The following is a 68958-nucleotide window of genomic DNA, read 5'->3' as shown; positions in this document are numbered from 1 at the left end:
ACAGGTTCTCTGAAAAACGAAACCAAACAAATGACGGTTATTACTGGTTGGTAGTGTTTGCCAATTTCCATGGTGTAAATACTTTCAGGGTGACCTGTCGGTAAGGTCACTGCACACAGTTAGGACACCTGTGCACAGCTGGCCTTGCAAGCCAGCCGGGGAGCCTGCTCTTATTCCTGGTTAACATGTGCTGAGCAGCAACCACAATGTGCAAACTGGGTGTGTGAGGAAAGCAGCTCGTTTTTATTCTCTGAACTGACTTCACTTTCTGTTTGGTGCCTCTACCCCTTTTGATCCCCTGACCCGCCCTGGGTGGTATAAGGTCTCGGGGGTTAGGTTGTGCTGGGACGCTGTGGGGAGGGGCACATTAGACCCTGATGTTGTCACCCCCAGGCTTCTCCAGAGCTGTCCCTGTTCCTGTCCAGTCCTTGCTGGGTCCTCCCTTCAGTCCTGGTCACAGCGTCCCTTCAGAGCCGCCAGCTCCCTGGGGCCAGGTTGGTACCGTGACCACGGGTGCAGGGGAGGCGTCTCCGTGCACCTGCCCTTCTGCAGGGAGAGAGCTCAGGATGTGGGGGAAGGGCTCTGGCTGCTGCGTCCGTGGCCCCTGTGCTAGGAGGGAACTCTGCTCTCCCCACAGGCTGGGGCTCTCCTCTGCCCTGCGCCTGCAGAGCCGGCTGAGAACCCTCGCTCCAGCAGGGCCTCTGGACCCCCAGCCTCCTAGTTCTCTCCATTGCTCCTTCCATCTCTCGTCCCTCCTCCCCGAAATCTTCCTGGTTGGGGGTGCTGGGAGGGGAAGAAGGGGACGGGAAATTCTGGAGAAAGCGGCCCTGGTGAATATTTCCGCATGGCGTCCTACCAAGTGCTGGTAAAGAAACAAATGCAAAGAGGTTCAGGGACCTGCCTCAGGGGGTCTTGCAGGTCAGAGGCCCCACTGGCTGAACCCAAGTCTCTGACTCCCACAGAAAGCTGATAGTGAGAATGTCAGGCAGACTGAGCTTGTCCCCTTGGACCAGATGGTGGACGGAGGCATAGAGATGGGGAGAAATTTACCTAAGGCAGAGTGGGCACCGGAGCTCAGGGCCCCTGTCTCTGTGCTGGCCCATGGGGACCAGCTGCTGCCTGGAATTCCCGAGAGGCCTCTGAAAGACCTAAGGCCCGAGGAAGAGAGAAACCCGAGAAGGGGCTGCCAGTGCCTGGCTGCCCCCTCACTGTGTGGCCTCAGGCAGGGCCATGACTTCTCTGGGCATCCTTTTCTCATCTCCTTTGCTGGAGGTGCTTTGAAAGAAGATGAGGAGGCGGGAGGAGCCCCTTCAAGGCAGCCTGTGTCTCCTCCTGGCTCCTTCCAGGCATCTTGGCCGGGAACTTAGGGAAAGCAGGACTCTGCCGTGGACACATCTCTGTGACCTTCCTCAAGCTCCATCCACGGTCCTCCTGTTGTCCCAGGAACGTCCCTCTGGTCGTCTTCAGCCCCGAACAATTGCTTTCTCATGTCCTCACTTCTTGACTTTCGCGGCTTTGACGCTGTTGAGAACGCAGGCCGGCTGCGTTGGAGAGCGCTCCGCATCTGTTCGCTCTGGTCAGTCTGTGTCGGGGCACCTTCAGCTGAGCCGGCACGGAAGTGATGCTGGGTTATGCCTCATCCTACCACGCGGCCCTTGCTTTGAACTTGCTCCCTTTACTGGTGAAGTTCACGTGGTCCCTTGACTGGGGTCGGCCTGCAGGCTTCTCCACTGTCAAGGTTCTCTTCCCCTTGGTGATGAAACGGCACTTGTTGGGGACGGGCTTCGAGATCACATGAACGGCCTGGTCCTCAGCGAACTTTCGACCCGTTTGTTCATTCTCGCACGTCAGTGTGGGCTTAGCGGTTTCCGTTTTGGCCAATGGAGGGTGCCGTGTTGTTCTCACTTTTTATTCTGATGCTCAAAGGGGGCTGGAGGGAGCCCCTCCATGCTGGCGCTCGTGTCCTCGTCCTTCTCTGAGTACTTCCCTAATTTCTGGCACAAAAAGATGTTCTGGGTGTGTCTTGTTCTGCCCCTGGCCCGACCCTGGAACTAGCCATTTCTTAAAGAAAGGGTCTAATTTCAAGTTTCCCATGTGGTTCCCGAATGAGGTAGGGCATACAGTTATTATATTGTGTGTGTGTGTGTGTGATGTGTGTGTGATATGTGTGTTAAAAGAGTCTATTTATGAAATACAACATTAAAAAATACCCCAGACGTTTTATAACTGTGTTTGGGCTGTTCGTATTTTTAAACAGCACACCAGAAGCTTTGAGAGTGGGGTGTGGGTGCCACGGGACCGTGCCCTGGTTGGCCAGCGGTGTGCGCCTCGCCCCCATGCCCGCGAGGCTCGTGGCCTCCACCTGGCGCCTCCTGCCGCAGCCAGCGCAGCTGCCGCCAGAGCAAACACAGCCCTGCACGTGGCCAAAGGAAACAGCCCCGGGTCAATATTAGCTCGTGCGGAACAGGCCTGAGGAATGTGTGGTGCGTCCCCTGCGGCCTCTGGGAGAGGGCGAGGGGCCTCGGGAGCTCACAGGAGCCCCTCACGTCCTTGGTCCAACCTCCCTCAGTGTGGATGGGGAAACCGAGGCCTGGAGGTGGCAGGGACGCGCCTTGGGTCACAGTGGGAGTGGCAGGGCCAGCCATCGTTTGTGTTTTCCATCCTTCTCCTTTGGGTGTTTCTGCTTTTCCCCTTGTGGCTTCTGGGAGGCAGTGGAAGGCAGGCCAGCAAGCCCCGGACTGGGAGTCAGGACCCCGGGATTTGAGTTCCGGTTCTGCCCAGTTCTGCTGTGTGACTCTGGGGTCGTTACCGCTTCCTTTGTCTCAAAGGTCCCCACTTCCTGCAAACTGTAAACCCTGCCCTCCAGTGCAAGTGCCAGACTAATGCAGGTCCTCAAACTCCAAAGTTGTCAGGGGCCTGGCCGTTGTGAGAGGGGAGGCAGAGGGGAGGGCGGTGGACAGCTGGGAAGTGCGCCCCACAGGAAGGCATTGGAGTAAAACAGCAAGGAGACCAGTGTGCCACGTGGCCACAGGAAGCACTGAGAGCTCACAGGCCCTGCTGGCCTGAGACAGAAAGACGGGCCACCACTCTTTCTGCTTGTCACACTGTCTCCGCTGTGGAGAGGGGAGCCCGGCCAGGGCTGCAGCATCCAGGCCCAGGGACACACCCCAAGGTGCCACAAGCCTTGGCTCTGAGGTGTGGCCCTGAGAAGGCTTTGTGCTGATCTGGTGAGATTTCATCCCAATTCCAGCTGCCAGGATGTGCGTATCGCCCGCCCACCTCCTGCCTTATCTGTGGCCGCTGGCTTCCTATCTCCCAACTGCAGTTGCTTCCCCCACCCACCCTGTTACCGTGAAGGAGAGTCACTGGCCACCAGCCGCTACCCACACCCTGACACAGCCCCCCCCACTCCCTTCAGCCATCGCAGAAGCTGAGAACCAGCTTCACTCGCCCCGGGCCAGCATTTGAGTCCCAGCTCTGCGGCTTCCTGGCTGTCGGACCCTGGGCAAATCATCCAGCCTCTCAAAGCCTCAGCTGCCTCACCTGTGAAATGGGAGCGTGAGGTGATTCAGTGTTAGGGGGTCACTGGGTTGTGGTGAAGGTTGGAGAGGGTGCTGCAAAGCAGGGGCTTGGCACACACGGCTCCTCTCACCCCCGGCTCCCAGCTCCGCCCAGCACAACGCCAGGCTTCCTGGATCTGCCCCCTTTCCCTGTCCAGTAACCCAGGCGGCCCGTGGACAAAGATCTACGGATTCCCGCTCTGTGCCCGCCCAGCCTCGCTGCTGCCGGGGTGAGCCTCCGTCCCACTCCCGGCACACAAACGGCGTGAAGAGACGGCACAACCAGGGCACACGAGTTACTCAGAAGAGGGAATAGTCCAGAAACAACAGCATTAAAGTATTAGTACAAAGCATGGAGAAATATTTTTTAAAAGATTTTATTTATTTTCAGCGTGAGGGGAAGGAAGGGAGAAAGAGAGGGAGAGAAAGATCAGTGTAAATGAGAAATATGATTGGTTGCCTCTCGTACCATACGCCAACCAGGGACTGAACCCACCACCCAGGCCTGTGTCCCAACCAGGAATTGAACCGTTGACCTTCCACTTTGCGGGATGATGCCCAACTAACGGAGCCACACAAGGTTGAGGAATATTTTTATAATCTGACATTTTAACAGATACTGTAACTTAAGATATCAATAAAATGAAGTATTTGTTTTAAATGGTGAAAAAAACCCAACAGCAAAGCAAAAGACAAACTGTGTAAGAATTCTTACTACTTTTACTACTGACAACAGACCCACTTCCTTAATATGTAAAAAGCACCATAAAATCAATAAGAACTAGATCACCAACCAACAGAAAGTTGAGCAAAGGATCTGACTGTTTATAGAAAAGGAAATACAAATGGCTTCTAAACACATGAAAACACTCTTAATGTTGCTGATAAAACAGCCTGAACTGCAATGCAAGCCTCTTTTCATGTATCACACGGTTAAAGATGAAAAAGTTTGATAACTCACTGTGTCATTGAGGATGTGGGAAACGGGCACTGTTTTACAGGGCCGGTGGGGGTACATACGGGCACAACCTCTATGAAGAACGATTTGTCAGTGTTGACTGAGATTGGCATGGTTATATTCTTTAACCTAGTAATCCCACTGTTAAGAAATTTAACTTACACAGGTGCTTAAATGTGAAAATATGCATATACAATGACATCAATCACTGTTGTATCTGTAATTGCAAGAAACTGTGGACAATCTAACATCCACGGGTTAAAGCTTAGTGAAGAGACAGCCACCCGAAGGAACACGATGCAGCCATAATAGTTGTGTAGTTAAACAGAACAAGATCCGAACACATTGTTCAGCGAAGAGCACGTGGTACAGACAATGTATAAAGCGTGCTACCGTTTTTGGTAATGATATGTGCTTGCTCATACATAGAAATCTCTGGGAGGAAACACCAGGAACCAGGTATTCGTGTTGCCCCAGGGGAGGGTGCCAGGTAGCTGTAGGACAGGGGTGGGATGACACCGATTTTTTATTTCCTATCCACGTGCAATTGTTATCTATTAAAAAATAACCACGAAATCCTGAATGGCAAGGGCATTACTTCACCCACACAGGGAAGGGCTGAGGGGAGCCTCCCAAGGATGGTGAGAGGATGGTGAGGGGAGGGCGGGCAGAGGTGTACGGGGTCCCAAGCAGCATCAGTGGGTCCTGTGGTGCGGTGGAAAGTATGAAGATTTCAAGCCTGAACTCCAATTCTAAGTGTACTCGAGGCAAACCGATTTACCACGGGAACCCTCAGTTTCTTAGTCTGTAAAATGGGGACAAGTGCTGCACCATCACCAAGTTAAACTGGGACAATGCACGTGCAAGGCCAACCCTCTGTGGGTGCTCTGCCACCCCCGAGGGGCCCCCAGGGGATGACAGAGGGCAGTGACACCGCTGCTTCTGTTTCCCTGAACATCACCACGCCCTTCATCATTCCTGGGGTCCCCCAGAGGGTGGCAGGGCTCAGTCTCTCCTCCTCGAAGGAGCACAGGGCCTCGTTGCTTAACAGAGCCGCTGAGGGACAGGATGGAAAATGTCAACATCAGATTAGCCTGATGGGAAACAGCACCCGTCTCCAACCACAAACGCCCCCACGTTTCCCTCCAGCACAAGGGGGTTTTGGGGTAACGGGGTAGGGCTGAGGTTGGTGATACCAGTGATAGCTTCAGGTCTGGCACCCCCAAACCCTCTTGGCCAAGGTCTCCTTGCGGGGTGGAGACGGCCCCTGCAGAGCCCCAGGCCTCGAGGCTGCCCCACTCTCTGGGGTCCAGAAGGGCTCTGCCTCTGAGAAGGTCTTGGCGTCACTGGGCAGATGCAGACAATGGTGCCCCTGGTTAGTGGTGCTGAAGGCTGCATCCTGACGGCCCCAGGGGACCACTGAAAGTGCTTGTGCCAGACAGGGCTTCCTCAGAATCGGCCTTTCAGAGATATGGTTGGCAGGGGGAAAGGTGATGAGTAGGAGGAGAACAGGTGCCTCAGAGGCCACGAGTCCAGTGCAACATCCTCCTTGTCTTAATCTTCACGGTATTTCTGCAAGAGAGGCCGACCTACTGACATGCCCACTTCAGAGATGAGAAAACCGAGAGAGGCAGTGAGACTGGCCCTCAGTCGCACAGCTTGCCAGGGGCAAAGGTGGGGTGTGAACCCAGGTTTGTCCCATCGGGGTCTATGGATTTCCCCTACACCTGATACCCCTCTTACGGAGGCACCCGCTATTTTTGGATAACCGGTTTCACATCTATTGTTCCTTTTACTAAGAGGTGGTGTTGTTACCCCCGGTCCAGTGGTGTTATTACTGGTGGGGTGACTATCAGTGGTGCCTGCCTCACCCACTCGGGGGGTCGGAGGGTCACTGGGGCTGCCGCCTGTGGACTCAGCCTCGAGGCCTCCCCGGCTGGGCAGGAGGCCCCCACTCCAGCTTCTCTGAGTGGGGCCTGGGATCTAGCAGGCCCACTGCTTCAATGGCAGCCCTTCGCAGGCAGGGCCTCAGTCTTGTTCACGGTTCTAGCCCCAGTGCCCAGCCCAGGGCCTGACACCTAGTAGGCGTACAACAGTACTTGTTAAATAAGTGAATGAATGATGCAGCCGCCTGTCAGATGAGTGTGTCCGCCCTCAACTCCCTGGTGAGGACCCTGGAACGGACCCAGGTTCCCGTGAGCAGAAGGCCAGTGGCTGCCCTGGGTGTGGGCTTAGTGGCAACTGGGGTATCCAGAGCAGGGATGGTGGCCCTGGAGTGGTGGCCGTGGTGGCTGCTGAGTGCGGTCTGGCCTCGGGGCCCCAGGCTGTGTGCAGGGCTGGCGAGGAGGGGACTTGGCTCCAGTTGGGCTCTTCAGCCTGGGGCCGGCTGGAACAGGGCTTTCAGCAGTTGTTGAGGATTGACTGGCGGCCCTGAAAGGGCCGTAGTCAGGAGGCCTGGGCCGGGGGACAGGCCTCCCTGCTGTTTACCCAGCGCTGAGGAATTTGAGGGCAGCAACATCCCAGGCTGGGGCAGGGCGCCAGGCACCGGGTGCTCAGAATAAGTGACCTGCCCGGCCCGGGCGTGGCTGAGGGGGCCGGGGTTCAGAGAGTGTGGCCTTGGGCCCCTCCCTGATGTTACAGATGGGGAGACAGAGCTCGAACTGGGGAAGAGAGTGTCCCCAAGTCCCACGGCGAGTCTGTTCTCCAGTCTGGCCCAGAAACCAGGCTGGCGGAGCCCTTGGATCGCAGGGACGGGCACTCGCTTGCTGAAGGGCCCTTGTTTGTGTGGGTCCATGTTTACTCTCTCCCGCAGCAGAGTGTTCACCCCGTGAGAACAGAGACTTGGTCTGTCTTGGTCCCTGTTGTGTCCCAAGTGCCTAACACAACCCTCTTGCTGAATGAATGGATGAAGTCAGAGGACCTTGGTTGGGTTTCTTTTTCTCACATTACATTATGTCCAGAGGAAAAGGGGTTCAGAGGCTTCATGATGCCATCCATGCCCTCCCCCCACCTCCCGTGGGCTTTCTCTATGTCCCTGCGCCAGTAGCCTTAGGCTGTGGCTTTTGTCCTCATGCCTCCGAAATGGCTGCTGCTGTTCCAGGCATTGTGCCTGCATTCCTGGCAGGAATAGGGAAGTTAGGACAAAGAGTAGAAGGCATGCCTTTATTGAGTTTAATCAGGGTAACCATAGATTTCCTACAAGTCCCTTAGTAGGCCAAAATCATAAATATATAGTAGCGCTTTGCCTTTTTTTTTTAAAACCTCTTCCAGGGATATGGCCCTTAGCAGGGCCTATCACTTTTGTTGTTTGTGGTTGTTGTTTTAATTTGATTAAGTAGAAATCCCCTCTCCGGGGGGAAATGCCCTACTGAGGTCATTCTTACTATGGTGTTAATGACAGGTGTGCTGCTGCAGCCACTGGCTTTTCGGGGACCTGGGTCTGTGAGGTTCTTTCCCAGAATGGGGTCAACAGTGGGAAGACGGGAGGTGACACAGCAGGCCAGGACACAGTGTGACAATTCCCAGCCCGGAGCTTCAGAGTGCGGCAAGGGCTGGGTGGAGGCGGGGGCTGGGAGGGGAGTGGGTGCCCAGCAACGGGCCAGTGCTCGCTTCCCCACAGACAGGGCCCTTCCTGACTGCGGTGCCACTCCCCCTCTGCAGCCTCCTGCCCCGGGGCCTTGTCCCTTCAGAACCAAACACCACTGATGCTCCACTACACGGCACGACTGTGGCCCTGGCTGCGGCCTGGCGAGAGGCAGCCTCCTTGGTGCGGTGTTGGACAGATAGCCCCAGGGGCCCCTGCCTGACCCTGGGACTGACTGGTGGGCGCTGGAGGGCATGGTGTCCCCAAGCCCAGGCCTGTGGGCTGTCCTTGCCAGGCTGGCCCTCTGAGGGACAGGGACATAGGGGAGGGTCCCGAGGTCGCATGTTCAGGTCCCAGCCCCTGGTGAGCTTGTGAGGTTGGGGGGCAGGATAGGGGAGGGAGTGCTGCGAGATTGCTTATATTTTCCAGGCCACAGCTCCAAATGTCAAAGGAAGCGGGGAGGTGGTGAGAGCAGCCAGGAGAGAATTACAGGCCAGCGGTCTGCCTGGAAGCTTGAACTTCAGCCTGGGTAAGGGACAGAGGACACCTAGGAGCTCCCCTGGGGAAGAGAGCCCTGGAGCCACCCAGGGACCTGCCAGGCATGGACGGACACCTCTTTGCTGCCTTCCTGTCTGGGCCGGCCAGGGGAGGCCCAGGTGAGCTGGGAGCTGGCAAAGGGCTCGGCTAGGGCAGAACTGATCACAGCAGCGATCGTAACCACCACTGTTCCTGGCGTTCGGCTCTGAGCCAGACCCTCTCTTCACTGAAAGGGCACCAGGCTCTCCCACTCTTTGTTTAAATGTGATACTCGGCAGAGGCGTGGGTTTCATTTTTACCTTCAGTCATGTGGGTGAACAGGAAAGCCTTGGAGAGGTTCTTCTGGCTTAATAACAACAAACAACAAAAAACCCCTCATAAGTAACTTCCTTGGAGGAAACAGAGATGTCCGCTGACATATTACTATACCATGGCAGCAAATTATTAAACGAGACAGCCAGCCAGAGTTATGGGCTGCTTTGGGATTAAAGACGGCTTTCTGGGATACACGGATCACCCCTGAAGTCAACACGCCCTGAAAGGCTCCTGTGTCAGAAGTGACATTGAGGAGGGCAGTTTCATGGGCAATTTCGACTCCGTCTGGCTGTGACTGCGGAAACGTGGAGGAGTGACACCTCCTCCTCCTTATCTTGAGGAGTCCGGATGGGCTGAAGTTTTCAAGGGTCTATCAGTTAAGAAAGAGAGTTTGAAAGGGGGTCTGAAGGAGCTCGAAACATGTCACTTGGAATGGGAAACAGCAGAGAGGAGTAAGGGGCTTACACGGTGTTGCTGCCCACAGCCAGCGTTTCTTTCAGCTGCATCCTCACAGACCAGGAGATGGCGCTATTCCCACCCTGCACAGGTGGAAATGGAGGCTCAGAGACCAGTGTGTCCAGGGTCACATGTGAGAAAGTCAAGGGCTTCGCTCATGAGTATGGGGACTGTGGCTGCTGCAGGGTGTGTGTGGGCTCTGGTGTCAGAGAGACCCGGGTTCCACTGTGATCGCCACCAAGGAGATGGATGAGTTTACTGTTGCTGCTGTAACAAATGAGCCCCAGAGTCAGTGGCTGAAAACAACGCAGATGCATTACCTGAAGCTGCGCCGGTCAGAAGCCCAGAAGGGGATTCACTGGGCTCACATCAAGGCGTCCGCAGGGCTGTGTGCGATGCTTTCAGACGCGAAGATCTGTTTGCCTTTTCCCGCTTCGACAGGCTGCCTGTCTCCCTTGGCTTTTGGGCCCTTTCTCCACCTTCAGAGGCGATAGGTTAGCCTCTTCTGACCTTTGACTCTGATGTTCCCGCCTCCCTCTTACACTTGTGGGGACACTCTGACTACGCTGCCCCCCCCCTGGGTAATGCCAGATCTCCTCATCTCAAGTCCCTTTAGTGACTCGCACCTACCAAGTCCCATGCTAGGTAAGGCAGCATGAGTCACAGGTTCCAGGGACTAGGACGTGGGTGACTTTGGGGTTTCCCTGTTCTGCCTACCACAGGGGTGGTCTTGACCAGGGGACCGACCTTCGGGATAACAGATACCCCTTTCTCAGGAGGTTTGGAGGGGATGAAAGCAAGGAGGATTGGTCTTCCACCTGGAGAAAGTGACTGATGTCACCATCAAGAGACAAGCTGTTCTGGAGGCTGGTGACACAGTGAGGAATACCCTATCTGTCAGAACTGTGCTCCTTGGAGGCAGACAGTGCCTGGGAGATGCCACTTGCTCAGGGAGAGGCTGTCCCTGTGGTCACTGGCCCCTCCTGAAGGCGTGACCCAGGACTCAGCATCAGACAGATTGGGTTTACATCCCAACCTTGCCTCTTGCCAGCAGGTCGTGGGTGGTTGGGGGTGGGGAGGGGAGCAGGGTGGGGGACGGGGGCATGGGGAGGGGTGGTGCCAGAAAGGGAGGAAACTAACAAATTGAGTTTGCATGTGACCTCATTTCTTCTGCCTCTGTTCTGCAGAGGAGGAAACAACAGCTCAGAGAGGTCAGCATCTTGTCTCAGGTCACACAGCTACTGGGGGACTTCGCACCCGCCAGGATTCCTCAGCCAGGGTTGCCCGTCTGTGGCTGTTTGCCACATCGGCCTGCCTCCTGGCGTGCAGCTGCCTTGATATTTTTCTTTAAATCAAGATGTGCTTTTTCTTAACTAAAATGTATCTGTTTTAAAACGAGACCTTATATTACTCACATAAATGGGAAATCACCAGAATTTATGAGCTGGTTATGTGTATTTTTATAATGCACATTAAAATGAATCTGTCATCATAAAAGTGAAGTGTTCATCTGCAAACCACATAAAGTGGTTCTCATATACCAGCAGTGGGCTTTGGTCTTCTCTTTGGCAATTGGCTCCAAACCCGCTCCTCTTTCTCCAAATCATCATGTTATCAATGGCTATCATTTATTATGGTATTACATTTTCAAATGTCTCCCTACCACGACTAAATCTAGACTCCTCAGCATGGCCTCAGGGCTCTACCGGCCCCTCTCTCCTCATCTCTAGTCGATTTGGTCCTGGTGCTTTTGGGCAAAGTAAAAATTGTCTTGCTGTGTTGGCTAACCAGCCAGAGGATGCCAGGATTTGAACCTAGGCTGTGAGCCTTGGAGCCCAAGTGCTTAACCGTTATACTGTACCACCTTTCTACAATGTCTGCTCTTAGCAGTGCCTCTGCTGAAAAAATAAGCAGGTTTGAAAATGAAGCAGGGAGGGATTGGCTGGGTCACCCAGGAGCCCTATGAGGGCAGAGCCCCTTGGTCTCACGGGAAAACAGAGAAAGTTTTGATCAAGTCCACCAGACAAGTTTTGTGGGTCCAATAGAGCAACTTCTGTCAAGGAGGAGGAGCTTAGAGACCTTTTATAACCTCTCCCAGGGCAGAAATGATGGGCGGCCACAGTGGCCAATCCCAACTCATATCTAGATCTCATATGTGGGCGGGATTTCACTGCAGTGTTCTCCGCTAGAAGCTTTACTTTGCAAGCAGACTCAACATCTGGATAGAGCAGATTTCCTACAGGAATTTTGCAAGGGCCTCATTCCCTTCCCTTATTACAATATGGATAATTCATCATCTGATGGAGTACAGATCCCAGTGTTGCTTGCCTAATAGTCATGGTTTATTAATTCCAATCTTCCCCAAGAGTGAGGTGAAAAAAATCCTCGATTGCATGTGAGCATTGGAGGACTTGAGGCCCACAAGGTGCAGTTTTGCTCAGGGTTCCCCAAACTGCTGTGAGGCGTTAATGACCCAGCTGTAGGAAGAGCCTAGCTTAGGGCCTGACACACAGTTGATAGATTTGCTTAGTAATTTATTCCTCTCTTCTGGTTTGGGCAGAGCTCAGGAAGAACACGATTCTCTCTGAGGTGAGAGGGAGAGTGCAGGGGACACCAGCTCCACAGGGCAGTCTTTAGTACCAGTCAGCCCTGGTCCACATCTCCGTTCCCCACAGGCTAGCTGTGTGACTTTGGAAAAATCACTCCACATCTCTGTGCCCCAGGTTCTTTATTTGAAAAACAGGGACAATAATAGTATCTCCCTCAGAGGGTTGAGGGAAGAATTAAAGGGTTTAATCCAGGAGTGTGCTTAGAACAGGTAAAAATTAGTAGAAAATAATTATTTTTTGCAGCCTGCCAGACTTGGGTTTGAATCTTGCCACCAGCACTAACTACTGCGTGATTTTGGGTGAACGCCTTGATCTTTCTGGACCTCTGTTTCTCTGTCTGGAAATGGGTTTGGTAACAATCCCCGCTTCCAAGGGTGGTGGTGAGCATCCAGAAACTGCTTAACCCCCAGCCCTGGTACACGGGAGGCAGACGCGGACGGTGCACGGGTCTGCCCTCCCCGGGAAGCCCCTTCGGGCACTGGCAGAGGGCCAGTTGTGGTGCTCCCAGGCAGGCTGTGGCCCATCCCAGCGGCCCCGCCCCACTCGTGATGGCCTTGCCCCTGCCTGTCTGAGGGGCAGGAAGGAAGTGAGGAGGGCAGCTTCCCCTTTTCTCTCCTGCTCCAGGAGCCGAGCTTCTTCCCTTTCAGTGCCTCAGAGCAGGGGACAGCGGCACCATGGCCCCCAGTACGGCCATCCGCCAGACTTGCTGCTGCTTCAATGTCCGCATCGCCACCACCGCCCTGGCTATCTACCATGTGGTGAGTGTAGGGCAGGTCCAGGGAGACCATGTGTGCGTGTGACTGTGCGTGAGTGTGTGTGAGAGGGGCCCTGATCTACTGAGGCCCCTCCAACTAGACGGCCGCTGCTCGCCCCCTTTCTGTGGGATCCTGCTTGTTGGGTCTCAGCCTCCAGCTCTGCTGACTGGGGAGAAGGGGACCCGGTAGCAGCCCCCATAGTGGAGCAGAGGTGGAAATAGGGGTTCTTGTTGCAAGAGGACGTAGCTCGCATTCTCTCGGAAGCTTAGTTTCTGCCTCTGTAAAATGGGACAAAATAGCAGCTACAAGGTCAACCAGTACACACAGAGCCCCAGGTGGGAAAGTGCTTTGTGAGCCAGGAATCCTGGGAGACACAGGCGCCAGGACACTGCCAGGACGGGGACCGGGATGGGGACAGGGGCAGGGGGGCAGGCACAGCTCCAGCTCTTCCCCACGGGGCGGGGGGGAGGGGGACAGGCTCACAAGTGGGACTCTCCCTTCGTGCTGCCAATGGGAGGGAGGAGGGAGTCCTCATAGTTCACAGTTCAGGCGACCCACTACCTTCTCCCCACTGGGAAAACTTGAGGCTTTGTGCTAATGAGCAGAGGGGCTTGCCTGGCCCAGTCTCTTTGTGGGCAGCTTGAGGGGAGTAGGCCCTGTGGCTTCGCTTTGGAGGCTGGTGTGCACCCCCCACCCCGAGGTGCAGCCACAACTCTGGGTGAGTCACAGCCCCTCCTCCCCTGGGGCCAGAGGTCACCTCCTCTCAGTGGCTGAAGGTCGGGGTCTCTGTGCCATCCTTCCAGACCCCGGCCCCACCCCACAACTCTAAGCCATACCCAGCTCCCCCAGGCCCAGGCGCCTTCCTCCCAGGGTGACTCATGGGCTGTGGTTAACGCTCTCTCATGAGCCTGGAAGGGCTTCCTCAAAGAGAGCCTGAACCTGCACACTGTGGTGGCCGCTGTGAGTGCCTAGACCTGGCTGCATCTACTCCCCGTCGCAGGCTGGGCAGGCAGAGCTATGACAAGGGCTCAGCCTTCAGAGGGGCGTTGCTATTTGGTGCACACAGCCTCAATCCAGACCCCATGTGCGAATCCTGGCCTCACTGTTACTAGTGCAGCAGCCTTGGGCTACTTGCTTAACCTCTTAAAACCTCAGTTTCCTCCTCTATTGTAAAGGGGCACCACGGGCACCTCTGATAGGCTGGTGGAGAGAATCAAGGGTGTTGATGGCTACAGGCAGTGTCTGACACGCAGCCGAGTGCCTTCTTATCAGCAGTGCATCAGACATGGCGCTCGCTGCCAGCACTCGCAGAGTCCAGCTGTCAGCCCCAGAACGCCGGTTTTGGGAGGGGCTCAGAGGTGCCCTGCCTAGCTTGTGCCAACGCAGGAGTGATTCTGAGAGAAGCGAATGGCACCTTGGCTGTCCCCACACGGCATCCTTAGGGCCCCATCAAGCTCTGAGATTATGCAACGTTCTTGGAAGGTCAGTGTGGTGGGCAGAAGTGGCCCCATGGGAAGCAGGCCCCCGGACCCTCATGCACGAGCCACCACTAACTGGCTGTGTGACCTTGGACAAGCGTCTCTCTTGGGCCTCAGTTTCCCTTTATAAAATGGAGGGTATGTAGGGGGTGTGGACTGACCTGGACGTCTCAAACTCCAGGGCCTCCAGGGCCCAGACAGGTCCTGTGAGTGCGGCTGGTGGGCAGCCGGACCAACAGTGGCCTGGGGAGTCCATTCTGGGTCCGCTCTGGTGGCCACTCTCTCTTCCGCTGATTGTTGCCTTGAAGGAACGTGGGCCCCGGCGGCGGCTCTGCGGGTGTTTAGAGAAGCAGGGAACATGGGCTGCGATGTTTCCATGTTGGTGGCTGATTGAAGGTAAAAGCAAACCCCTGTGCAGGCCGAGCCCAGCCCGCTTGCAGGCTGCCCTGCAAACTGCAGACTCTGTAACTTTCAAGGTTTCCTCTCGATCACACCATCTAAGGTCCTCACCTGTACATGACATCAGTGACATGACATCCGTGACATGAAGTGACATTGGTGCCTGCCCACAGAGCTGGAGAATCTGTGGGCAAGTGATCAGGGGAGACTTCTTGGAGGTGGTGCCATTAGCAGAGTCATGGAGTTGGGTTGTGGGGAGTATGGATGGGGACGGAGTAGGTAGGCAGAGCCGCGGAGGTGAAGGACAGTGGCTTGTGCAGGGGACACTACACAGACCAACCTGGAGACTTCGGGTGGGGAGCACGACGTGGGAGGGGCTTGGAGTGACAAGCAAAACAGCCTGGACCTCCACCGCTGAGAATTCTTGGTTGTGGGGGCCAAACTGTGCGTTGTAAGATGTTCAGCAGCATCTGTGCCCACTCTCCACAAGGTGCCGGTAGCTCCCTCCAGTTGTGGGAACTGAGAATATTTCCAGACGTTGCCTGATGCCCCCTGGGGGCAAAATCACTCCCAGCTGAGAAGCGCCCTCTGCTGTCAGTGATGGGAGCTGCAGGATGCCCTAGAGGAGAAGGCACCAGAGGAGGGGGGAAGACTGGAAGCCGTGCAGCTGGCTCCACTCCAGCGGGAACCCGTCCCCCTGTCCCTCTGTGACAGGCCTCTGCTCCTTCCCAGAAAGGGCAGGGGCTGGGGGCTTTCCTGTGGCCCAGAAGTCGGTGGCAGGTGGACTGTCAGGGCCCCGAACATCTGGATGGAAAAAAGAGAAGCCACCCTCCAGATGTGCTGGTCACCAGCTCCATCTGCAGCCGGTCAAGGGTGACAACCCTGCACATCGAGAGCTATTTGTGGACTTGGTCCCTCTGGGGAGGGTCAGATCGGGCCCTTGGTGTCTCGGGACAGCTCAGACGTTGTAGAGCCTTCAGGAGCGTGATTGCTGGGGGACCCTCCAGTGTCGGTGGCCGGAGGGCCTTCCTCCGGATTTTTCCGGGTTTGGGTAGAGGACTCCCTGGGTCACAGATGGTTTCTGACCCAACTTGCATGGGGAAGGGAGTCAGAGAACTTTCTCAAAGTGGCCACATTGGTCCTGGCTTGTCTGGTAACCCGAAGCATGTCCTTAAGTCGATGGCAGGATGTGGGGACCCCTGGGAGACCCCCTTGCCCAGAAATGTCTTCCTCGCTGGTTTCTCTTCTCCGAGGCACCTTGGATTGCACTGGAAGGGCATTGTCTGGTGAAAGGCTTACACCTGTGGTGATTTCCCCGCGGAGCAGCGGGGCGGGGGTGGAGGGGTGAGGAGGGCAGGACGGGGCGACGGCCCTGGTTGTCCCTGGGTCATTGGGTTGCGAGCTCTAATTGTTTTCTCCTTTTCTCTGTTCTCCATGTCTGGCACCATGGCCACTATTACTTTTTAAAATAAACTTTTAATTTTGGAATGGTTCTGACTTTACAAAACAATGTTGCACCGAGCGCGGAGTTCCCGCATACCCGACACTGGGTTTCCTGTGTTGCTAACACCTCACATTAATAAGGCCCACTTCTCAGCGGATGAGTCGATGTCGCACGCTGTTACTCACAAAGCCCGCCCTTTGTCCAGTGTTCCTCAGCTTTCCCCTGTTGCTCTTTTTCTGTTTCAGGGCCCCATCTCGGCTCCCACGCTACCTTCAGCCCTTGGGTTCCTCTCGGCTGAGACAGTTTCTCAGATTTTCTTGCTTTCAGTGACCTTGACAGGGTTGAGGGGCGCAGGTGATGCATCTTGTCGAACACTCCTCAAAGGGACTTGTCTGATAGTTTTTGCATGGCTGGACTCGAGTCTAACGTTTTAGGGGAGAGAGACTGCAGAGGTCAAGTGCCATTCTCAATGCGTCATGTTGCTGCTGATGCTGGCCTTGATCCCCTGGCTTCTCCACCGTGAAGGTGCTGCTTCCGCCCCCACCGCATTCTGTCCTCTTTGGGAGAAAGTCACTGTGCACGGTTCCCACCTGCGGGATGGGGAGGCGCTTCCCCTCCTGCGGGAGGAGTAGCTGCATAAAGTATTGCACATTCTTCACAGGACGTTCGTCTGTTCTCCTCATTTATTATAGAAATAAATGGCTGATCTATAGTTTTATCAGCAGGGACTCATGGATATTTATTTTATACTTCGGGTTATAATCCAATGCTATTTTATTTATATGGTTGCCCAAGTTTGCCACTTTTAAAATTAAAAAAAAACAGTAAAGCAACCTCTTTACTTAAAGGAATCTCTAGTGAGTGCAGATACATTCTCGAACAAGCCTTCCTTTTCTGTGCCCAGTCCCAGGCTGGGACCCAGGCCAGACTCACTTGTGGCCGTGCCCGCCAGGGTTCTAGTTGGTCCAGGGACAACTGCGATTGTGGCTTTGATGGATGACAGAGCTGCTGGTTAGTGGGGCACGGATGAGGGAGCTGAGCCTGTTCCCTGGTGGAGGCTGGGGATTTAGAAAAGGCTTCTCGGAGGAGGCCCGCATGCTAAAGACAGCAGGATTTTGCCTGGTATGTTGGGGAAGGGCATGCGCAAAGGCTCAGAGGAGAGACCAGGTGGCGATTTGGAAGCCCTGAGCAGTTCACAAAGCTGGGTTGGGGGAGGGGTGGCTGTGGGGTATGGCTGGAGAAGCAGGGAGGTCAGTGAGGGTGGGACTGGACCAAGTCCCTCGATTTTTCAGGCTTCATAGCTGAAATGATGGACCTCTGCTTGGCCCACTTCCTGTGTCTTAACAGATGAGAGAACAGTCAGTGGCCTGGGAGGGTCCCTAACTTGGTCCACGATGCACAGGGGGGTTGAGCAGGGCGTTGCTCTGGGCCGCCAGTACTGGCTCACAGGTGTGTGGACTAGCTAGTGAATGAAGGAATGAATTCTTTACCTGACCCACAGGCCAGGGTGGTCCAAGTGTTTGGAGGCCCTTTGTTTCTTCTTTATGGTCCAGCTCACAGGAAGCTCCTTTCTCCAGGAAGCCCCTCCGGATTTGCCCTCCTTAGAATTCTGGGGACTGCTCTCTCTGTTCCTCTCTGCTCCATTCTGGGATAGAGAAGATCACAGACTTTTCTCCATCTCTTACTCTTTTTTTAAAGGATTTTATTTCATTTCATTTATTTTTAGATAGCGGGGAAGGGAGGGAGAAAGAGAGGGAAAGAAACATCAATGTGTGGTTGCTTCCCACACGCCCCTTACTGGGGATCTGGCCCAGGCATGTGCCCTGACTGGGAATCAAACCAGCGAATCTTTGGTCCACAGGTTGGTGCTCTGTCCACTGAGCCACACAAGCCAGAGCCCGTCACTTACTCTTGATGTGACCTTGAGAAGGCAGGTGCCTTTGTGGTCTGGGCCTCAGTTTCCTCATGCATTAAATGGGGCTAGTCGGTCCTGTCTCAAGGGTAACTGTTTCAGGGTTTTCAGCTGACGCAGCCTCACTGTAAGGGGTTGTTGGGCAGCTGGGAGGCGAGTGCCCTGGTGCCTCCCCCCTGTGGCCCACTGACAGCAGTGACCCCCGCCACGGGGGAGGACCATGGAAGACACTCTTCACTTCAGTTCTCAGCTGCTCGAGGCCTTAAAATAGGCCTCAACTGTCGGATGGGAAAAGCCCCGGATGAGAACCTATTCGATTCTTTGTCTTCATGCTCAATGCCCCCGTGTGGTACAGAGAAGCCTTCACGCCTGGTGCCCCCGTGTGGGGCAGAGAGGCGTGGCTCTGTGCTGCTGCTGAGGGCCTGGGCCCTTCCTGGAGGGATGGCGAGGCTGGTGGGGGTACAGTGGGCGTCTCTGCCTCTCCCCAGCTTCATGGCTATGAGAACTGGGTCGTGCTCCTCATCTCTGGGGCATGCATCCCACCCTCTAGCTTATAAAACGCTGGGGGCCCGCTAGGTCAGTGGACCCACTAGGCTCATGGGGGAAGGCACTCGAGGCCCTCTGTGGGCGCAGGTGGGCTCTGGGAGCAGCACCAGGTCTGGTGGGCTGGGCGATGATGGTCAGTCACTTGTGGGAGGTGAGCCAGGATGGGCCAGACCCCAGGCCGGGCCTCATCCTCTCCCCACTTCCTGGTTCTCAGATCCAAAGCCAGGGAAGGAAGAGGCTTCTGGGAACAAGAGGTGGGTGGTGGTCCTCGTTATCAGGGGTCCCTTTGGTTGGAGGGGGTCACTGCTGTCAGTGGGCCATAGGTGGGGAGGCACCAGCCTGGGAGAGGGTGCTCACTGGTGCCTGGGCTGGAGGGCAGGGCCTGGGTAGTCTGGAGTTCCTGTCACCACCCTGTCCAAGCTCCCAGGAAGTCAGGCTTTTATTTTCAGCCCAGAGCAGTGGTCTGGAACTAGAACTTTGCTCTGAGGTCAGTATGAGGCTTGCGTTGGTCTCCCAGGGGACCCTGCTCTGTCAGGGGGAAGAGGGTGGCACAGGGTGCCTGATGAGGCATGAAGCTGACCGAGGAGAAGTGCAGAGCAAGGCTGCTGGCCCCCTGCCCCATCCAGCCCTTAGCCCTGCCTCCCTTCCAGCCTCAGTTTTCTCCCCTGTCGAATGGGGCCAGTGACCACGGCCTACAGGGTCATTCAGAGACTCAAGAGAAACCGGGTGGGAGACACACCTGGAACCTAGTGAGTGCCCCACAAATGGCAGCTGCCATCAGAGCCCCCACTTGATGGAAGAGGAAACTGAGGCTCAGAGAGGCCAGGTTTTTCTGTCTGCCTTGCACACTATCACCACATTACTGACTACATTCCCCGTGCCCTGCATGGGATCCCCGTGACTGACTTACTTCATCATTAAAAGTTGCCAGACTGTGGTCGGGGAGGTGGGTGGGGAAAGAGTGTCAGCGGGAATGTCTGGGAGCCTTGTCCTACTCATTTTTCCTTTAAAAATGTTTGTTCATGTGTAGTTGACCTGCATATTCCACCGGCTTCAGGCATTCAGCACAGCTTTGCTGCATTTATGTACCTTATAACACAATCATCACAACTGGTCTAGGAGCCATCTGCCTGCCTTGCACACTATCACCACATTACTGACTACATTCCCCGTGCCCTGCACGGGATCCCCGTGACTGACTTACTTCATCATTGGAAGTTGCCACCTCTTCCTCAGGGAGCCTTGTCCCCATGGACATGGACCTCCCACAGAAAGACCCAGTCTTGGTTTCGTCTGCAGGATGGGGAAAACGGGGCTGTGGACAGCACCTACCTTCCAAGGCCGAGGTGAGGTGCGATGACGGGTGTGTGTGTGTGTGTGTGTGTGTGAGTGTTCAGAGGAGGACCAGGCCCCTCCCAAATGCTGGTAGAAGTCGCAATACTATCAAGGTGGAGGGGGTGCTTTGAACGTAAACAGGGAAGTAATGGCTTATGGGGGTAGTTTTCAGGGTGCAGGCTGCTTCCCAGATACTCAGGAAGTGGAGGAGGACGGCGCTTAGGCCAAGCCTGAAGGCTGAATCTCAATCTGTACCCCCAAATGGCTGCCCTGCTCTTCACCCCCAGGAGTGGCAGAGGCCCCTGGAATTGGTTGGGCAGGCACTTGACCCTCAGTACCTCTTCCTTGCTATCCTGTCTTCTTTTATAGGGGCAGGTCTGGGAGGTCAGAGAGCAAAGACAGGCCTTGCTGGGCTGCGGCAGGCTGGGCCCAGGCAGGGGCGGCTGGCTCTGAGGCTGGCCCCGGGCCAGAGCCGGCTGCTCTCTGCCCGGCACCCCTGTCCTGGCGGCGTCTGGGCCGCAGGGCGAGCATCGCCTGCACTTGGCTCCCTGCGGTCTCCTGGCCTTGGCACGGGCTGCCCTTCTGCTGGCAGCGCTTTCCTCCTCTCCTACCAGCCCCAGAGTCCCCACCTGGGTAAAACCACGGGCCCCACAGCGTCTCCTGCACCCTTCCACCAGCCCAGCCGCCCAGTGCCTACCACTCCCTGGGGGCCCGTCGTGCGCCTAGCACCTGGGTCACGCCAACTCACGCTTCCTTAAGAGAAACTTCTTGCAGTTCCCTGAATGTGTCTCATCCACCTTTGCTCTTGCTCCTGCCATTCCCTCTGCCTGGACACCCTTCCCACTGGCCTTTGGGAGAAATCTTTAAGACTAACCACTGTTTGAAAGTTGAAGCCTGCAGTCCTGGACCAGAGCTCCCAGCACCTGCCCCCGCCCCAGGGCAGCCCCCCCTGGCCCAGAGCAGCCCCCCATCCCCCTACCCCTGCAGCAGCAGCAGCAGCAGCAGCAGGGTGCTCATGGTCTGGAGGTTCCTCCAGGGTCTGGCTGGCCTGCTCCATTCTGTGACCCCCAGGGCCTGACACAGAGTAGGGACCAGCCAGTCTCTATTCCATTTTACTTTTGTAAACCTTTTATTGGGTGTAACTGACCTATCGTAAGTACACATCTGGATGAACTCTGACAGGATGCAAGCTCCATCCTGATTAAGAAATAAGACAGGACCAGCACCCAGAGGCCCCCAGTGCCCCACCCCCTCGCTACCCTGCCCCCACTGACTTCTCCTGTGTGTGTCCTAGGGCTACAGAGGGATGAGATCACATAGTCCATGTGCTTTCGTGCCTGCTCCTCTCTCCCAACATCGTCTGTGAGCTTCCCCACTGCTGCCGAGTGCAGCCGGCTCATCCCCTCGCCGCCCCCCCCCCCACCCCGTACTTGTTTCGTGAATATATAACAACGTATTTGCCTGTTCTACTGCGGAGGGAATGTTGGGCTCTTGGCGGTTTGGGGCCGTTATGAATAGAGCAGCCACTGCTGCTGGGACCTGCGGTTTGGTTTCCACGCACAAGGGCTTCTGCTGCTCAGCCCACCTTTCTGAATCTTCATTTTTGGGAGCAGACGTATGTCGCCTCACTTAGTCTTCACAACCGTCCTACTAGCGGGTGGGTCCTGCTCTGTTTTACAGATGAGGCAACTGAGGCACAGGGAAGTGCAGTGGCCAGGAAGAGGGGACGGGGATGGGAGGACAGTAGCGCAGCAGCCTCGGGAGAGAAGCAGGGCTCCCGGGCAGGTGCAGGCACCTGGCTGGGGTTGCAGCTGAGCCCAGGCTCTGGGAGGGGGGTCGTCGTGATGGTATCTGAGCTGCTGGGGGTGTGACTGCAGAGACAGTGCTGCTGGAGAAGGGCCCCTACCCGGTTGCCCCCTGATAAGCTGCAACAGGAAGTACGGGGTGAGGGTGGGGGAGGGGAGCTTCCTCTTGCTCTGATGCATCTGGTTCTCTTCTCCTTCCAGAGAACTTGGGCGGGGGTGAGGGGGGTGCTTCGCCTGGGCAGGGAAAACAAAGTAAGCCTGGGAGGTTGAGCTTTAGGAGGTTGTTAATAATAATGATGATGGCCTAAGTGTGGGGGTGCCCTTCAGCCCCTAGGCACTCTGAGCTGGAGGCCAGGGTGAAAAGGAAGAGGGGACAGGAAAGGGTGTGCGCTTGGGACCCATTCCGCAACCTGCATTATCTGTAGCAGAAGGGCTGAGGACGAGCCCAGGCCTGATTCCTTGTGCAAACTCTGCAAAGTCACACATGGGCCCCGACTCTCCTCTGAGGCAATCCTGATCTCACAGCCCTGTTGGGAGGAGGCCACGAAGTTCACGGACAGGAACGTGCCCTCGCACCAGCTGGCACTGAGTAGGTGCTCACGGAGGGTTGTGTTCTCTGTAATCTCAGAGGGTGGGTCTCTGCCTTCTTCTGAAAGGATGGGTCCTGAGCCCCCAGGAGGGACCTGGTAGGACAGTTTCCCCCTCCAGTCAATGAGCAGAGTCACCCCATTTGCACCCAGGGCCACTGTGAGGACTGAACACAGGAGAGTGAGGGGGGTGGAACTGTCCCAAACTGCAGCATGACCCTCCCAAGCTCCCAGCCCGGAGCTGCCTCCCACCCCTCAGACAGCCCTCGCTGCTTCCCCCAGGTTTGGAACCAAGAGTCATCTGCAGTCCTGGAAAAGAGCCTGGCTTACCTGCAGCATCCGCTGGGAGGGGCCTGGAATCCCCAGGAGTCCAGATTTCCCAGGCCCTCATTTTCCTCTCACCTTCCTCCACCCCACCCCCCAACTCAGTTTCCACCTGGACACAGCTCTGCCCTCACCCTGAGCTCAGAGGGCCTGGCTGGGCCGTGGCCCACACCCTCCTGGAACAGGGCTTCTCTCCTCCTACAAAGCCCAGGCAGACGGCGATCCCTTGCTCCCCTGTTCCTCCTGCACAGCATCTTCCCACTCACTGTTCTTTGATCCAGCATGGTGACATCACGTGGTTCAGAGTTAGGGTGCTGGAGTCAGACGGTCCTTGGCCTAAGCCAAGCTCTATGCCCTTGAGGGAGCCCCTAACTTCTCTGAGCCTTGGTCTCCCCACCTGGGAGGTGGGGGAATAACCCGACCTGCCTTGTAAGGTTGTTTTCAGGTCGAATGGCAGCCAGCACGGAGCCAGGTGCTCAGCAGGCGCTCCACAAACTGGCGCTGCCGGGCAGTGTCCGCCAGTCGTGGATGTTCATTCTTTCCCTCGTTTGTCCGCCCAGTAAATTCTCTCTGAGCCCACACTGCCGCCAGGCCCTGGCTGGATAAGGCACTGACCCTGGCCTGCAGGTGTCGAAGTCCCTAGGGGGCACCTGATGGGTGACCAGTGTGTTCAGAGCTGTGACAGGGGACATTCAGGGGGCTCAGGGTCCCTGATGAAAGAGCGATCACCGTGTCTGGAAGACTCGGGGAGGCTTTGATAAACAGGAGAAGCTGGAGCACCACCTTGAAGAATAAAGAGAAGCTTTCCCACTGAGACAAGAGAGAAGCAGGAAGAGGGAAGGACATCCTGTGTGCAGGCCTGCCTCCTGGCTGTGCAGGCCCTGGGGCCTGGGGTGGTGATGCAGCCGAGGGGGGTGTTAGAGGGGGAGACAAGGCTCAGACAGAGGTAGCGAGCAGCCCAAGGTCACACCGCAAGACTGCTGCGGAGCCAAACCAGCCTCGCTCCTCCCGAAGCCTCGGCTCCCGAGGCAGGGCTCAGGCTGCGAGAGGATGGCAGGGCCGGCCATGCCCAGCCACCCTCCCCACCAGCCCCACTCTCCATTCCCCTTTTCACCTCGTTTTTCTGCTTCTCCCTGGTTTCTGTTCCCACTCCCACCTCACCCCACCCCACCCCCGTTCCTTCTTTCTCAACAACAAGCCCAACTTCCCTAAACTGAACGTTGGGGCAAGGGGCCAGGACGCCAGGGGACTCACTCTTTGTGTTCCTGGTGGCTCTGAGGAGCACCCCACAGCTTGAGCTGAAACGAAGGGGGCAGGGTTGGAGCAGGGGAGGAAGATCAGGGTGGGTGGGGAACAGGACACTATTGAATACGGCTGAATGTGGGGGGAGAGTTTGGGTCGGGTGAGGCTGACAGCAGTGACCATGCTGGGAGGTGGAGACCGGCTTGTGTGTCACTGGGTTTGCAGTTGTGGTGACAGTCATGATCATGTGCGTAGTGATCACAGAGGGGACAGTGGCTGTGGCTGCGCTGTGGTAACCTTGGTGCGCATGCTGGGAAGTGGCAAGTAACTGCACAGATCACAGGCCTTGAAGCTGCAGCTGCTGCTGCTGCTGGTGGGGACTCCGGGGTGTGACGGTGCTGTCCTACCACTGGCTGTGGTAGGACAGCAGTGAGGCCGTGGGAGGCCTGCCATCGTGCTACATCCTGAGCTCTGAGAGGCTGGGGCTTGGGAGGGTGGGCAGATGGTTGGTGAGACCAGGGGCTGGGCCCCGGGGCAGCCACTTGGCCCTGAGTGGAGCCCTGGGCCCTGGGAGCATAGTTCAAGTGCCAGCTGGGCCACGTGACACAGACAAGAGCACGTGAGTCCTCCTCTCTGAGCCCCCATGTCCTCCTCTCTAACACTGGGAAAATGGTGCCTTCCTTGCAGGTTTGGGAGTTTGTGAGGCAAACCTGTGCGTGCAGATCTGAGCATACAGTAGGTGCTCAATAAATGTCAGTTTCTCTCCCATCCGTCTCCTGGGGAGCTGAGTCACCTACCTTCCTCCTGGATTGGGGACTGGTGTCTTTGCTGAAGGTTAGGGGCCCAAGGAGGGTGTGTGTGAGTCTGGCTCCGTGACCTTGGGGCTGGTTCCTGTTGTCCTCCAGCCTCAGGTTTTTCGTCTGGGGAGGGGGTGGAATCAGCTCCCTCCCCCTGCAGGACTGTAGAGAAGGTGAAATGCGTGCTGAGGGGGAGCCTGTTTTTAAACACAGATGGTTTTCACCAAAGTAGAAATACCAGTGCTTGCTGCTGCTTCTTATACCAGGAGGGAGCGGAGGCTTCAGAGGGAAGAGGAGGTGGGTGTCCATCTCTGGCTCCACTGAGGCGCTGGCGTGGGGGTGGGGCAGGGCGCAGGCCTCAGGCAGAGCCAGGGTGCTGGGCGATGCTGGGAGGACAGGGGAGAGGAGGTGAGAGTCAGACCCAGGGCCCTTCAGCCTGGGTTTGAGTCCTGGCCCTACAGATCACAAGCTGGGAAGCCTTGGACCTCTCTGAGCCTCGGTTTCCTCATCTTTGAAATGGGGGAAGGAGAATTAAGAATAGTCCCTTCACTGGGCTGTGAGAGTGCCATGCGCTGGTGAGGGCGGTGCGCCTGGCCCACGTGGGTCCTTCTGTCCAAGCGTCCCTCCCCTTCCTGGGGTCGCAGGACACTCAGGAGGGGTAGTGGGGGGCTAACAGCAGAGTGCAGGCTGGTGGCAGGGGCGTGAGAGATGTTTAGGGTCAGAATTGAGAAACTGGGGGCGGCAGGAGGTTTGGGAGTTTGCAGTGTTCTTTCAAAGTGGGGTGATGCTCCAGGTGACCCCTGTGGTCTCAGGATGACCGTATTAGAATTTATAAACGTTTCAATTGCATTCTTTATTAGTTCCTGAAGTTTTTGTATGTATGTTTCACCATGTTCGTGATAAACCAGGATAAACCAGGATAATGGCGCATGCATAAAATTTAGAAATAAAGAAGAGTGTGTTCAAAAGGTTTACTGACAGAGGGGCATGGTCAAAATATCTGAGCTTCTGGGGTCAGGGCCCCAGGGGCCTTGCTGTGTTTGGGGGGGCAGGGTGTTTGGGGAGGCACCAGCACAGCGCTGGGAGACCTGGACTTCAGCTTCATCCCAGATCTCAAGTAATCCCGGATTCTTGGCACTTCACACGTCTTTTCATGCCACACCTGGACTAGGGACTGGTGTCATCGTGGAAAGTTAGGGGCCTTTCTAAGCCCAGCTGTGACCCATCTGTGCTCTGCCTGCGCACTCCCAGAGATGGGGAGCTCACTGTCCCTCAGGGTCCCCTGGTCTGTCCTGGACTGAGCTGTCAACTGCTTCTCTCTCTGTCCCTCCTTAAAGGGGAAACTGGGGGGAGAGGGGCTGAGGAAGCAGCTTTTGTGTCTCAGGGCTGTTTCTTACGGGGGCCAGCCACAGGCCTCACACCTCATCTGCCTTGCAGCTCTGGGCTGCTCTCAACCTGCCTGGGGGAACAAAGCCTGTTTGGTCACTCGGTGGCAGGGGCAGCGAGAGCAGGCTCGCCATCAGCCCTCCCTCCCCCAGGGCACCCTGATCCTGGTACTGCCTGACCACCCCTTGTAAACTCGCGGCAGCCAAAAGCAGATTACATTTGCTGAGCACCCGTTGCCTGGGCCCAAGCCCAGGCAATTCATCCCTTAGTAAATCCAGTGATGGCCGTTTTCCAGATGGGAACACTGAGAGGTGAAGCAACTTTGCCCAAGGACACCTGGTGACCTGCATTCAAGCCCGTCTCTGGGTCAGCTTGTCATCACTCTCCCGTGTGGTCCCTTTCTGCCCCACCGAGCAGGGTATAGCACTTGCAGGAAGACTGACTCAGACCTGCCTCTGAGCTAAAAAAACTCACAGTCAGCAAGGGGGAAACAGATGGCGGGTGTCGGGTTGCCTCTCTGTTGTGCATGAGTTACCAGGGCAGGGCTTCCTAGAAGCCAGTGTAAATGCAGGCCGTATTAATAGAGGTTGGGCACCTACCAGTGGGGAGCAGATTGTCTTATTCTCAGTGTTGAAGGATGGTGCCCAGAGAACTGTGTGTGCACTGGGGGAACAGCAGAAGGCCAGATGCAAGAACACAGGAGATGATAAGGTCCCTGTGCCTGGAATCATTTAAATAGAGGCTGCATGGCCTGGATTCCTGCAGTGGAAAGTGGAGGGCCTGGGCAAGGTGACCTCCAAGGTCCTTTTAAACTGTAGTTTTGTGGCTGGACTTGAGCAGTTGCTGGAGTCACCCCCAACACTCACGCCCATCAGGGTCGCCCCTTCTCCATTATTCTCAGCAGGGGTCCCCTGCAGGGATGGGGTTCGTGTGTCCGTACATCCACTTATTCATCAAATAAAACAGCAAGAGCAGCAAACAGGAGAGATGCGGGAACCTACAGTCTAGTGGGAATCATTGTAATAACAATAGAAAGCACAGACGAAGTGCTCACGACCTGCCTGGCACTGCAGGTGAATGATAGCGCATCTGGTCCCACTCCGGTGCCCGGAGGCAGCTATTGCTACCCTCATTCTGCAGATGGGGAAACTGGGGGGCCATGAGAGGTGGGTTTTGGAGGGCAGCCCAGGGCATGCTCGGGCCAGGCGCTCCCAGGCCTGTGTTGATGACTCCGTGAGCCTGAAGCTTGCTGACGCTCAGATGCCGTGACTGAGACCCCAGGACACCCCTGCCTCCTCTTAAGGCTGACCCTCAGTAGTCCCCGTTACGCTCCAATGAGAACACGGTTCTGAGGGCCTGACTGGGATGTTCTCATTTACTTGTAATAACCTCCTGGGGTAACTTGTCCTCATTTGACAGAGGGGAAGCTGAGGCACAGAGAGGTCAGGTCACTTGCCCAAACCCACACAGCTGGGGAGAGAAAGAACCACGGTCATGAGCTTGTACAGGCCACACTTTCATCCAGGGTGCCCGACTGGCCTGCCTTTCCATCTCCTCCAGGACCCCAATCCCAGGCCTCTGCCCGTACGCCCTTGAGGAGGGGGTGCTGATGGGGAGCGGCGTGGACCCTGGCTCACTGACGTTCTGTTTTGCCCCCAGATCATGAGTGTCTTGCTGTTCATCGAGCACTCTGTGGAGGTGGCCCATGGCAAGGCCTCTTGCAGATTCTCCCAGACAGGCTACCTCAGGATCGGTAGGTCCACGGCACAGGAAGGGGAAGCAGGTGGAGGGGGAGGGCGTCCTGGCTGGGCGTAGGCTGACTGGGGTTTGAGGCCCTCCCATGGCCTCTTTTTGAGCCTCAGGTCTTCCATCTGCAAATGGGGCTATTCCACCTGTCCTGACCCGGGTCGGGAGCAGAGAGGATGGTGATGGGTGACTCCCCTGCTTGTACCCATCAATGGCTGCCCATCACCCTAGAGGAAAATCGTGAAACCCAGCCCCTGCTGACCTGCCTGGCCACGGTGGTCACTTGAACGTCCCTCCAGCCTCCCCCCCGATTACCTGAACTCTGGCTGCGCTGACCCACCTTGTCACAGGCCCCTGCCTGACCACCTTGCCCCCCAGCTTGCAAACTACCTCCCCAGAGCCCTTCCCAGACTCACCCTGGTTAAAGCAGACCCCCAGCCCGCCCCTCCCCCCCGCCCCATCCAGGACCCTTTGTTACACCTTCTTGTTTGCCCAAAATGTTCTGTTTGCATCTTTGTGGCTTCTATCTCAACAAAAGGACAAAACGGCTTTCTTGTTCACTGGCAGGGCCCCACACCAGTGGTCCCCAAAGTGCGGTCCTTGGAGCTGGGCGGGGTTCCCTGGGGCACCTCTGGTCCTCACAACTTTCCCTTGCCTTTCAGCTGACCTGGTCTCCAGCTTCCTGCTCATCGCCATGCTCTTCGTCATCAGTGTGAGCCTGCTGATGGGTGTGGTCAAGGTGAGGGTCCCACTGGGGGCGGGGGAGGGAGGCCAGGACTTGGGGGCCCCAGCTGCCTTTCGGCCCCCTTCCGAGTCACACCTACCGGGTGGGGGGAATTGGCTGCTGAGAAGGTAGGAGGTGGGTGTTTTGGGAGACCCACCCTGTTCCCTAGACATCATCCCTGTGACCTACATCCTTTTATACTGCAACCGGAGGCAGGGGATTTCAATAGAGAAAAGAGGAAGGGCCATTTCCAGGAGCGAGGAGGGGGAGAATGCGGTGGGTTTGTAATCTGGAAGAGGAGCCAAAGCACAGGGGAGAGCGTGGACGCCTGCAGCTCGGTTCTATCCACCGAGTGGATGAGAAAGACAGGCTGTGGCTCAGCCTCCTGGAAAGAGGAACCATCTGTGCCTCGGCCCCAGGGGGGGCAGGAAGCCAGGGCCACAGCAGGGCCCTTCCTGGGCAGACAGTGGCCTGGCGCCCTCAGGGCCAGGAGACGGAGTCAGTGATTGGGTGCTTGTTTGGAATGTGTCCACTTTGCATGAAATGTCACCATCACCCCTGGCTAATGTCCTTCTCCCGGCCCTGCACCCCAGAGATGGATTCCACGTTGTCCAGGGTGGCTCCCAGGTGCTTGCGCAGAAATGTCAATGATCTGGCTAGAAAAGTGGGGCAGGCCGCCCCCGGAGGCTCTGAGGCTTGGTCTGGGTTGTTTGGCCACCTCCTGAGTGATTTCAGACGACCACTCGAGAAACCACGAAACCACCCTTTCTGTAATCTTATCCCCAGCTGGGTTCCTATGCAGTCACACTGGCCACCTGCTTTCAGTTGTAGGAGGGGGACCCCAGCCTCAGCCTCTGAGGTCCCCTTGCCATGACCGGTTAGTGGCGCGGAGGAGCGTCTGACTGTTTCAGTCCTCCAGGCTTTTCCCCACCCAGGGCCTTTGCTCATGCTGTCTGCCTCCAGTAGTACCCTCCTGCTTTTCCTCCTGCTTCTTTCCAGATCCACCCTGTGTCCCCACCTCCAGGAAATCCTCTTTCATCCCTTCTCATCTGCCAAATGGCCCATCCTGGTTGAGTTCTTGAGAGGACACTGAGTCAGCCCTGCTCTTAGAGTTGCTGGAGCAGTTGCCCTGTAGATGGAGACCCTTCTCCTGCCTCCTGGGACACTGAGGCTCCCTGCACCCAGGGTCTGGGCCTTGCCTTCCCTCGTCCCCAGAGCCTCACTCAGAGGAGGGCATGTGGATCCGTGTGGGTTAGAGAACTTCGGAGGGAAGGGATCTGCCGGTGGGGGGGCGCGTGGGGGGTCAGGCTGCATGGGGGAGTGTGCAAGGGGCGCCCTGACGGTGTCGGGCCTGCCTTTCAGAACCGGGAGAAGTACCTGCTGCCTTTCATGTCCCTGCAAATCATGGACTACCTGCTGTGCCTGTTCACCCTGCTGGGCTCCTACGTGGAGCTGCCGGCCTACCTCAAGTTTGCCTCCCGGAGTCGGGCTGTGAGTACCCAGTCTGGGTGGGGTGGCGGAGCTCAGGCGGGGATGGGAAGCTCCCCGAGGGCCCTTCCTAGCTGGTGACCTTCAGCAAGTCTCTGAGTCCCTCCAAGCACCCCTGAGTTCCTTCCCCTGTCAGACGGGTCTGTGATCCCATGTGCTCGACATGCCCGGCAGCACTGACTGGGGACAGCGTGTAGGCCACTCACACCCGGTGAGCGCTTGACAAATGTCGGCTGCTGAGAATCCTCAGCAGGAGAAACAGAGCACGGCCCTTTCAGCCCCAGCCCTGCTTCCTGCTTGCTTTGTAACCAAGTCCTAGAGGAAGACGAAGATGGGTAAAACCACCTGAGCACCCACAGTGGGGTGCCCACGATGGCTGGCGCCATCACTGATGTGGCTCCCAGAGCTGCTGTCCTTGAAAAGACTGGGGCGCCGTGCTGTGGGAGGGCCCCGGGCGGGCAGTCAGGGCTCTGGTTTCAGTCCCGGCTCTGCCACGGGCCCCCGGTGTGGACATCTGGACAGTGGGCATCCATTTCTTCCTGGGGTCGGTGGACTGGGGGCCACTGGTCCTCTCTGGCTGCGCCATGTCTGAGGCTGAGCCACAACCCCTGTGTGCCTGCCCCACAGTATTCGGGCCTCTGCTTGGGGCTTAGTTGCTTGTCTTTGTCTCTGTCCCCCTAAGCACCCCTCCAAGGTCCCACTGATGACCCTGCAGCTGCTGGACTTCTGCCTGAGCATCCTGACCCTCTGCAGCTCCTACATGGAAGTGCCAACTTATCTCAACTTCAAGTCCATGAACCACATGGTGAGTCTGGGCCAGGGGCCCACGCCCATCACTGACTGTGTGGCCTTGAGCAAGTTGCTCCCCCTCTCTGTGCTTCAGTGCTTACACTGGGCTGGGCTCCTTAGAAGTGGAGCTGGGGAGGAGGATGTTTGTATAAATGATTTATTGAGGGAGAATGCTTAGGGAAACCTTGAAGAAAGTGAGGGAGACGGGTTAGACGCACGGGAGAAGGCGAGCAGGCACGCGGCTTTAGGGGTAGGCCTGCCCGATCCCATAGGGAGCCCTGGAGGATGAATTGCCCCACAGAAATAACACTAATTTTTTTATTATTGTCTAGCCAATTCTCCCCAAACGTAGTAACTTAAAACAATAAGCAATTGTTATGTCACACGGCTTTCTTGGGGTCAGGAATTTGGGAGCTTTGCTGGGCTGTTCAGACTCAGGGTCTCTCATGGGGTCAACCTGCGATGGGGGTGGGGCTGCCGACAACCCGGGCGTGGCTGGGTCTGGAGGACCAACCCCCGGGACGGCTCAGTCACATGGCCGTGGGCTCGGTGCCTCAGTTCCGCTCCCCGTGCACCTTTAATAAGGCGGCTCCTCCGAGCGAGCATCTGAGAGGCCGAGCGAGGAGAACACGGCCGTGTCTCAGAGGTCACACTCCCCTCTGCTGCCTTCTGTTATCTGTGAGAAGTGAGTCTCTCGGTCTGGCTCACATTCTAGGGAGGGGAATGAGCTCTGTGCCGAGGGGAAGAGTATCGAAGGTCGTATGCACACAGTTGCAAATGCGGTAGATGCCATCCCACCATGAGCAGCGACTGGCATCACCGAATCGCTGCTTGGGAGCTGCCCCCTGGGGACGGCTGATTTCCTGGGTGCTTCTGGATTGGGTGGTTCAATCAGCCAAGACTGTGCTCTGGAGAAGGGCCTGCCCACCGCCAGCTGCGGGGTGGGGGCACAGCCCGGTAAGGGCCCCCTGGGCGGCCAGCAGCTGCATCTGCTTCCCTTGGTCTCCTCCCCGTCGTGTGGGGCTGGAGGTAAGTAGCACCTGCCTTCCAGGGCCCCTGCAGGATCAGCCAAGACAACGGCTAGGCCCCAACAGGTGTCTGCAAGGTGTGTGTAGAGCAGGCTCGTCATTCCCCCACCTCGGCCAAAGGCTCTGACGTGGCCCCCGAATCTGTTGCAGAATTACATCCCCAGCCAGGAGGGAATGGCTTACAACCAGTTCGTCAAGATGATGATCATCTTCTCCATCGCCTTCATCACTGTTCTCATCCTGAAGGTGAGTGGCCCCCTCTCGTGGCTCTGCGGGGGGCAGTGGGGTTGTGTGGCCCCAGGACCACCCTGCTGGACATTTTGGAGGCAGGGAGGTGGGTCTCCCGTTGCCACCCTTCCTGCTCTTGGCCCCTTATTCCGCCCTCCCCACACCAGCTCCTCCGAGCTGGGATCCTCAGGGACCCCCATTCAGAGGAAGTGGGTCTGCAAAGACCACTTGCGTTCAGGTGTCAGAAACCCTGGGAGGCCCTGATTGGGGGAGGGAGGGGCTGTTCTGTCCGGAACTAGACTCAGAAGGACCTTGGCTTGAATCCCAGCCCTCCCCTCACTGGCTGTGTGATTACTTCTCAAGTCACTTCTTGCTGGGCCTCAGGTTTCCTCTGGGAAAGGGACATAATGTTTTGCTTTTCCTGTGTCACAGTTTCACATAATTCAGGCACCAACATGTATGGGTCCTCAGGTCATGGTCCTCAGGAGGTTTGGGGATGAGGAGGAGGGAGGGAAATGGTTTTAACCTTCTTGGGGGTAGCCAGACCCAGAAGGTAGAGTCCAGCTTCGGGTCCCAGTTCTTGGGGAGATGGTGACGGACGGGGGTGTGTTCAGAGCAGCACAGACAGGAGGGTGAAGAGGCAAGAACACCTGGCCAATGGAGAGGGGCAAGGAGACCAGGGCAAGAGGGGACTCCAGGGGGACGTGATCGCTGTCTCCAAATGCTCCAAGGGCCCTCCCGGGGATTCTAGAGGCCCCAACTGGGGCCTGTGGCCTGAAGCCACAGGGAGGCTGTTGACTCGACGGATGAAAGGGCTTCTAAAAAGTGTTCCATGAAAGCACCATTGGCTCGTGGTAGAAATTTAGAAACTACAGCTGAGCAGAAAGAAGACAATCAGAGGCCCTACCCACCAGCACTCAGAGACCAGCATGCCAGGATACCCAGTGCATTTCCTCCCTGTCTTTAATTTTGTTTATTGATTTTAGAGAGAGAGGAAAAAGGAGCAAGAGAAAGAGATCAGTTTGTTGTTCCGCATAGTTATGCATTCATTGGTTGACTCTTGCATGTGCCCTGACCAGGAGTCGAGCCCTCGGCCTTGCGCGCTGGCACGACGCTGTAACCAACCGAGTGTCCTGGTCGGGCCTCCTCCCAGTCTTCTGTGTGGGTGGGAGCCCCAGGCGTCGCTGCCTCCCTTCATCAGAGGCCCTGCCCATCTCTGGCCTCATCTGATGCCAACCTGGAAGCAGAACTTCACTGCCCTTAAGCTTCCCTCAAAGTCCAAGTGCATTAGTGATGTGCAATGAGAACTTTTCTGAAGGCTTGGGGCAGACCAGCGTGGGGGTTTACATCACACACCCGACTAGGGAACAACTTCCCAACCCCCACCTCACGACCCGTCGCCCCGCCCTTCTCCTCCTGGGACCGGGCGGGGTGGTTCTCCCTGGGCCCCTCACTCTGCCTCACTGGCCACTCCCCACCTGCTCGACCTTTCCCTGGCCCTTCACACTGCATTCTTTTACACTTCATCTTATGCATGTCTGTCCCCTCTGAGTGCCCATTAGGAGACTCCATAAAACAAGCAACCTTCTGGGTGCCAGGACCCGCTCTTCTTCCCTAGGGGGCAGTTTGGGGCACAGAGCGCTATCGTCCCTGAGCCTGGCCCTGGGGCCTCACTCGCCACTGTGGCAATTGTCTCCCCAACCCTTACACCAGCTGCTGAGACAAAGCAGTTGCTTACAGTACCTGACAGATGTATACATCTGTACATATGATTTTTTGTATTTATAAACATGGGATATTACTGTGCATACTGTTTTGAATCTGCTTTGAAAAACAGGACATAGCATAAGCAATTTTCAAGAGAACCTCTCTCCCCTGACGGGCGTGGCTCAGTGGGTCGGGTGTCATCCAACGAAGTGAAAGGTCGCTGCCTCTATCCCCGGTCAGGGCACGGCCTGGGGTGTGGGTTCAGTCCCTGGCAGCGGCGCATTCGGGAGGCAGCTGGCTGATGTTTCTCTCTCATACCAAAGTTTCTCTTCCTCTCTTTTTCACTCCTTTCCCCTCTCTCTAAAAATAAATAAAGACAGGAAGAAAGAAAACCCTTCCCACCGTGAGCTCGGTCTCAAGTCGAGCAAGGCCATCCCAGTGAGCTCGCAGTCCCCAGGGGTGGGCGAGCGGGGTCTGCAGGACTGTTGGTGGGGGGGGCTTGAGGGTGGCTCAAAACCCTCCAAAAAGCCCCTTTCTGCGCTGCATCTGTGGCGTAGAAAAAGGGGGAACACCTGGAGCAGCGAGGACAGGCAGGCGAAGCACCGCTCAACCAGAATAGGGGTCTGAGCTGTGGCACTGGGATGCTGCCTTCTGGGGTGACGGAGGGCTCCCCGGGAAGTGCTCGGCATCTGCCTCAGGTCTGCTGGGACCGTGAGGAGCAGGGTCAGCAATGCACAGCCTGACCCGGGTCTCTTCCAGGTCTACATGTTCAAGTGCGTGTGGAGGTGCTACAAACTCATCAAGCACATGAACTCCGCCGAGGACAAGAGCGGCTCCAAGATCCTGGAGAAGGTGAGCCTGGTGGTGGAGGGAGGGGAGCCAGCGTTAGCTCTGCCAGGCACTCTGTCGTTGGGGGGAGGCCTCTCTCCCTTGCTGTGCCTCAGTGTCTCCACTTGTAAGATGAGGTTTAGACCAGAAGAAGTGTGAAGATCTCCTTTAGCTCTTATAGTCTAGGATTCTGTCATTTATGTGTGTGTTCAACATTTTCCGCCTCTTATAAGGGTCAGTCTTATATCCAACCCCAGGGGTACAGAGAAAACTAAGATGCCACCCTATTTTGGAGGAGTGGATAGTCCAGAGTGAATCTAGACACAGAGATTCAATGACAACTCAGTGTAACACACAGGGGCAGTGGGAGCACAGAGGAGGCAGCTGGTCTCATCTGGGTTATCAGGGAAGCCTTCCTGGAGGAGGTGACATTTGACCAAGTCTTAGATTGTCAATTGGTACACGTTAGCTGGGCAAGAGGCAGGGGCCTTCCTGGCATAGGGGTGAGGTGCACTGAGAAACAGCTCGTTGGAGGAGTGATGGGAAAGGGCAGCCGGTCTCAATGACTTGCAGCTCACTTTTCTCATCTGTACAATGGGGTTTGTGTTAGTCCAGACGTTTTTGGCTGCAAGTGGCAGAAACCCAACTCAGTCTGACTTAAGTTGAAAAGGAGACTTTATTCGTTCGCAGAACCTGGAAGTCCAATGTATGTGTGGACACCCGGTGCGCTCTCATCCCCTCCAACCATTTACCCCACCTCCCTCGGCGCTGGCTCCATTTTCAGGCAGCCCTTTCCCTGTGGTGGCAAAAATCGCTGCCAAAATCCCTAGCTGACTTCCCATTCTCTCAGCAACCCCAGCAGAAAGGAAGTCCCAGGAGCCTGTCTGATTGGACCGAGTTGAGTCACAAGCCTACCCCTGCACCAATGACCACAAATAGCTAGGGGGATGGAATTCTTCTTGGGGTGGCCCCACCCAGGTCACATGACTACCCCCTGCCTCTGAAGGATGGGGCCAGTTCCTCCGAAAGCATGTGGTTGGGGGATGTTTTCCCAGGGAAAACGGTGTGTCGTTATCAAAGAAGGGGGCCTGATGCCGAACGGGCGAAGGTGGGAACGGAAGCTGCACCTGTCTGGTGTGCGCAGTGCCCAGCACATACCAAGTACCCGAGGTGTGCTGGTCACCGCCGTCATTTTGTCAGAGGTCTGGCTCCTTCTGGCGAGTCCTCAACTCTCATCTCTGTCCCTCCCAGGTGGTCCTGCCATCCTATGAGGAAGCTGTGTCTCTGCCCCCCAAGACTCTGGAGGGGGGCTCAGAGCCACCCCCATACTCCGAGGTGTGACAGTGCCAGGACCCAGCCCTGGTGCTGGGAGAGGCGGAGCTGCTTCGCAATCCGCTTCTTCGCTTCAGCAGCCCCTGTGGCCTGCGTGAACCACCCAGCTGACTTTGGGACAGTCTGCTTGTGCATCCCTTGCTGGCCTGCTTTTCCCGTGGGGCCTGGGACATGCTCACAATCGGGTCAACGCTTTAGGCTGAATGACTCGTAAGGATTCAGTCCAACAACACCCTTGGCTTATTTTGATCAGCTCTGGCGTCTGTTTCAACAATTGGTCATCTTAAATTCATTGTGTTGGGTTAAATAATTTTCAGTGTGACCAGTGTAACCAAGTGGCTGACACAGTTAAGAAAAATACACTTGTCGGTTCAGTAAACTAATCTGGTCAGACTGCAGCAGCGCACCACGCTGGTTTGTGAATAGTTGTCAATTTGCACAGCACTTTAGTGAAGCAATCGTCAGTTAGTCCCCCCACCAGATCCGCACGTTCAAGGTCGTCCGGCAGCGTGCTTAAGCAATGACCGAGTTGGCCAACCCAGTCAGTGTAGAATAGGGCTTAAATTCGGTAATTAAGAAAAAGATCAGATTGCCCCCCCCCCCCACACACACACAGTTCAACCCAATACAGTGACTGGCTGCCCACTCCGATCAATTCAGCAGTGCCGAGTGGCTGAATAATTGTTACTTCAAATGAAAATTCAGTCAGACAGTTGCCACACCATCATGGTTCAACAGCTAGTTCCAGGAAATGACAGCAGTTTGAATCATCAAACGGTCCCTACGAACACACATCGTTTTGCTTACGAGCTGTCACCGCCAGCACGTGGTCGGAAGAGTCGCGCATGGTCAGAGCCGTCACAGAGCAGCGGACTGCGTGAAATGGGCCGCCTCCACCCCGGTCATTCATCTCCAGTAACGCACCGACAGTCCCTTCCACAGCCCAGTCTGTCCACCGCCAATGGGGTTGTCAGTGACCCGGTTCTGCCTGAAGCTTGCGGTCAAGCAGAAATTCAGCCCCGAAATCAGCTGAATCCATTTGTTGGACTAAATCCACATATTAGTTCAGTCAAAACAGGCAAACCCTTTGTGGGTGCAGACCTCGCCACAGGGGCTGGTGTTGGAGCTGCCGGGAAAGGTTTGGCCCCAACACCCCCTCTTTCGCTTGCTTCCCGGAGGGCTGGGGTTCCTGAGGGAGCTGACCCAGAGGTGGAGGTAGGGCCCCAGAGGAGGGCTCTCTGGGGTCTTCAGTGGGGTACAGAAGGGGAGGGCTGTGCAAGAGGCTCCCCGCCCATAGTCGCTCACACCTTTGTGTGTGATGGGGAAGAAGTTTCAATAAAGCAGCAACAAGCTTCTCTCGGGCTCATGTGGTCCCTCAAATATGGAGTAAGCGGGCCCTATTCCCCCCAACACACACACACCTGTTTGTTCAGTCCAGAGCCTCACAGGGGCTCACGTCCAGCTGGGGAGGGTCGGGACCTGACACTGTTTCTGATACGAATCCTAGATCACGTAAGTACCATGATGTCTCCCACGTAAGGTGTGAGTGAACTCCATTCCCCTTGGTGGAGGACCCACCTGGACGCAGGCGCTGCGCTGGGCACTAGGGGTGATTGTGATGGGTTAGACTTGCCTCCAGTTACCCACAGGCTGGGGTCGGTGAGGGCAGATCTGTAACTAAGTATAACAGTTTGAGGAACAGGGCAAGTCTGAGGGACCTCAGACAGCCTGAGAAGGCTTCTTGGAGGAAGTTTCACAAAGCTGAGTCTGAGGGACGAGTAGGCAGCAGGAAGCAAAGTGGGGAAGAATGTTCTAGGCAAAAGCCGCAGGCTATGGGAGGCCTTTGTGGGCGTGGGGGAGGGGAGCTGGGGCGGCTCAGTTTGGCCGCAAGTGAGGAGGGGTGGGTGAGGAGCTGGTGAGGTCCTGGGGCCTGGACCCGGGAGGGACTTTGCTCACCTTCGGGCTCTTTGGCGGCAGGCCCACTCGGCTAATGTCGGCCAAGGGCACCTGCAGGAAGGAGATGGTTGCAAGCGAACCTTAGTGAACCAAGTTTGTTTAAAAAACAAAATGGGGGGGGTGCCCTGGCTGGTGTAGCTCAGTGGATTGAGCGTGGGCCTGCGAACCACACGATTGCAGTTCGATTCCCAGTCAGGGCACATGCCTGGGTTGCAGTCCAATTCCCAGCAGGGGACCCACGAGAGGCAACCATGCATTGATATTCTCTCTCTCTCTCTCCTTCCCTTGCCCTCTAAAGATAAATAAATAAAATCCCCCCGTCAGGGGGTCACGGTGCTTCTTGCTTTACATAGATGAAAAGCCTGGGACTTCTGGTCTTCAGTGTGGTTGGACCTAGGAACCAAATTCTCGAGTGGTCTTTTCTTTTCTGCCCCTTTTCCTCCCTGGCCGAGCAGCTGTGGGCCTGCCTGGGAGTGAGGTCAGCAGACTGCCTGAGGCTGAGCCCAGGAGTGTGGGCTTATCCTGGGACAGGGGGAATCTTTGAAGGGTTTGGGGCAGGGGAGTTACAGAGTCAGGTTTCGGGTTGGGTTTTAGGAAAGAAGAGACCAAACACAGGAGCCCATACATGGCTGATGGCCGGCAAAATCTGTCCGTGGGAAGGGGAGTGGGTGGATCCAAGAGGTGTTGTCAGTCTTCTGGCTTGTCGGCTCTTCTTGGGGGCAGCAGGTTTCTTTATGGATTTCGTTTACTCTTCATCAGATCCCCAAGCAACAGATAAAGTGCAGCTGTGACAGAGATGAATAGCACGTGTGAGGGCATTGAGACTCAGAGACTTCGGGTGACCTTCCTGAGGCCACACAGCAGTCAGGGAGTAAACCAATGACCTTGCTTTTCCTACTCCAAGTGGAGGCTGTTAGGAAGGGCTGGGGTACCAGCCTGTGTGAGCTCTTGTCTCCTGTGCATACGAGGAGGGCCCGCCCCCTGAAATCACCATCAAATGGGGGCTAAGGGCATAGGTCACCAGAGGAGGGGATTGGCCTCATCTCTAGCCTCTTTTCCTCATCAGGAGGACACCAAGGGGCCATGGCTGAGTGACCAGAGGAACAGCTGAGGCGATGCCCCACCTCCCACCCCTGGCTTGGAGCCAAGAAATGGGCCGAGCTGTGTAGGGGATTGTGCCCTGCGGCCGGGCGGCTGGGCGGGGCCGCCCAAGGAACAGGAAATAGCTGGGTTTGGGGAAGTCGCGTGGAGCGGCCAAGCCAAGCCAGCTCTCGATTCGCTGGGCAGCTCTCACCACGGCCCCATCAATGCCCTGTTTGAGGCGCACACAGGGGTCCTTTGACAAGGCCAGGCTGGGACCCACTGAGAGGGCCTGTTGGAGCTAGAAGCTCTGAAAGGAGCTGGCCCCAGGACAGAGGGGACGGCACAGGATGGGCAGGTGAGGGCCACCCAGATGGGCTATTCCCTGGGGAGGAGGAGAGTCTGCAAAAGCAAACCCGGGTTGCCAAGCAGAAGCACCTCAGTTGTCGGGGCCATGACGGTAGCAGGAATGAGCCCCCGTAACCGAACGGACTCTTCAGCGTGTCATCTCCACGACTGTCCCCCTGGCCCCACAGCAGGTGCCGTGTGGCGACCATTCCTTACCCTGATTCCTCACAGGCTCAGGGCGCGCAAGCCACTTGCCCGGAGTTGTAACTGGTTGAAGAGCAGAGCTGGGGTTTGACTCCAGCTGGCCTGACCGGAACCCGAGCTTGTCCCTCTGGTCCTTCCTGCCCCTGCCATCCTCGAAGGTGAGCAGGGTGACGGCCTGGCTTTAGGACCTCGACATGCCCCTCGAAGGCAGGGCTGAAGCACAGTCACCATTGTGCGCCTGGCACTGGGGACAGGGGTCTGTTGTGGCCGCAGGGTCCAGATAGAAGAAGGACGGAGAGATGGCCCAGGGGACAAATGAGGGGACACAAACCAGCCAGTGGCTGTGGGGCTAGGTAGACGCAAGAGGCATTGGGGAAGCCAGACCTGCAGGGCCTGGGCATAGAAGTGAGGTAGAGGAAGGTCAGGCTGGTGCCCAGGTTTGGAGAGCACTTGGGACTGTGGTGTCTAGCTCTGAGCTAGGGACACAGGACAGGGAACAAAAGAAGATGAGGTGAGCTTTGTTTACATTTGAGCCACCTTGGGGGACACATGACAGGTGGGGCTCAGGAGGCAGCTGTGTTCACAGTCGAGTTCAGGAGACTGAGGAAGAAGGCAGGGATATGACTGCCATTTGTGGACCCATGAGTGTGATGTCACCAAGCTTCCTGGAGGTGTTAATGCACCAGGCGGACACGGTGTTGGTGTGCCCTCGGATGGAAGCACGTGGCTCCTCGCCCTGTCCAGCCCCTAGCTTCCAGCCTGCCTGACCACTGGTAGGGCCTGAGACCAAGACAGCACATGTAAGGTGTGACGAACCACGTAAGGGGCCTCATACAGAGGGACTGTGGCCCAAAGGAGCCCTGTACGGGATGGGCAGCCCAGGGACCCAGCAACAGCCTGAGCGGTGGGGTATGCGTCTGCTTTGTGGATGAGGAAGCCTTGCCTTGTGCTTGTGAGCAACTTCTCTGCTGACTGTTGGGGAGACTGGAGATTTATATCCAATCAGGCACCCTGGGCACGTCTCCAGTTTGCAATGAAATAATGTTAAGTGCCGAGAAAAGCACTTCCCAGGTTAGAGGAAGTTGCAGAGGACCCAGCCTTGGGCCCACCTGGGGTTTCTGGGTGGCATCTAAGAAGCAGCCGCTGTGGGTCTCTGCGGCCACGGGCCCCGGCCGCTACCTGCCCAGAGGCTCAGGCAGCCAGGGCTCGCTCGCCACCTCTCTCCTGGGACTCCGGAAGGAAGCCTGCTAATTAGCCACCAAGAGTGTCTGACAGGCAGTGGGCTTGGCAGAGAGCGGCCAGCACAAGGGAGCCACAGCCCTAAATAAACAGTCCCTCTGGGAAGCAGCTCTGCTGCCCCATCAGGGGCCCAGGTCCTCAAGCAGGACACTGGCCTCATCGCTTCCTCCGCTCTGCCTGCTGGGGGCGCAGTTGGGGCAGGAAGACAGCCTGGGCCACGGCCTGGAGATGTGACCACATGCCAGAGGGTGATTTTGGTCTGAGAAACTCGCTTCTGACAAGTCACAACTTACCATACCACAGAAGTGTTCAGCCCTGACCTGGACAGGCCCAGGCTGCTGCAAGTTTGTACGTTGATGGAGCTTTGGGAGAGATGAAGGCACTTACACTAAAGCACTTCCGGTGGGACAATGGAAGGAGAAGGAACCTGCCTGGAGCATGGGAAGGAAAGATTCAAGTGTTTCTGGGGTTGGACACCCTCATAAAGGCTGCAGGTGAAGCAACCCCAACACTAACATTCCTTGGTTGCCCGTAGTCACTCCACGAACCAACAGGGCCAGGCCTTGCTCCCAGGTCAGCAAACTCCACAGAGAACCTTCTCGCCCTTCACTGCTGAAGTCACCCCAGGAGGGGCCCGGAGACTGAACCACGAGAGTAACCCGCGGGCTGTAGTTTGGGTATGTTAGCTGGCGTCCAGTGCTTTCCATACCGACTTTGAAGCAACTTCCCCCAAACTGAAAAATGCTGTATTTCCTTGTCCATCCTCTGCCCTCCTCCCTCTCTTGGTCTCTGCCCATCTACACCACCCGAGGAAGGCCGAAATCCAAGATGCCCTCCGATGACCTATGCCCTTCTAGAGCTCTCCCTTCCTGAGTGTGGGTGGAGCCTGTGAATCTGACAGCATAGTCACTCTTGGGACTAGGTTGCGTTACATAGCATGTTAACTTTAAGAAAGGGAGAGCACCTGGGTGAGCCTGACCTAATCAGGCGCTCCCTTAAAAGAGACTGGGCTCTTTCTGCAGAGGGGACTTGGCACAGGAGAGATCTGAAGCGTGAGGGGGCTTGGGAGGAGACCCCATGGCGAGGAACTGTGGGTGGCCCCTAGGAACTGAGAGCAGCTTAGGCCCCAGGTTAATGGCTGGCAGGAGGGTTGGGGGCAGGCGTTAGCCTGACACCTGCTGGGCGCAGCTGAATTCTGCCAGTCACTTGTGAGCTTGCAGGAGGATCCTGAGCTCCAGAAAGAAATGCAGCCCAGCGGACACGTGGATTTCAGCCTGTGGGGCCCCGGACAGAGAGCTCGGTGTGGCTGTGCCCAGGCTTGTGACCTACAGAAGCTGTCAGGCAACCCGCGCTTGCTGTTTTAAGCTGCTAAGTTTGTGGTCATTTGTCGCATAGCAATAGAAAACGAAAGGACCACCGCTTCCCAACTTGGAGGAAGTTGTATTTCTTTCCTCCTTTAAATGCGTAAGTGGCAGCATCCGCAATAGTTCCGAACGTCCGGGTAGGTCCCGAAATCTCGTCAGGGTAGGTCCAGAGCTTTGAAGTTCAAGGATGAAAACAGCAAGCTGAGCACGGTTCACACAGCTTCGTGGGCTCCTCCCAGCTCTCCAGAAGCTGCGTCTGGAGGCCGAGGGGGAGAGCGGCAGGGATTTCAAGCTGCATGAACACTGGTTAGGTGCTCTGGGAAATGGGGAGAGAAATGTATTCCGTTCTGCTAGTTGGAGGATTACATTAAATTCGGAGCCCACATCTTTAGGGAGGGAAAGAGACACATTGAACTGCTACTGGGAGCTGGCACTGGGCTGCTAGGGAGCTGAAGTCTATGTGTCAGAAAGGATGTTTGTCAGAAAGGGGGATGTTTTCACTAGGGAAGGATAGCTCAGGGTAGGGGGGGCGTGACCTTGATCTTCGGGTCGCTGAACGTGGCACACCAGCGGGTGTGCTCACCTAGGAGCGGATGGAGTGCTTTGGGGGAGAGACAGCAAGCTCCCTAACCAAGAGGTGTTCCAGAGACGGAGAATTTAAGCTTCACGTGGGAGGCTGGACCACAGGGGTGGTTTAGTCATATCAAAACCACCTGGGGGGCTTAAATACAGATTCACTGGGTCTGGGGTGGAGCCCGACAATCTGCCTTTCTTTTTTTTTTTGAAAAACCTTAATGAAACTGCTGGTCTGGGGGTAACCAAAGGAAATACAAAACAGAGAACAACTTGCAAGTGCATCTAGAGGAGGATGCGTCTTCTGCCCAGAGCCCCGCAGATCCCAGGGGGACCTGGGGTATCATACAGGCTGCCCACTTCCTTGCCCTGACCTGCCCCACCCGTCAGGGCTGTTCTCCCCTAGGAGGACCCCAAACACAGCTCGTTTTGGACCCTTACCCTTGAGAAAGCATTGCCTCAGCTTTGCTTAAATTCCTCCAAAGCAGACCCTGAGACAAGGGCTTGGCGCTGGGGGTTTACTGGGGAGGTGGTCCCAGGAAGTAGAGTGGGAGGGGAAGCGAGGCGGGGAAGGGGTAAAAGCCAAGAAAAAGTGCTTTAGTGAACGGTTCACTTCTGTGGGCAGTTGGGGCTCACTCCTGTTGGGGACCCTCTGAGGGACGGTGAGGAGCACATCTCAGAACGGTTGTCCAGCAAGGAGCAGGGAGAAGCTGGGGGGCTTTCTCACGGCACCCACGCCCCACTGGAGGAGGCTGCCTTGCTCACTGTCCCTTTGGCGGGAAACCGCCCGCTGGCCAAGAAACGGTGAGAGCAACACCGAGGTGGCGTTCAGTACATTTCCTCCTCAACCCCCGTCAGGCTGCCATTGATGCCCCACCGTACGGCCCGGAACTCAGCAGCAGAAACGTGGAGAGGGCCACCTGAGGCCGGCACAGCTGGTAGGTGGCGGACTCCCACCCACCCAGTGCCATCTGGTCCCAAAGTCGGTTCACGCCGCAGGACTCCCCAGAGTCCGGGGCAGAGCACGAGATCATTTCTGGTGCTAAGTGGATGAAAAAGTGAAAAGCAATTTGTTTCAGACGTATTTAAAGGCACAGTGGAGTAAATAGATAAACTGTATCAAACCAGGGATGTCATGGCTGTTTTTTCTTAGGAGGAGGAGACTTTTTTTTTTTCAACAGGTAAGTGGATTGAGAGTTAAAGAGAAAGCTGAAATAAATAACGGGAAAGGTATGTGTGGACCCAGCCGAACGGTGCGGATGGTGCGTGAGGGACGAAGGGGACACGCTGCCCTGGTCCAGCCAGGTTGCATCTCTCGTCGGGAGCTGGAGAGGCCCAGGTTTGCTCTTCGGGGGGGGAGAAACTGAGCCCCAGGGTCAGAGGGGAGCCCTGCGAGCTCTGCCCAGGGGCCTCCAGCTCTATCACAAACACGCGCTCTCTCTCCCATAAAACACTAAAGGCTTTAAGTTGCTGGAAACCCGAGGTGTGCGAAAACAAGGAGAGGGAAGTGGGGTGGGGGAGCCCTCCTGAGCGGGGAGCAGCCTTGAGGAAGGGCCCGCAGTGCATTTTTTCCTCTGGCCAATACCAGACCCACTGTTCCCGATTTTGATTCCTGGGGAAAAATGTTTCACGTGTTAAAAACACAAATATTTATTTTCTTTCCTTAATGTATATGCTGAACTTCCAGGTCTCCTTCCCCGCAAGCCCTTGCTCTCGCTGTGGAATGTTAAAGCTGCCCCCTTTTGGGGGGGGCGGGGACCCATCTCTGTTCCTGCAAACTTACCTGCAGCATATTTCTGTGGCTCTGCTAATGAGCAGAGAAGGGACCCAGAAAGGCGCCTGTGTTCCTCCGAGGACTCCACAGCACTGCCATTCAGAGCCGGAGCTGAAAGAGCCGTTTCATGGGCCCAGCTGCCGCCCCGGCCAAGGGAGCGTGGTGCCCTCAGCTCTGGACACAGCCCTGTCCACGGGCAGAGGGGGCGGCTGGCGAGGGGACTCGAGCTCACGTTCTCCTCGTCCACCTTCAGCAGGGCCATGGGGAGAGCGTTCCGCCTCTGTCACTGCCGGTCACCACTGCTGACTCCGGTCTGACTCTTCATCACTAGTTCTTTCTTTTAGTTCATTTCTTCATTTGCACACCCCACGCCCTGTTCCGGGTAGCGTGCTGTGTCCTGGAGATTCAGTGGTGACCGGGACAGGCAAGACCCCTGCTTGGAGGGAGCTGACCTGCTTGGGGGAAGGCAGGTACCACACTTGTGACACAGTTTGGGGAAGTCTTAAGTACCACACTCATCGCGCCTGCAGTCATCTCTGGGGAAGAGAGTTAGACTTAAAATGTGCAGAGAGAAAGGAAGCCAGCAGCCCCCTGGTCTGGGGAGTTGGGAAGGGCTGGATGGACAAATGAAACAAAATGGGGAAGTCGGAGAGAAACGCTTCCAATTTCCTTGCTCTCTAAAACTGGGGCAAAGGGCACTGAGATCTGCGTTCCAGGCTTGGCGCAGCCATCGAAACAGCCTGGGTGGCTTCAGACAAGTCATGAACTTCTCTGGGCCTCAGTTTCCTCATCTGACAAATGGGCTAATAGACTCGGATCTGTTGGCATCACTCAGGGTTGTTGGGAGAACAAAGGAGTACGGCGATCGAGCGAGTGACGGCCACTATTGATGACGGCCACTATTGATGACGGCCGTGAGAGAGTTGGCTGGGCCAGCTGTGCCCCGCAATCATTTTACAGAAAGTGTCTGCACATTTCCTTTTGTTATGGCACAACTTACACAGAGTGAAGTGCGCCGGCCTTTGGTGGTCACGTTGCTACCCCCTGGGCAAATGGTAGTCCGTTGGCTCCCACCTCCACTTCTGTCCTGTCATCGCCTCCTTTCCTGGTCCCAGTGAGGCGGGCAGGCCAGGTACTGCCACTCCCATTGTCTGATAACCAGTCAAGGCTCAGAGAGGTTAAGTCACCAGCTTCAGGGCACACAGCTGGTCCACAGCAGAAGTGGATTTGATTGTAGGTCATCCAGGTGGCCAAGCCCACACTCCTTTCACTTTACCCCATTGACTACTGGACCTCGATGCAGCTCCAGGGACCATCCTGGGTTATGTTCCTTTACTGACAAGCCTTTATTTTTTCTCCTCCATGCAAGACTCTGGGCTGGGCCTGTGTGCAGAGATGAATCAACCACACTCTTACCCACTCATGGACGAGATAGACAATATACGGAAGTACGGAGAGGGGGCATAACCCAGGGTAGTGGGGAAGGGGTGGGCATGGAGAAGGCACCGACCTGGGGCCCCATCCTGGCAATGGTACTTCTTAGCTGTGTGACTTCAGACAAGTTACTTCACCTCTCGGTGTTTCGGTTCCTCATCTGGGAAATGAGGGTGATAACACTAGCTGCCTCACAGGGTTGTTGAGAGAATTAAATGAGGTAGTTTGTATAATTCTGTCCCTCCAATGAACTCTAGGAGGCAGGTGCCGTTAGCATCCCGTTTTCAGATGAGGAATTGGAGGTGAAGGGACTTGCATGTGGTCACACAGGTGGTATGTAGCAAACCCGGCCAACCCGGTCCAAGTCTGTGCTCCTAGCTGCCTTCTCTACTGCCAGGCACGTGCCCAGTGCTAATGTACACGCTACTCCAATTTTGATCTTGAAAGATTCGGTTTGGCAGAGTGAGTGCCATGAAAAGCATTCTGGGCAGGTTGCCCTGTACGTGCGAAGACTTGGAAGAGAGCTCCGAGAGTCCAGGTGGAGCTGGGGAGCAGGGCGTGCGTAGAGGGGCAGGGGATGGTTGAGCTGGAAGAGGGGAAGTGTGCGCAATGGGAAAGTGGGGTGGAAATTGCAGGTGAGAGAAGAATCTGGGTGTGGGATGAGGGTGCAGGGCAGGGCTGGGGCGTGAGGCCCTGGAACTCGGTTTCCCTGGCCCTGGAGTGGCAGCTTCAGGGCAGCGCAGGTCCCAGCCCCTGGGGGAGACGCCCTCCACCCTGCAGCTGCAAGCTGCAAGCTCTGGTTGCTTCTGGAGGCAAAGGAGCCCTTGTGGTCGGAGGGGCCTCTCCAGCCCAGGCCAGGCAGCTTACTCCCTTTCCCGGCTTCCTCCCTTCCCTCTCTGGAGGGAGGAACACACACACACACACACACACACACACACACACACACACCTCCATTTAGCCGGGCCCCACCCCCCACACAAGGAGGCAAGGGGCAGGGCAGGGCCTCCTGGCTGGGAGGCTGGGCAGCAAGGTTGATAAGACCAGGAGCCTACTGCCCTCCACAACTGTGCCGGCTGCTGCCTGTGCTGCTAGGACCATGAGGGTCATCTCTGCTGCCAGCCTGGCGCTCTGCGGTCTGCTGCTGCTGCTCCTGGTCCCATGCACACTTGGCCTCACCCCACAGCCCAGAGGTGAGGGGCCTATGTGAGGTGGGAGACAATGGAGGGGTGGCTATTGACCAACAGCCTGGGGGACTGGGCACTGAGACGGGAAGAGATTAAATGGTATCGGAGATGAGGAGAAGGGCAGGGAGGCGGGGTGGCCAGCAGGCTAGCATAGGAGCAGACAGAGATGGTGACACTCCTGAGAGCCAGGGCCCGGGTGGCCCTCAGTCTGTTCTGTCAGGGGACATGAGGGAGCTGCTCTCTGGAGCCCCGGCATCTTTCCTGGGGTTTCTCAGCCTCGGGCTGCCCTCAGGGACTGTGCGTGCTGCTGGGACTGCTGTCTCCTGGGTCGCTGAGGGCAGGAGCTCCACAGAGAGCAGCTGAGGTCTGGAGCTGCACCAAGCCCAGCGCTGAGCTCATGGTTCTGTGACGAGCCTACTGCCCAGATGGGAGGGGGGTGGTGAGACTCCAGTTCTGCTCACCAGCCCTTGGGCTCCCTGCATGCTGTGCCACTCCCAATTTCAGCCTTGGGTGCTGAATTCTCAAATGCCCAGCTCTTCCCGTACAGATGGGGAGACAGGCTGGAGAGGGGAGGACTTAGGACCACACAGTGAGAGAGCCCCAGAGCCTCCTGGCTCTTGATTCACTGCTCTACCATTTCCCTCTCCTTCTCTGGACCCCAGTTTACCCATTTTTTTGTGCCCTTAGCTAGTGGGGACCAGGGAGTGGCTGCAAGGTCATTTCTAAGATCCCCCAAGTAACTCTGGTGCCTGGATTTAGGGCTCGGTGTCTGGGAGCCGGGCAAGCCGAACAGACGTGCTGGTTCCTGCTCCTTCCTGCACCCTTCTTTGGGAGAGGGCAGCTCGGTTCGGACTCAGTTCACTTTGGATTGAGCCCCTCTGGCCGCAGGCCCAGGCCAGTGACTTCATCAAGCAGTAGCCTTCCTCCCCACTGAGCAGGTGACACAGAAGCTCCTAAAGGTGCAGAGACCTGCTCAGGGCCACCGGGTGCCTGAGCCACGATTGAAGCCCCCTCTACCTCACTCTGGTTCCAAGCACCTCCCAGCATATGGTGTTGCCTCCCACGGTGCCTGGAAAGACACCTTTCATTGGGGTTGTGTCTTGGGGACATACCTAGACAGCCTGCCAAGGCAGCTACCAGAAATTTCTGCCCCTTCCCCCTGCCCTTGGACACCAGCTGGCAGGCTGCACCGGCCTCGGGAGACTGAGTCCACTTTGCTGATTTGTTCTGATGTTCAGATGAAAGAGGCCATGCTGACAGGCACTGTGCTGGGCCTCAGGTGGGTCCACCCTGCAGGGCCCACCCTGGAGGGCCCACCCTCAGGGCTCGGCATCCCAGACTGGAGAAACAGCCGACCCTTGTTTATGGAGGGACTCTGGGCTCAGACCTGGGAAGTGGATTAGAAAGGCCACCCTTGCCTTCCCCGCTCCCTGAACACCCACTGCACGCCCCGCCCCGTGCACACAGCCTGTGTGCCTGTTTTCTCATCCTCTGAGGATGCTGTGAGGACAAGGTAAATAGCTCATAGTACAGATGAGAAAACTGAGGCTCAGAGAGGTGAGGTGAGTTACCCAAGGCCAGAATTTGAGCCTCTCCTTCCCAGGAGCTGAGCTTGGGGTCTTTAGCAAGTTGCTTGGTCCAGTGCCCACGTGCTAGCCAAGGCTCCAGTCCAGTCCGCTCTGCCTGAGGCCTCAAGTCTGGACCCAAGTAGCCCTGATGCTCTGCTCCTTTGTCTGAGTGTTTTGGCCCGGCCTCCTGACCTCTGCCCCCTGCTCTTTGTCATCTCCCTCCTGCCCCTCCCAGGGCACCTCTGCCGAACCCGGCCCACGGACCTGGTGTTTGTCGTGGATAGTTCGCGCAGTGTACGGCCAGTGGAGTTTGAGAAGGTGAAGGTGTTCCTGTCGCAGGTCATCGAGTCCCTGAACGTGGGGCCCAATGCCACCCGGGTGGGCGTGGTCAACTACGCCAGCTCCGTGAAGCAGGAGTTCCCTCTTCGGGCCCACCTTTCCAAGGCTGCGCTGCTTCAGGCCGTGCGCCGCATCCGGCCGCTGTCCACGGGCACCATGACTGGCCTGGCCATCCAGTTCGCCATCACCAAGGCCTTAAGTGATGCCGAGGGTGGCCGTACCAACTCCCCCGACATCAGCAAGGTATGTGTCCCCTTGGCCCTGCTGGGGTCCGGCTGTTTGCAGGCTCCCACTGGTTCCGAGAGCTTTGCCAGCATACACTGGAGTTCTGCCCACACCCCTACGAGGTGGCCATTTGCAGATGGGGAGCATACCCAACCAAGAGAGGTGGCAGAGCTGAACCCTGCTTTCCCCATCCTTCTGACCCCCAGTGAGCATGGGATTAGTTGTTTACTTGACCTTGGCTTCGCAGCCAGTCTACCTCCTCGAAGGCAGAGTGAGAGAGTTCTGATGTTTACATGACGGGTAAGGGTGTGGACACTGCCACCAGCCTGTGCCGGTTCAAGTCCCTGCTCCACTGCACTAGCCTCTGAGTGAGCTACCGCATCTCACGTGCCTCAGTTTCCTTACCTATAAAATGGGAGTAACACAACGCCTTCTCAAGGGGCTCTCAGGAGGGCCAAATGAATTCATAAGCACAAAGTTCTCAGAAGCCCCATATAAGTATTAGCTATTAAAAAAATATAAGCCTTAGAGCAGGGGTCCTTAACCCCTGGGCTATGGACTGGTCCGTGGCCTGTTAGGAACTGGGATGCACAGCAGCAGGTGAGTAGTGGGCTGGCGAGAGAGGGAAGCTTCTGGGTTTACAGCGGCCCCGCATTGCTCACGGCACTGCCTGAGCTCTGCCCGCTGTCAGATCAGCGGCATTAGATCCTCGTAAGAGCGTGGACCCTGCTGTGAGCTGCGCACGTGAGGGGTCTGGGGTGCATGCTCCTCAGGAGCATCGAATGCCTGGTGGTCTGAGGTGGAGCTGAGGCCGTGATGCTAGTGCTGGGGAGCAGCTGCAAACAGGTTGTCGTTAGCAGAGGGGTTTGACTGCACCAAGAACAACACCCAGAAACCATTGCCCCCCACACCCCTGGCCCGTGGAAAAGTCGTCTTCCATGAAACCAGTCCTCGGTGCCACAAAAGTTGGGACTGCTGTCCTAGAGGGGAGGGGCTCAGGCAAATGAGGTGGTTTCCCAGACGCACAGTCAGCGAGGGCTCCAAGCAGAGTGCTGAGAGTTTCCATAGACCCGTACCCACGTGACATTCTTAGGACTCGGCCCAGGGCCTGTGAGTCCAGCCAGGTGTCCTCTCCCCCGCTGGTCCTGCACGGGCTCCGGCACCTTCCCATCACTGACTGCCCTGATTGGACTGAGGACTCGCCATCTGCCTTCCCTGGGGCCCCCGCCCAGGGAAGTCCTCTTTCTCACCCCCTTGTGCACGCCCCCTCTGGCATGCAGTACACAACCGAGATGTGAGGGTCGAATGAACACAGTGCTGCTCAGAGGTGGTGTCTCCGCTTCACAGAGGAGCAATCTGGAGCCCAGGGAGCTTAAGCATGATGGCAAATAAGTGGGAGGAGTGCTCCCAGACGTCAGTATACAACCCCAGTCATTACAGCCCTCAAAGAAAAGACACATCGGGCAGCCTGTTGGTCTTACTGTGTGGGGACCAGTTACAAGTTTTGACATGAGGTTGACGGTCAGGGACTGGGTGGATGCGGTGGCCCCGGGCAATCCTAAGGGAGAGAGGTGAAAGGGTTGGTGGAGACATCTGCAGAGTTCACCGTTTCACCGCAGCTCGGGCCAGTGGCCTGGGGTGGGCCCGTAAGCAGAGTTCCTCCACTAGTTGGAACAGAGACAGAGGTCTGGGGGAGCTGGCACCAGACACTAGGGGTTCAGCCTAGAACTACCTGTGGGAAGTCCTTCGAGGTGGATCGAAAGTCTCAAAACTGGGGGACTCAAGGAGACAGGGCTGCAGAGGAAGGCATGTGGCAGTGAGTTGTCTCAACTGGGTTGTCCGTGCGAGAAGCCCTGGCCTCTGGAGGGGAAGAGATTGTGCAAGCTCACTCCCCAGGGGACCAGGGCAATGACACCACAAATAGCAGTTCCCCTTCCTGGCTTCTTACTCTGAGTCATCTCACTCGAACCTTTCCTAGATGAAGAAACGGAGGGTCGGAGGTGAGCTGGAACTTGTGGGGTTGCATTTCTAACCTGGGCCTTTCTAAACCACCAGGGCCAAGAGTGGGGACCCAGGAATCAAGCAGATCCAGGTCCGAAGCAGAGAAGCAGCCCCGGGGGCTGGATGCAAAGTTCTAGACTCCCATAGAGCTGTGAGGACCCAGCTCCAGGGCAGGCTCAGGCAGGGGCGATGAGGGCCAGGCTCAGCACCAGCGTCCCCTCCTGGCTCCCTTTCCAGGGTGCAGAACAGGGGAGCCTTATGGGAGGACAGCAGACAGTCGTTTCCTCTGTGGAGAGGACAAGCAGCATCTGGGAATGGAGAGAGAAAAGGTGGCATCTACGGGGGTACTGACTCCCTTTCTCTGCCTCCCTCTGGTGGCCAAAATGCAGAACTGCACGGTGTTGGGCACATTTGCTTGGCCACTCGTCAGAGGACCCCCGTCTGGGCGGGGGAAGGCATGGCGCCGACCCGTGACTGCCTGAAGCAGGAGACATCCAGAAGCCCGTTAGATGGGAGAACACCTCAGCCCTGTCTCTTTCAGTCAGAGGAAACCTGTCTTCTCTTCCTCTAGCCTTTTGGGAAGAGACCCTGGGGCAGAACCCTGGCAGGGAGTTAGATTCACTTGCAACCAACTAGCTTCAGTCACCTCTTCTGCCAGCGGTCCCGAGGCTTCCTGGAGGGCTAAGCGCCGCGAGGGGCGGGGGGCCCGTTCCTCACACGTTTCCCCGTGTGTGGCAGGTGGTTATCGTGGTGACGGACGGGAGGCCCCAGGACAGCGTGCAGGATGTGTCTGCACGGGCCCGGGCCAGCGGCATCGAGCTTTTCGCCATTGGCGTGGGCCGCGTGGACAAGGCCACGTTGCGCCAGATCGCCAGCGAGCCGCAGGAGGAGCACGTGGACTACGTGGAGAGCTACAGCGTCATCGAGAAACTGTCCAAGAAGTTCCAGGAGGCCTTCTGCTGTGCGCGGGGCGGGGCGGGGCCAGGACGGGGGCGGGGCTGAGGGGCGGGGCCATGCGGCGGTGGCCTATAAGGGCAGGGACTGAGATAGAACCTAGGATCTGGGGCGGGGCCAGGGCTGGTGCGGGTAAGGGGAGGATACCCAGCCCCAGCTGAAGGGAGTTGGGGAGAGGCAATGCCAAGACCCCGTTTATGTAGCAGGATCCTGCCAGGGATCTAGGAGAGTCGGGAATCCAGTAAAGAGAGGGCCTGGAAAAAAAAAACCTGTGCGTGTTTGGATGTTGGTGGGAGCAGTTAGGTGCTAAAGGGTTCTCTTGTTGCAGGAGGGCCTGTGGGGCTTGGGAACTGGACAGAAGAAGGTTTAGAGTCCTTTGAAGAGGGGAGGTGGGCTTGTGGGCAGTCTTAGGGACGTGACCAATCAGAGGGGGCAGGGTCTGGAGTAGGATGGGGCGGGGCCAGGGCAAGGACTTTTCCCTATTTGTAAAATGGGTCTAAGAAGACCATGCATGTTATTGTGAGAACTCCGTGAAGTAACGCGTGGCGTAGCGCTCAATAGGTGGTATTTAACAAATCCTTGTTGAAAGTCGTGCACGCTGTGCTCTACGCTGCATGTGCTGTTCTAGACGCTTGGAATACAGCAGTGAACAGAATGGAACCAAAAGCTCCTGACTCTGTGGCCTTTACCTTTTTAGTAGGAAGTTTTAGTTTTATCATTAGCATTATCACCTTTTTCAGGGATGTCAGCCCCAGGGCAATGATTCCAGCATTGGGAGGAAGCTCTGGGGCTTGGGCCTCCCATAGCTGAGAGCCACAATTTCCCTGAGTGAGGGCCCATCCTGGCTGAGATTTTGAGTCTCCTCTTGTTCCCACAGTGGTGTCAGACCTGTGTGCCACAGGAGACCATGACTGTGAGCAGGTGTGTATCAGCTCCCCAGGCTCCTACACCTGCGCCTGCCGCGAGGGCTTCACCTTGAACAGTGATGGCAAGACCTGCAATGGTCAGTGGGGCTGGACACAGGCAGCCATGGGAGGGTGGGTCAGGGAGGGGATGGAGCCTCGGCTACTCCCCAGGCCCTCTGAGCCTCCCCACACTTTGCCTCTGGACCACTCTGCAAAGGCGATAGATTCCTTCTAGGGTTTGATGTCGGCCGAAAATTCTCTTCTGATTTCCCCTTTTTGACACAGTGGGTGGTGGGTTTAGTGTGGTGGAAGGAGTCACGTAGTCTTGAGTTCAAATCTTGGTGCCACTACCTCTGAGCCTTGTGATCTCTCAGTTTTCAATGCTGTGAAAGAGGCCAGGAATTTTGGCTTTATAGAGGGAGCTTTGAGGACAAGATGGGGTGAACCTCAGCACAGAGCAAGGTGTGTGAGAGGTGCGTGGCCAGTAGTCAGAGGGATGACTGCCTTTCAGCTTCATCTCCTTGCCTTTTCACACTCCCCAGTCTGCAGCGGTGGAGGGGGCAGTTCTGCCACTGACCTGGTCTTTCTCATCGATGGATCCAAGAGTGTGCGGCCAGAGAATTTTGAGCTGGTGAAGAAGTTCATCAACCAGATCGTGGACACACTGGACGTGTCGGACAAGCTGGCGCAGGTGGGGCTGGTGCAGTACTCCAGCTCTGTGCGCCAGGAGTTCCCGCTGGGCCGCTTCCACACCAAGAAGGACATCAAGGCGGCCGTGCGGAACATGTCCTACATGGAGAAGGGCACCATGACCGGGGCTGCCCTCAAGTACCTCATTGACAACTCCTTCACTGTGTCCAGTGGGGCTCGGCCTGGCGCCCAGAAGGTGGGCATCGTTTTCACTGATGGCCGGAGTCAGGACTACATCAATGATGCTGCCAAGAAGGCCAAGGACCTTGGTAGGTGCGCCCTCCTGGACTCTGGACCCCGGACCAGCAGTGATGACCAGGGGTGCACGGCAAAGCCCAACTGTAATTTATCTTAGTGGCTATTCTGATCAGTGCCCGCAAACCAGCTTCAGAGCTGAATGAGGAAGGATGGGTTCATCTATGTCTTTCTTATACGGGTGACAAAACTGAGGCCCCAGAGAAGTGTGTGGCTTGTTTTGAGGGTCCTTTGGTAAGAGGAACTTTTCCAGTTGAATGTTCCCAAGGACATACCAACTGTTGGAAGGCAACTGCTACCCACTTTGGGATAAACTTGAGCCTTAGTTTTAGTACTGATTAAGTGAGGATAATAATAACCACCGGATGATGGTTGTAAGAGTTAAATGAGATTACGGAGCTCCCAGTGTAAAGAGTTAGTGCTGGTCTCACACAGCAGAACCTCCATAAACGTTGATTTCCTCCATGTCTTTGTCCCAGGTGTTGTGCCTGCAATTCCAGCAGGTGCCACCAGGAGGTATCTGGGGTTGATTTTCTGGGCATCCTGCCAGTAGCTGAGCCATTGCTGCTTGTCCCCATCACCATCCTTACGTGTCTTGGCTCTCTTGGCAGGCTTTAAGATGTTTGCGGTGGGTGTGGGCAATGCTGTGGAGGACGAGCTGAGGGAGATCGCCTCCGAGCCCGTGGCCGAGCACTACTTCTACACAGCTGACTTCAAGACCATCAACCAGATTGGCATGAAGTTGCAGAAGAAGATCTGCGTGGGTGAGTGGGGCCGGGCTGGCCTGGGTGGGAGGGGCAGGTGGGGCTCTGGGGCTGGGGCATGGAGCCATCCTGGAACTGGACGTGGGTGGGGAGAAGCCGGAGCTGGGGTGGCACCACGCATGAGCTGGCAGAACCAGGAGGGGGGCGGCCAGCTTAACTCTTACTGCCAGCACACGTGTATTTTCTGAATGCTCGTTACGTGAATGACACTGTCCTCAGTGCTCTCCAAGGATTCAATCGTTCAATTCTATTTGGTAGGAACATTTTTATCCTCATTTCACAGACAGGAGCACCAAGGCCTGAGGGGTAGAACAATTGTTAACAACCAGAGAAGCTGGGATTTGAATCCTTGTTGCTGGAGGCCTTTATCAGGGCTCTGGGCGATCAGGAAGACATTCAGGGTCTCCCTCAAGAATTCTATGCATCTCTGCCCCCTCGGGTGTTCTAGGCCACACATTCCCCTAGACTCCCTAGTCCTGGCTTCGGGCAGTGACTATTCTGCCTCCCCACCTGGCAACCACTTACCATGACCTTGCCTTTCTCTACTTCTGGTCCCCTCCAGAGGAAGATCCGTGTGAGTGTGAGTCCATTGTGAAATTCCAGGCCAAGGTGGAGGGGCTGCTGCAGGCCTTGACCAAGAAACATATCCTTTTCCAGAGGCTGAGGCTGCGAAGGGGAGGGGCCAGGACAGGGGGGCTGGGGCCAGGGGTCAGGGCATTGTGGGGAGAGGGGAGGGGGCCGCTTTGTGTGGTGGGGCTGGGGCAGGCTCCTCTTTCCCTGCTTCCTGCTGAAGACTGGCTGGGTTCTGGCCAGATAGGCTGGCACCAGCTTTGATACCAACCCCGTCAAAAGTAGTGGCTTCTAGAGGGTAAACGGAGAAACTGAGGCAGAGTTCAAGATCTAGAGACGGACACAGAGTCCTGAACACATTTAGGAAAACATGGTGCCTGTGGACACCCTTCTTCTCAGACTCTTGGTGACATGACCAACACCAGTCCCCACTCTGATGGGCCTGGTCAGGACTAGGTGGGGGCCCAGCAGGCCGAGACCTGCACCTGCCCAGGCCTGGGTGTTCGGGGCCATCACACTGGCTGCGCTTTGGAGAGCACCATTCTGAGGGCAGTAAATGGGTAAGGTTGGACATTGGGGAAAACACATGCTGTGGGGGGGGGGCGGTGGTGGTGAGAGAAAGCCCTGTGAGGGGCACTCGGCAGGAAACAGGAAGTGGGGGCCCTGAGTGCGGGTGCCACCCCCCTCACTCCCTTCTCTGTCGGCCTGCACCTCTCCTTAACTCTGGGCCCACTGGAGGCTGTGAGTAAGCGGCTGGCCATCATGGAGAACAGGATCGTCTAAGACCGGGTCCCCGCTGTGGCGTCTCCCCCTCCCGGCCCCAAGCACAGCTCACCGAGTCCTGCGTGTGTCCCCTAGAGTCCTGAGTTTAGTATAGCTTTGTCCTTTAGTGAGGGGTATGTGGGAGGGCCAGGCCCCTGGGGTGGTTCCAGGTCTCTCCTCCTCCCACCTTTGAGTCCTGCTCAGGGGAGTGTGTGTTGAGTGTGTCTGCTGGGAGGGTATGGTGTCCGTGAACATGGGTGTGAGTGTTTGTGCATGTGTGTGCCCCAGGGCCAGGGCATGTCTGGGAGCAGTGCAAGAGCAAGCACACAAGCGTGAGTGTAACTGGGACTGCGTTTGTGTTTTTTAACCAAAAGCTTAATATATTCCTCTCTCTAGTTAACCCTTCATGACTGCGAGTGCTGTGAATCTCTTCTGAGTTCTCTATTCCTTTCTGAAAACAATTAAAATGTGATTTAACTGAAGCACTGAATGGGCCCGAGGCAGTGTGGTTTTTTGGGGGGCAGGGGAAAGGATGAATGAGGGGGACTGCTGGGTGGTGGCACTGATGGGAAGGGACAGCGATGACAGCGACAGCTCCAAAACTCCAAACCCGCTAACGTTTGTCCTGCCTTTCAGTGACACATTCATTTCCATGGTCTCATTTCATGCTCCCAGTAGTGCTGCCCAGAGCAGACCCGAGTCCTCCCCGTTCCACAGACGGGAAAGCTGAGCGTCCCAGGGATGAAGTGACTGGCTCAGCGCTGGGCCAGCTGCAGGGCCAGGACTCGTATCCAGGACTCCAGGGCTGAAAAAGGCCCAGGGGAGGGGAGCCGTGGCTCCTGATCAGGCTTCATTCATTGATTCACTGATTCATTCGTGGATTCATTCATTCGTGCAGACAAAACACAGAGCCTATACCCCATGTCAGACAGTGGGGAGGGGGCCACCTCTGGAATAGACAGTCCCCGCTCTGGAGGGACTCAGAGTTGAGCAGGGTGCCCTGCCTCTGTCATATAGCTGGAGGAAAAGACAGTGGGTTTAGGTTGTAAGCAAGGAGGGTGTGTGTGAGACAGAAGTGGCAGAAGGGTCCCAGCCCAGGTGTCCCCGTTGGAGCCCTCTCTGTTGGTTCCTCGAGGTTCAGAAGCTTCACCCCACCCCCATCACGGATGGCTACAGCCCCCTGCCAGAGACAGCACAAGGGAAAGACTGCTGACCCCCAGTCCCCACCACCCCACCAGGGTCTGCCAGCCTCTGGATCAGCCCCCCTCCGGAATGTCAATCCCTCACCTCCCCAAGGGGGAGCTTAGGTGATTTCCTGAACTCATCCTTATTCAATGGAGCATTTTTAGTGTTACTACCAGATTCACACTTGAGAGCAGGTAAAAGGCTTTTACAAGAAGCTCGGAGCGTCCTGGAAGATCTTCCTTAGAGGCAGTTCAACACCACCAGCAGCACCCAGGAGCCACAGTCACACAGCAGACGGCCTCACAGGGGTGACACCGAGTCACAACCACCCCGGACAGGGGCCCGGCCACCGTCACCTGGGCCAGGGGTTGTCCTGCTGTCTGAGGAGACTCCTTGACACACACCCCCGTGGCGACTGCTCTGCCCACCCTTCCCTTCTTCTGAGACTGCCCCCACCCCCACAGGGCCGGCCTCTGGGACTCAGCTGATTGCTTGGGTCACTGGGCAGACAGGCTGGGCGACTGGCGTCTCTCTTCTGGGAATTTGGACACGAGGACCTTAGCTACCAGGCTGCTGGTCCTGGGGCTGGGAGGTCTGTGTTTCCCCCAGGTGCACTAAGAGGTGGAGACCGGAGGCCCCCATCCCCAGGGGAGAAAAGAGCAGCTCGGGCTGGGCTGGGACGGCTTTCCAGCTGCCGGTCGCTGCGTGACAAGCCGCCGCCGAGCGGGCTGGCTCCCAACAAGCCTCTGTTGTTGCTGCGACCCCGTGGGCCGCCTGGGCTCAGTGCCCGCCTGCAGTTTGCGGTTGTTTGGGTCTCAGCCAGGCTGGAACATCCAGCCTGACCCACTCCCGTGACTGAGGCCTTCCTAGGGATGGCTGAGAGGCGGGGCCTCTCTCTCTCTCTCTCTCTCTCTTGATGCAGTCTCAGGGCCTGCCCTTCTCTGTGTGGTCCCTCCAGCAGGGGACCTGCACTCCTCACACGGCAACCCAGGGCTCCCGAAAGCTCTTCAGGTTGGAGGCGCCCCGCCCCCCCGCCCCTGCCCCGCCCCAGTTGGCGCTGAATTACTTTCACTGCATTTTATTGGTCAAAGAAGCTGTAGGCCAGCCGGAACTCTAGGAATGGGGAGGTCAGCTCCTCTTCTCCATGGGGGACAGTAACAAGGACTTTGTGGTCACCCTTTACCCACCACATGGGGTCATTGCCCGGATCCCCTCATGGGGCTGCTGAGCCAGACGCCCCGGAAACCTCAGCGAAGCTCAGCACGGTGGAGTCAGTTTCTGTTTCGTGCCCGTGACAGCCCCGACCTGGCTGTCCCCTCACCTCCACTTCCTTCCACTTGTGTTGGTGGCCTTTGTGCCCTGGTTCTTGTCCTTCAATTCTGGGAAGTGACCGGACCAGTCCTGGGTTCCAGAAGCACCCCTCAGACGTCGCAGGGCCTCTCACCTCTCTGCGGGAAAGAAATCCGGGTGCTGCCTTGTGGGGGCTGCCAGGTGTGAACGAGATGATGCGTGGGGAGTGGCAGCATGCTGCCACCCACGCTCTGCATCCAGGGTGACGTTGGTGTCCCTGCTGCCATCTGGATGGGGGTTTCTGGGCCTCAGGGACACGCCCACACCTGTCAGCTTCTTAACACCTCCCTTGCGCCCATCTGGCACTGGTGTTCCTTGAGATGCTATGGCCACCTGGCCTCCAGAGGCTGTGCCACCTGGAGCCCCTGTTGCCTGCTGGGAGACCACCCCGAGTGTGCACCATGGCTCTCTGCATGTCTTCTGCTCCTCGGCAGGGGCCTCGGCCCACGGGCATCCTGCTAATTGCATGAACACCAGGCTCCCCCGGAGCGGCGCCAGCTGGAGGGTGCTGGGCAGGGCCTCGAGCTGGAAGGTTGTGTGAAACCACTGAAGAGGTTTAAGTAGGAAGCGTGTGACCAGAGTTTCTAATTATAAACGGGACTCATGTTCTTCCCACAAACACTCGGTGGGGTGTGAGGCGGGCTGTGCAGAGGCCTCAGCTGAGATGGGCAGGGCCAACATCCCCATCTCTCTCTGAGGGAGGTGCCGTGGCTCTGAGGCTGGCCTGCTGGGTCCTGGGCAGGATGACTGGGCCGCTGTTGGGGTGAGATGGAGAGTCCTTGGGCCTGGGTGCAAATCCTTCCTTGAGGGTCCTGATGAATCTTCCCAGTGACCTTATGAGTTAGTAATGGTGCCACCATTTTCAAGTGATGGGACTTGTCTGAGTAAGTGGAGGAGCTGGATCCCTAGGTTTGCCTGAAGCTGAGGCCTTTCTTAACAGTGACATGACCCTAGCTTTGCTGCCTGTGATTGTGAATGACAAGCCCTGGGCACACAGTAGGTGCTCAGCTGATCCCAACGGCCTCTCACTTCCCTCATCATCCTCCCAGGCAGTCAGCAGGCTGACAGTTCAGTGGAGGGTGGACCTGGTCCTGTAGGAGCCTGGAGCTGGACCCAGGGGCCTGAGAGCAGAGGGTCAGGCTGGGCCCCCAAAGGAGGGATGGGTGGAGGCCGGGCAAGGAGCGCAGGCCCCACCAAGCAAGCGGGGTTGAGAAGGAGTTGGACAGAGAGACCGATCAGAGCCCGGGGCCAGGGAGGGGACCACAGGGCAAAGGCTGGGAGGGACCACAGCCCAGAGACGGAGAACTGGTGGAGCCCAGGCTGCAGCTGTGTCCTCTGCCCACCAGGTGCAGCTGGGTCCCCAGTCCAGGCTGAGCTGACCAGGGTGGGGATCTGAAGCTCTGGGGCTGAGCTTCAGGCTTTTCCATGAAAGCAACAAATGGAGGGAGCCTGTGCCTAGGACCCAGACATTTGGTGGGGGGAGTTTCCAATATTCCTGCTGCAGGAACGAGGAATTCTGTGGCAGGAGGGAGAGGGCCAGACGCAGCTGGTGGGAGAAGCAGCGAGAGCAGCCATCTGGAGGCTGGACCATAGGCACAGGGACCAGAACAGGGCGAGTTAGGGCTCGTGATTAAAGTGACAGGAAGTTCCCAACAACCAGCTTAAGTACATGGAGGGAGTTGATGGGTCCCCCGGCTGAAGGTGCTGGGGCGGGCGGTGGGCTCAGCAGTGTCCTCAAGCTGAGGTCTCTGTCCTCCTGCCCCTGGTCTTCACCTCGATGGCCTCACACCCAGGCAGGCCCTTTCCTCTGGACGGCCCTCAGCTCCACACTCGCACCCTGCCAGCTCCGAGGAGGGCAGGACCCGCATCTGGGCGTCTCCCATACTAGACTCCTGTTGCTAACTCATAACAATTCTCCCTACGGCTACCCCCACCCCCGCCCCACACACCGTCTCCATGTCGTTCCCTCACCTTCCTCTGCTCTCGGTTTGATTCACAGAAGCTTATAAGCAAATCCCAGAAATAAGGAAAGTCAGCATCTCCCCAGGGCAGCCAGTTTATTGGCAGAAGGTGCATTACTTTGTAACTGATTTTTTTAAATATAGATAAACAGTACTAAACTAATTAGGATTTTTTTTCTTTCTGTCCTCAGGTCTTGGATGACAATGGGAGTCTCTGGGCCCCGAGTGAATTGGTTACTGGATTTCAAAGAGGGGTTTGTATTTGCGATTACAGTTCATTAATGGATTTACAAGGGAGGGAAGATGGCGAAGTCCGCTAAGGGGATTGTTCCGCATTTCTCCTCTTTTAATTACACGATTTTCTCCTGGACCAATGCGCTGTGAAAAATGGGTGGAGGGGGGAGTCCCAGCTCGCCATCTGTTCCAGATGCAAGTGCAATAATGCTCGGAGGAGGCAGGAGCGGCCCAGAGGCTCCCTGCGACCCCGGGTGGGCCCGCCTCCTCTAGGAGCCGCTGTGGGGCGGGCGGCCAAGCCCCCCGGGGCTCAGTTGGCATCAGGGCATGTGGACGTGGGTACAAGAACAGGTCTGCTCCTGGGTACATGGCAACCTTTGAGTATCTGGGTCAGAATCAGGTTTTTGGTCATCCTTTAGGGGCTAGGTGACAGACCTCTGCCATTTCTACTCCAGACTTCTCAGGGAGTCGTTTAATAAGTTTGTTTCACAAAAGGGGAAACGAAGGCTGCCAGCTGTGGAGCGTTGCACAGCCAGTATGTGCCAGGGCTGGGATTCGAACCCTGAAATCCTGACTCTGAAAGTCACGGCTTTTTCCAGGAATTGCCTCTTTGAGGTTCAGGTTCATTGTGTTGAAAGGGAGTTCTGGTTTTTGTCCACAGGTTGGGACCATAAAAGTTTAACCAGCCTTCCTGCCTTGTTCTTAGTCTGTTATGTGCTTTGGTACCAGACCAATGGTCGTACAGTGAACCTCTGGGGAGGCCACACCCTCGCTCAAGAGCCTTCTCCAGCTCCCTATCGTCTCCAAGATAAAACTGAAACTTAGTGAGACACCCTAGGTCCTGCATGGTCTGGCTATTGCCCAGGCCAGCTGGCCTCCAATTTTTGGCTCTTCCCATCCACCCTTTGCTGCTCCCTGGGTTGCCCAGTGTCCCTACCTGTGAAATGAGTCCCCGACACCAGGGAAGATGATCTCAAGGACTCCTTGGACCCTGGAGGTAAAGTTGATCTCAGTGGGGCTGGATTAGCCAGCCTGGGCTGCTATGGAGAAACCAGCCACAGGATGGCACCATTGGCCCAGGAATGGGGTGGCCCAGCTGGGGGGTGGGGTTCAGCTGTTTTCACTGAGCCCGGCTAGTTTCTGTCACTTGTAGCACCTACTCGAGTCCCTTTAAATCCCTTCCATCCCACACAGCGGCGACCCCCCTGCAGGGGCAGACGGTGGGTGTGGGTCTCTGCAGAGATGGCTGTGTCCTCCCCACCCCAGCTGGACCCTCTCCTGTCCCTCATCCCAAGAGCCCTGCCAGGGGCCTGGGCTGGACGCATCTCTGCTCTCTCAGGGCCTGTCCAGCGGCTGTGCTGGACCAGGGGGTGGCAGCTCAGACCTGAATGCCAGCAAGGGGGTGGCAGGAGTGCCCCAAGGAAGTGTCTTACTGTCTCCTACCTCTTGGGCACACTGCAAGTCCTTTGTCTCCCAATTACGATGTAATTGTTTCTGAGTCAAGATGAATGCAGCCTGGTGAGGGAGAGGAGATATGGGAGACTCAGACGCAGGGGTGATGTGGGGGCCCCAGGCAGGCCCCTCAGGCACCCCCGGGGAAAACGCTGAGTCCACCGTCTGAAGGGTTGGGGTGTGACTCGGCCCTCGGGCCTCAGTTTGCTCACCTAGGAAATGGGGAGAACAGTTCCGTCCGCACGGGGGTGTGAAGGCTGAAAGAGGCTGTAAGTGCTCAGTTGGGAAGAGCCTCTTTGCTGGGGTTCGGGCCCAGCTGCCACCTCGGTCACGTGCCCTCGAGGCAGGGTGGCCCGCTCCTCCAGATCAAGGACTGTCCTTTCCTCCCTCATGAAAACCTATGAACAGCAGGTCAGGACGTGTCCCTTCCTGTTGTCACCTTAGGTTCGCAGGGTTTGATGCGGTTTCTTATAAAGTGCAAGCCCTGCTCTGTGACCACGGGGAGGAGTCTGGGGTCTGCAGGGGGCGGTGCCCAGTGCCGGCCACCACCCCGAGGGGTGGCTGCACACTCAGGCCCTGGGTGACCCGGCAAGTTCTCACCCCTCTGAGCCTCATTGCCTTGACAGGGCCTTGAGCCGTGCCAGGCGCGCAGTCTGCACTTCATCCCCGTGAACTGAACTTGAACTTCCAGCCCTGTAACAGCAGGCAACACCTTCCTGTCCTTTCCAAGGCAGCCACTCGGAGAAGCTGTGACTGTGCCCCAGGGTCTCGACAAATCCGGGGAGGGGGCAAATATAGTTGTTCATGTGGAAAATAAAGCAATACTTAATAAATAATAACACAAGAATAAATCCTGTGTTTTGCCTGCTTAAAACTGCAAACCTCCTTTTGCCACACCCTGTATGTGGATTGAATGAATGTGTGAAAAATAAAAACCATTTACATATGTACTCTCTCTGTGTCCCACAGAACTTCACTGGAAACAATGGTAGATAACGCTTAAATAGTGATTTATAGTATATACAATACACACAGTGCATTAATATCTATTAATACATACAATACTTATTTAAGTATCATAGTACTTAAATAAGTACCATATAAATGTACATAATACATATAATACTTAAATAAGTATAATTATTTCAGTATAATACTTATTTAAGTAACAATATAAATCAAATATAGTATAATCAGATACCTAATAAATACAAATATAAAATAGAAATATATTATTACATAATAATATATTTACAGTATATTATAAGCTATAAGAAGTTATTTATGAATATAAACCTATAAATAGCTAACATATATCAGTGCTTGCTACGAGTATAACATTGTCCTGATGGTGCTAACCTCATTCATTCTACACTCCAAACTGGGGAGAGCGCTCTCCCCATTTTAAAGGTCGGGCAGAGCGAGGCTCAGCAGAAGGGCCTCGAAGAGGCAAGTCGAGGCTCTGTGGCTTGAACCCAGGCCTGCCGGCCCCCACTGGCCCTGAGCTTTCCTTCCTCTAACCCCTTTCTTTCCCACCCCTTGTTGCCCTGCTGCTCTTTGGCGTTCCTAGGGCGGGGTCCTGTCTCTGCCTCTAGACCCTTCCCCTTGGCCACATCCCTCTAGTCCCCGTCCCCGGTCGGTACAATGCAGGTGGGGACGGACCCTTTGCTGGGCCCCTACAGCCTCCACTCCCATCTGGAGGCCTCGTGCCTGCCTCCCCGCGTGGCTGGCATGGCTGCTGCTTGGGCGTGCGGCCACAACCGAGGAAATTATTCCCTCTTCCTGGTATCAGAGTTTCCCTTGCACTTTCCTGCTTTCATTCCTGGCAGGAGCGCTTGGCCCGAGGACAGCGAGCGCCTCCCAGACTCTCTGCTGTGGGTGGTGCAGAGCCAGGAATCTGCCCTAAGCCTGAGGCTGCCTCCAGGACAGGACGGGTGGGGAGTGCATGCGGGGAACACGGCAAACATGCACCCCACGCTCATGGGCTATTGGGGCCATCACAGCCTTTGATACCTTCCCCTGGGGCTTCTCCCCACAAGGCCCGTGCTGGGCAGCACAGTGTTTCTTTTGCTGAGGCCCAGCCTGGGGGCAGCAGACCACGGTGGGGCCTCCCCAGGACAAAGAGAACCCACTGTCCTGGGCCAGGCTGGGCTGGGAGAGGCCAGGCAACATCGACCGCCCAGATGCCACCTCCTGCCCTCCTCCCGGCCTCCCTGGAAGCAGGCCTGAGCCTCTCAGTGGACTGGGACGTGTTCACTGGGGTCTGAGAGGTGAGTGTGGCTGATGCACGAACAAACACTAATGTTTACCATTTTACCGGTTGCGCCTGTGTTTTAATGGTATCAGAAAACCCCACAGTAGGTAGAGCATTGCACCCTTGACTTCGCGGGTGTCTTCGCCCAGGGCCAGGCCGACTGGAAAAGGGAGCAGGGAGCCCACTTCAGGTCGTTCCAAAGGGAGGGGCTGAGTCTTTATCGTGCGGTGTGGGGGTGGGGATGGCGAGAAGCGTGTAGGGACCCAAGGAAGGGCCGGAGTGAGAGACACTGAGAGGCCCGTGAGCCCCAGGGGAGGTCCTGGGGGCCAGCCTGGCTCTCTGCCTATGGCTGAGGCGCCTGGGTAGGTCCCTACACCTCTGTGAGCCTTTGCTTCCTTCTCAGACAAGGAAACTGAATGTGAGAAGAGCCCAAGTTCACACATTGGAGAGGTCAGAGGGCCACGGTTTGAGCCTCAGCTTCCTCATCTCGGTCCAGGGTCCCCCCGGACGCTGGCCTGTGGCCCTGGGCCCCGGGCTCCGTGACTGACAGGCCTGTGACAGTGGTTGCTTCTGGTCTGTGCTGCCTGGGGCACGAGGACAATCACGTTTTCTGGGCGGGAGTCCTGACCGCCACTGAATGGGCGACTTGGGCATGTGTATCACCTGGACACTCAGTTTTCTCAGCTAAAAAGTGGAGACACTGACAGAGGCTCACGGGCCCTCGGGGAGGATCACAGGCTCTACGAGTGTGAAGAGGGTGAAGCACTGAGTGTGAAGAGGCACGGGCAGGGCCTGCTGAGGGCGGGGCTCCCTGAACCACCCCCCTGCCCCACTCCTCTCCCAGGCCAGCCCCGCCCCCGGCCTCAGTTCTCCTCCCCTGGGCCTGCCCTGGAGCTGCCCCAACGTCATCTGTCTGGTGGTCACCATAGCAGCCACCTCCTCTCCTGGGCACCAGGTGGAAATCGGGCCAGAGGGGTAATGAGGCCGCAGAGCTCTGATGTGTCCCTGACGGCTCTGGCTTCACAGGGCGTCTCCCCACTCAGAGGCAGCCAGCCACTGTCTTGTTGTTGAGCCAAAGGCCTGGGCCCAGGCTGGATGTGGGCTCCCCTCTGTTCACATGGGGCCAGGAGACCCTGGGCAGCAGCAGCAGCAGAGATGGTCCAGCCGGCTGGGTCTGAGGCCACAGGAAGCAGATTGCTGAGTGACCTTGGCCGTCCAGCCCTGAGTGACTCCCTCCCACCCCCTTCCCCCCTCACATGCAGGCCTCTGCTCTAGGCTGCCCAGGACTGAACCCCCATCACCCCTGTCCCTCTCCTTTACGGCCAAGTTGGCCAGGCTCTGGGATCCGGGTTACCTCTGTGCCGCTGGTGTGCCGGGGACTCCAGTCTTCCTGTTGAGGTCGGGGCAGGTGGGGAAGGGCCACCCTAGGACGTCCCGGAGAACCCAGTGCAGTTCCAGCCTCCTCCAGAATTCCAGCCCCTCCCTGCCTGGTCTCCATGTCTCCACCCCCTCCATTACCCCTGGAGTTCAACTTCTTTCCAGAAAGAGAAACCAAACGAAATGTGAAGGAAGCCATTGCTCCAAGCCCACTGAGAGCCACTGACAAAACATGGATGAGGGAGGAGACCACTGTGATGAGCAGGTGAGTGGGTCAGGAAAACCAAACGGGAGTGACATGATCGTGGGCTCTTGCCTTCCTATCCCCAAGCTCTTAAGCCGAGGGAAGATGCACCAGAAATGTCCACTACTATTCCTAGTATCGTCATAATTAACGCTAAAGGAAAAAAATCCCTGAAGTGTCCTGCTGGGACCACATCTCCCCAGGGCTTTTTCTAATAGTTTGTGTTACCTGGGACTTCAAGACCCATTCAAGACCCTGGTGCCTCTCAAGACACCACCCTCACCGAGAAGGTCCCAGCGTGAAGGCCAGCGGGGGTGCAGCCCGCACTCCCCCACCTCAGGGGCTGGGGGTGCAGGAGGAGAGCAGGGGTGGTGAGGGGATGGGACGTTAGTGTGAGGTGGGGATGGGGCAGGTGGTGGTGGTGTCCCCGCCCTGTTTCTCCAAGCTGGGGGGGTGGTCCCAGGGGAAGTAAGTTTGGGAGATTCCAGAAAGAAAGCAGACTGTAGACTGTTGTCAAGGACAAGGGGAGATTCCATCTCTGCTGGCAGAGTAACCAGGTTCAAGGGAAGGTGCAAGGTGGTGGTGGGAACCTCTGAAGTGTTCAGATCAACCCTCCTGACTCTGGCTTCTTGAAGGGAGAGGCGGGGGTGAGCCAGGGAAGGATGAGGGAGAGGGGAGAGTGGGACGGGAACTCCCTGGAAGTCCATTTTTTGATGTGGAGAGGTCCCTGGAGACAAATGGCTGAATAACCTCTTTCTAAAGATGCTGAAGGATAAGAAGTCCAGAGTCTGCCGACCTCCGCTTCCACCCATCACGCAGCCGGACGGGAAGCTGAATACGCCAGCCCCATTCATAGCACCTGAGATGCACAGAGTCTTGGAATGAGAACATCTTTCGCAGACTCGAAGAGCGTGGTATAGAATCTTTGACTTTCAGAATCTGAGCCTCTAGCCTTCAAACAGAATCCCAGAACTGTGGGGTCCCAGGCGCATTCATGGGCTCCTAGGCCCACAGGGTCTTAGGATTTAGGAATCACTGCAGAAAAGTTGAAACAAACTCATTCAGAGAAACGAGGCGAAGGACAAATCTTGGAATCTGGACATGAGCACAACAAATGACCGGAGTCCAACTTCTTCCTATCCCACGGGAAGCCCCCTCTGTGCCGACCTGTAATAATTGAACACTTCTAGGGGACAGTGAGCTCATCACCTGACGGGGCAACTTGTCTCCCTGTTGAGCAGATTTGGCTGCTGATGCTGAGCCTAGAACCGTCCCCATGTGCCCCACCCACCCCTCTTCCTGTCCCACTCCCTGTCTTTCCCCACCTGCTTTGAAGAGCCGAGTGGATAGAAAAAGTAACATAGAGACCAAGACAGAACCCAAACTGTCTCCTGGCTAAAAACAATGACTTTTCAGGGCAATGGGGCTGCAGAAGGCAGAGGCCATGACAACTGCTGGCAACGACATTCGCCCCTCCCTTTGGTGCCCGAGGCAGAGCCAGCCATCTTCAGCCTGCCCCGCCCCCGGGCTGCCTCTCCAGGCCTGCAGAGGCAGGAAGTTGGGTAACCACCGGAAACGATCACAGAAAAGGCAAGCCCTGCTTCCAGCCACACTGCAGCCCACAACAAGGATGGTTTGATGGTGAAACCAAGCACCCTTCGGACTGCGGGACCTGGATTTCATTAAGTTGTTTTCAGTGGCAGTAGAAGTGGGGTGGTATGTGAAGGGAAGGCCCAGTTCTTCTAATGTGCCGCAGCCACAGTACTGGCCCAAGGCAGAACCGGAAGCATAGGCCCCGAGGCTGGACTCTGCAGTTGGAGTCCCAGCTCTGCCTCTCGCTAGCTGTGTGACCTCTGGCAAGTTGCTAACCTCTCTGTGCTTCGGTTTTCTTTTCTGTGAGGAAAGGCTAGTGGGAATCCACTAAGTATGATCTCTACCCTTGATTTCTCAGGCAGGCTTGCTTCCCTGCCTCCAGTAATTCATACTGTCATTTGCTCAGTGCATTCATTCATTGTTGCTCTCACCCATTCTCCGAGTTCATTCTTTCATTTAGACATCAGTTCACTTGTTCTTCCACTATTCAATACCTCAATTCATTCATGCATCCTGGGCTACTCAACCTTGTTGCTGGCCAGCCTTCCTCCAGCTGGTGGGCCGACTACCTGGGCCCCGGCAGCGACACAGGGCTGTGGGGCTGATAGATAACCAGTGCTCACTCCCTGGTAACTTAAAGTTGTTGGGAATTGCAAGGATCTAAGGTGTGACTCCATCTGGGTCTTGTGACCTCAGGAGCTTCAGGTCTTGTCTTAAGCCCTGCTCTGGAGGATGGGCTGGGGCCTGGCTGGAGGGGAGGCTGTTTCTTCTCCGTGGGCCCCAGGCCAGGCAGCCCATCCTCCCTGTGTCCCAGGCAGTCCTTTCACCCCCGGGCAGGGTGTTTGAGCAGCCCCCTGAGCTCTGGGCTGGGAGACAGTCCCGCCTGTAGTGCGTCTGCAGGGAACGGAGGCTGCCCTCCCTCCTGGCACTCACAGCCCTGGCTGAATTGAGGTGTCTTATGGTCTAAGAGCATAAAATAGCTGACTCCTTATTCCAGAAAATTAAACAGACTCTTTCCTTTGAGTGTCTCACTTCTGACTAGGAGGGGCCATTGTGGGGACTAGGCCTGCGTCAGGGTGGGCTCTGCTGACTTAGGAGGCAACCATGAAATGGATCCCATCCAAAATCAATTCTGTGGGTTGCAGTGGTCTATGGGTATCTGGCAGCTAAGGGCCTACTGGTTGGTTGCACTAATTAATTGATTTTATTGCTTATAGTTGA

The 68958-nt window shown here is 56.5% G+C and overlaps 2 protein-coding genes across 2 annotated transcripts; both read left to right on the top strand.

The window, feature by feature from the left end:
• The first annotated feature begins 12649 nt into the window (after window positions 1-12649).
• Window positions 12650-37253, top strand: LAPTM5 (lysosomal protein transmembrane 5). The gene is made up of 8 exons (XM_037057220.1): window positions 12650-12776; window positions 27688-27781; window positions 28437-28513; window positions 29861-29989; window positions 30669-30791; window positions 31954-32049; window positions 34498-34590; window positions 35818-37253. The coding sequence occupies exons 1-8, from the start codon at window positions 12693-12695 to the stop codon at window positions 35905-35907; spliced, it is 786 nt and encodes a 261-aa protein (XP_036913115.1). The 5' UTR covers window positions 12650-12692; the 3' UTR covers window positions 35908-37253.
• A 9659-nt stretch (window positions 37254-46912) lies between these two features.
• On the top strand, window positions 46913-56569 carry MATN1 (matrilin 1). Its single transcript, XM_037057219.1, has 8 exons — window positions 46913-47060; window positions 48858-49204; window positions 51926-52148; window positions 53019-53144; window positions 53589-54005; window positions 54603-54755; window positions 55318-55398; window positions 56059-56569. Exons 1-8 carry the CDS (start codon window positions 46967-46969, stop codon window positions 56106-56108), a joined length of 1491 nt encoding a protein of 496 aa, XP_036913114.1. The 5' UTR covers window positions 46913-46966; the 3' UTR covers window positions 56109-56569.
• The last annotated feature ends 12389 nt before the right edge of the window (window positions 56570-68958 follow it).

Source organism: Sturnira hondurensis, unplaced genomic scaffold, assembly GCF_014824575.4.
Source record: "Sturnira hondurensis isolate 20B ecotype Veracruz unplaced genomic scaffold, ASM1482457v3 Scaffold0009516, whole genome shotgun sequence".
NCBI lineage: Eukaryota > Metazoa > Chordata > Mammalia > Chiroptera > Phyllostomidae > Sturnira > Sturnira hondurensis.
The sequence above is the reverse complement of the archived record's forward strand: the minus strand, read 5'-3'. Positions and strand labels throughout refer to the sequence as shown.

Bases quoted from the DNA above. Each gene is read 5' to 3' on its own strand.
- MATN1 (XM_037057219.1), top strand. From the start codon at position 46,967: ATGAGGGTCATCTCTGCTGCCAGCCTGGCGCTCTGCGGTCTGCTGCTG. The intron at 54,006-54,602 runs GTAGGTGCGCCC...CTCTCTTGGCAG, and splicing joins CAAGAAGGCCAAGGACCTTG to GCTTTAAGATGTTTGCGGTG. The intron at 54,756-55,317 runs GTGAGTGGGGCC...GGTCCCCTCCAG, and splicing joins GCAGAAGAAGATCTGCGTGG to AGGAAGATCCGTGTGAGTGT.
- LAPTM5 (XM_037057220.1), top strand. From the start codon at position 12,693: ATGGCCCCCAGTACGGCCATCCGCCAGACTTGCTGCTGCTTCAATGTC. The intron at 27,782-28,436 runs GTAGGTCCACGG...CTTGCCTTTCAG, and splicing joins GACAGGCTACCTCAGGATCG to CTGACCTGGTCTCCAGCTTC. The intron at 34,591-35,817 runs GTGAGCCTGGTG...TGTCCCTCCCAG, and splicing joins GCTCCAAGATCCTGGAGAAG to GTGGTCCTGCCATCCTATGA.